This window comes from Neolamprologus multifasciatus, chromosome 16, assembly GCF_963576455.1.
Source record: "Neolamprologus multifasciatus chromosome 16, fNeoMul1.2, whole genome shotgun sequence".
In the NCBI taxonomy this organism is placed as follows: domain Eukaryota; kingdom Metazoa; phylum Chordata; class Actinopteri; order Cichliformes; family Cichlidae; genus Neolamprologus; species Neolamprologus multifasciatus.
In genome coordinates, this window is record NC_140454.1 from 24,891,479 (window position 1) to 24,962,216 (window position 70,738).

General features: G+C 40.9%; 7 protein-coding genes and 1 pseudogene across 7 annotated transcripts; 1 reads left to right on the forward strand and 7 right to left on the reverse strand.

The window, feature by feature from the left end:
- Positions 1-1,022: 1,022 nt before the first annotated feature.
- Positions 1,023-3,688, reverse strand: LOC146500894 (olfactory receptor 10A6-like). The gene has a single exon (XM_085135653.1). The coding sequence runs from the start codon at positions 2,665-2,667 to the stop codon at positions 1,744-1,746; it is 924 nt and encodes a 307-aa protein (XP_084991779.1). The 5' UTR covers positions 2,668-3,688; the 3' UTR covers positions 1,023-1,743.
- Positions 3,689-6,737: 3,049 nt separating this feature from the next.
- Positions 6,738-10,511, reverse strand: LOC146500895 (olfactory receptor 2K2-like). The gene is made up of 2 exons (XM_085136559.1): positions 10,456-10,511; positions 6,738-8,627 (listed from the first exon to the last, which is right to left on the reverse strand). The coding sequence occupies exons 1-2, from the start codon at positions 10,509-10,511 to the stop codon at positions 8,045-8,047; spliced, it is 639 nt and encodes a 212-aa protein (XP_084992685.1). The 3' UTR covers positions 6,738-8,044.
- Positions 10,512-16,174: 5,663 nt separating this feature from the next.
- LOC146500896 (olfactory receptor 10A6-like) lies at positions 16,175-17,235 on the reverse strand. Its single transcript, XM_085136396.1, is given in 2 exon segments — positions 16,175-16,637; positions 16,640-17,235. Coding segments are annotated over 2 exon segments (924 nt in total). The 5' UTR covers positions 17,184-17,235; the 3' UTR covers positions 16,175-16,257.
- Positions 17,236-18,517: 1,282 nt separating this feature from the next.
- Positions 18,518-21,140, reverse strand: LOC146500897 (olfactory receptor 13H1-like). The gene has a single exon (XM_085136395.1). The coding sequence runs from the start codon at positions 19,973-19,975 to the stop codon at positions 19,040-19,042; it is 936 nt and encodes a 311-aa protein (XP_084992521.1). The 5' UTR covers positions 19,976-21,140; the 3' UTR covers positions 18,518-19,039.
- A 2,488-nt stretch (positions 21,141-23,628) lies between these two features.
- LOC146500898 (olfactory receptor 11A1-like) lies at positions 23,629-25,970 on the reverse strand. Its single transcript, XM_085134619.1, has 2 exons — positions 25,947-25,970; positions 23,629-25,340 (listed from the first exon to the last, which is right to left on the reverse strand). The coding sequence occupies exons 1-2, from the start codon at positions 25,968-25,970 to the stop codon at positions 24,459-24,461; spliced, it is 906 nt and encodes a 301-aa protein (XP_084990745.1). The 3' UTR covers positions 23,629-24,458.
- Positions 25,971-32,730: 6,760 nt separating this feature from the next.
- Positions 32,731-42,156, forward strand: LOC146500899 (uncharacterized; annotated as a pseudogene).
- A 1,033-nt stretch (positions 42,157-43,189) lies between these two features.
- Positions 43,190-45,166, reverse strand: LOC146500900 (olfactory receptor 10A3-like). The gene is given in 2 exon segments (XM_085134992.1): positions 43,190-43,807; positions 43,809-45,166. Coding segments are annotated over 2 exon segments (936 nt in total). The 5' UTR covers positions 44,430-45,166; the 3' UTR covers positions 43,190-43,492.
- A 19,378-nt stretch (positions 45,167-64,544) lies between these two features.
- On the reverse strand, positions 64,545-68,735 carry LOC146500901 (olfactory receptor 6N1-like). Its single transcript, XM_085134447.1, has one exon. It carries the CDS (start codon positions 67,448-67,450, stop codon positions 66,509-66,511), a length of 942 nt encoding a protein of 313 aa, XP_084990573.1. The 5' UTR covers positions 67,451-68,735; the 3' UTR covers positions 64,545-66,508.
- Between the last annotated feature and the right edge of the window lie 2,003 nt (positions 68,736-70,738).

Below are 70,738 nucleotides of genomic sequence, written 5' to 3' on the forward strand. Positions count from 1 at the left end.
CACCCACATTTGTATATAACTCACTTGGTGTTTGTAAATAAACCTTCAATGCATTTTCTCCCTTAGTCCACACCTGAGTCCGTTCAGTCTGCCTTAACAGGTATAAACAGGAAAGAATAATTCGGGAGTCTCATAAGTTATATAATAATGACTCGTGTTTTACAGATAACTTTACTTTAGACCCTAGTTTTAGCCTCAGACCTTTTTGACTGATGCCAACAAATACTAATGCTAGCCTTTAATTTAGTTTTCAGTTTTCAGTTTTATTTGTCATATGCAAGTTAGCACAGGGTCAACATTGCAATGAAATGTGTTTGATGAGCAGCAGTCACTCAGCAGCATGATACAGTAGGAGAAAATATAATAAAAAATAATAAAATTAAATAAAATTAAATAAAAAATAGAAAAATAGTAAGGAGCAAAATATTAGAGAGACATGGTAAAAGAGAAAAGATGACTAAATATATATGTATCTATAAATATAAATATATGTACACTAGCGATTAAATAAGAAAATCTTGAAAAGAAATATGACGGGAGGGCAGATGGGATATTGCACAGGAATGAGCAGCAGAAAATTACAGTATTGCACTTTTAAATATAAATATCAATAACAATAAAGTGAAGTGACCAGTGCAGATTAAACAGAGTACTTGTGAAGCTGCAGGGTAGCTTCTGAGTGCTGTGTTGTGTGTGTTTAAGTGTTGTGGTTGAGGTGTCGTACGGCTTGGTGGTAAAAACTGTTTTTAAGTCTTGTAGTCCGAGCAGACAGACTCCTGTAACGTCTGCCAGATGGTAACAAGGAGAACAGCTGATGTGCTGGGTGGCTGTGGTCCTTGATGATGCTGTGTGCTTTACGGAGCCATCGCTGGAGATAAATGTCCTGAATGGCAGGAAGCCTTTAGGTTGATAAAGGGAAAACTGCTAGTTACCAGCATAGACTAGTTTGCTGGTTAACAGACTACAGTGATAAGGTTATTGAAAGGTCAATTTCACCTAAGCACATTTACTATTATGTCCACGTAGCACACATAAATATTTAGTTAATACCTGCAGACATACATCTTATGCCTTTGTGTAACTGTGGCTTCACTATAACCTTTGTTGCTGACCTGGTCATTTAAAGGATGCAACATATTTTTGTGTTGAGCTGATGTGATTAAATCCCAAGTATATCACGATTCAAGTCTAATAAAGTGCAGTGTTGGTGTTTAGAGCTGTTATTACAATATATAAGCTGTATCCCCATAAGACATATGTCTATATCAAGCTTACAATAAGCAGAAATATTTTTATGTAGTTATTCAACATTCATAACCTTAGAGATTATTTGTAAAGAGGATCAAAAGCTATTCCCAAATATAAAAACCCTGCAAAAGAAAAATGTACCTTATCTTAATTGTCAAGGGGAACAGTATACAGTGGGTTAAGCTGTGAAATTAGTCTGATGGTTTATTCTAAATAAATTCTTCTTAAGAAAAAAATCACTGTATTCTTACGCATGTGTTTAATACATTGTTTTGTTTGTGAGCATCACACACATCCCAGGAGCAAAGTGGAAAGTGTCCCCCCTCCCCAAAAAAGAAACAAAAACCCATCACATGTACTAAATGACACCGGCCTATTGTAAATAAATATAATCAAGATGTTCTTTTCTTTATGTTTACAGACTATAACATGATTGTAGATAGTTACTCTCCCAAAGAGCAGAGATTCCCTAGAAAAGTCTCCTGGTGAACAAAGCTATTGACTTTTCTTAAACAAAAGCTTTTTACATGATTGCCTTATCTTGGGCAAATTAAATCCATAGAGAAATGGAGTCAGCATTGGTTGACAGATGAAAAGATATATAGATAAAATTACACGGACTGGTAGATGAGCAACTATAACACTGGAATCGATACACTGAAAAATTGAGCCAACAAACAGGTTTGACACAGAGACGATCTGAGGGACGCAAGTAGTCACAGCTTTCTGCCTGTTTTCTGTGGATGTTTTTCGACAAACTGCCAAGATTTTCACATAAGACACTGAAATGAGAGTGAATGGTATGAAAAAGCTCACAAAGAGAAAGAATATATCAGATAAAAAGCTATAGACTGAAACCAAACATGAAAGTCTAAGTATTAATCTGTGGTTACAATACACATTTTCAATAATAGTTCCACAAAACTTCAAACTGAAGATAAATGAGAATGATAGTATTACACTAAGGAATGAATATATCCACACAAACAGAATCATAAAACACACTCTCTCTGTGTTCATAATGACATTATAGCGTAATGGATGACAGACTGAGATATATCTGTCATAGGCCATGGCTGCTAAACTGCAAAACTCAGCAGGCCCACTTATGTACAAACAAGACATGTGCAGAAAACACCACGGCAGGGTCACTTCATGGCTGTCTGAAAACATCTGTGAGAGCAAAAGTGGATACAGTGATGCGCTGACATTTATCTGGTTCACACATAAGTTACAAAGCAGTATATACATTGGCTCATGCAGCTGTATGTCCACACGTATGACCACAATAAGGACTGTGTTGGCCACACATATAGAGAGGTACCAGAACAATATTATTACAAAATACAGGTATTTTAACTCCCCAACATTTCCATAAGCAGCCAGCACAAATGACACTATCTCACTGGAGTTTTCCATTTTCTACACAATATCCCACAGTAAAACAGACAATTCAATAATAATGTTATGGATGATCCTTTTTGATATGAAAAAGAGTATTTGACCAGATTAAAGAAATTTCAGTTCTTTAAATACTGTTTTACAAATACATGTTACCTCATTGTGACATATTCTTTCTCAGCCACCTGTTAAGCCTTCAGTTAATCCAAAATGCTGCAGCAAGAGTACTGACAGGGACTAGAAAGAGAGAGCATATTTCTCCTGTTTTGGCTTCCCTTCATTGGCTTCCTGTTAAATCCAGAATTGAATTCAAAATCCTGCTCCTCACATACAAGGTCTTAAATAATCAGGCCCCATCTTATCTTAATGACCTTGTAGTACCATATCACCCTATTAGAGCACTTCGCTCTCGCTCTGCAGGCCTACTTGTTGTTCCTAGAGTATTTAAAAGTAGAATGGGAGGGAGAGCCTTTAGTTTTCAGGCCCCTCTTCTGTGGAACCAGCTTCCAGTTTGGATTCGGGAGACAGACACTGTCTCTACTTTTAAGATTAGGCTTAAAACTTTCCTTTTTGCTAAAGCATATAGTTAGGGCTGGACCAGGTGACCCTGAATCCTCCCTTAGTTATGCTGCAATAGATGTAGGCTGCCGGGGGATTCCCATGATGCATTGAGTTTTTCCTTTCCAGTCACCTTTCTCACTCACTATGTATTAACAGACCTCTCTGTATTGAATCGTATCTGTTATTAATCTCTGTCTCTCTTCCACAGCATGTCTTTATCCTGTCTTCCTTCTCTCACCCCAACCGGTCGCAGCAGATGGCCGCCCCTCCCTGAGCCTGGTTCTGCCGGAGGTTTCTTCCTGTTAAAAGGGAGTTTTTCCTTCCCACTGTCGCCAAAGTGCTTGCTCATAGGGGGTCATATGATTGTTGGGCTTTTCTCTGTATCTATGAAGCGCCTTGAGGCGACATTTGTTGTGATTTGGCGCTATATAAATAAAATTGAATTGAATTGAATTGAATTGAATTAATAAATGAGCAGATTAATCAAAGATCAAACAGCAAGCACTTATATACAATATAAAAACTTTCATTAGATGTTAATAAATTACACATAACTTTTTACTCAGCTGCTTTCCCCTCAGCTGAACGAGACAATCTGTAAATATTTATAGCTGCAGCATAAAGGAGGAGACATGAAGTGGAGTGGGGCTGAACTTGAGCTTTAGGTTAGGGCAGACCTTCACAAAGTGTGGGGCCCGCCGGGGGGGGGGGGGGGGGGGGGGCGCAGAGCCATTGCAGGGGGGCGGGGCATGAAAAGAGAAAAAAACAACAACAAAAAAACAATGCTTGGACACTGCTAGCATGGGGCGGCCACACAAACGCAAAGCAGGAGATGAAGCATAGCTGAATATGTTGCAAAACCAACTTCATTGTAAGCCAAAGACTAGAAAATATGGTGAAGCATATCTTCCCTTTGGTTTCACCTGCACAAGTGCCAAGGTAGGTCTCCTGTTAGCTCTTTATACAGTAAAGTTACAGTGGGATACAAATAATATCAGGCTGATCCTGCCACAGTTTGTTCCCCCTGTCTAAATCACGGACAAACAGTATCCCACAGCTGTTTATGTTTTTGAATCCATTTTGCACAGAGAGGCATTTTTTGAAAAATGTATTCATAGCAATGTTGATTATTACACATGAAAAAAACAACTACATGTAAAATAATTACACCGTGACGCCTCTGCCTCTGTAAATAGAGGGACAGTAACTGCGTGTGTAAATGTAAGCGTGTAAAACCTGAAGATAGAGACAAAATACTGTTAATCTGACTATCTGCCATTCTGCAATTTATCTCATGTAAACAATAACATGGCGCACAGCGTGACGTGAAAAAAGGCCCATACCTTTGACGTTGTGTGATGAACTCTGCATTCCTTGTCCACACATAAATGCAAAAAAGGAGTTTTAAAAAATCTCAGTTTTCTGTGATTTGAAACGCAGTTTACGTGTGGACGAAACAGCTGCGTTTTCAAAAATACACGTGTAGGTTCGAACATAGCGTAAAAGAGTTACAATAGTTAAAATAGTAATTTATTTTCTTACTACCTGCAGATTAATTGTATTTGCTTAATTGTTTACTAAATGTTTGAGGTGTGAAATAAACCGCAATTGAGCAAAATATGGGTGTGTGTGGTTGGAATGTGTTAGTGCGGAAAAAAAAGAATTGGTCTTAACACAGAACCATGTGGAACTTCATAATTAATCTAAGTGTGTGAAGAGGAATCTCCACTTAGATGAACAAATTGGAGTCTATTAGATAGATAAGGTTCAAACCACTGCAGCGTAGTACCTTTTATCACTGCAATAAAATTTTATGGTCAATAGTACTGAACATTGCAAGTTTACTGGCTGGTTTGACTACAAGAAAGCCTATGACTTACTGCCCCACACATGGACCCTGCAATACCTAGAACCTGCCTATGATCAATGCCTAGATCACGGGATCCTATCAGCCATCATCAGGATTGGGGATTCAGTAGGGATGTGGCATGCAACACTAGAGGCCAACTTGAAGCCAATAGCACAAGTCACCATCAAGTCCAAGATTGTCCAAGGAGATGCCGTGTCCCCACTGCTGTTCTGCATAGGCCTGAACCCGCTTCAGTGAGCTCCTTGATAAGACTGCCTATGGGTCTTTGAGAGGAATATGGTCAGCCACCTCCTCTACATGGATGACGTCTAGCTGTATGCCAAAAGTGAACAAAACATCGATTCACTGATCCGCACCACCAGGATATACAGCAACGACATTGGAATGTTGTTCAGATTGGAGAAGTGTAGTCTGGATAACGAAGAGACGGAAGGTAGTCAGAACTGAGGGGATCAAACTACAGAATGTAACATTGCAGACATCGAGGACAGCTATAAGAACCTGGGGAATCCCAGAGGCAAATGGAAACCATGAATACGCCGCTAGGAAAGCTGCAGCCACCAAGTACCTGCAGAGGATCAGGCAAGTCCTAAATTGGGATGGGTACTGGTAATGGCACCGGTTCTGAACCCGGTAGTAATGGTAGTAACCAGACCGAAAAGCAGCGCACATTTCAGTGCTTTATTTTGGTGCTTTTTTTACCCTGAGATGTCGTACACTTTGGATTCTAGCCAATCATTTTTCCTTTGCAAGCGTAGTAGGCGGGCCCAGGTATGTACGTTCTCTTAGAGCAAAGCTACAGATTAAAAATGCCCAAGGTGAAGTGGTCAGAAGTCTGGCTGTACTTCACAGCAAAAGATGCAACTCAGCAGCCTGCAACAAGTGCTTCAAGCTGATACTGTGATACTGTGCAAAGGAGGTAACACCTCAAATCTGATGAAACACCTAGCGACGTATAGCATTTTGTTAAAAGCTGAGAAATGCACCGTATTTGATAGCTTGCTGCGAGACCTCACACCAAGCAGCACATCTACTGCGGTGTGGTGCCTGTTATCGGACCCGGAGTCAGCAACATCCCCCAAGAACCCGAAGAGGAGAGTCCTGGCCCCTAGCCCTGCCAGTGTAGCAGAAATGATGACCGATGATGATGGCAGCAGCAGCCGTTCTTCTCTGCGTCAGTAGCTTAATGTTGTTCGTGTGTAATTTACGTTGAGTAGGCTAACCACGTTATTACATTAATGCATGTAAGGTGAACTAGCAAACACCGTCGTAGTTACATGCAGCTGTCTTCTTGTTTGATGGCAGATACTCTCTTCACCCTGGCCAAAAAGGCTAAAATGACCAAAGAAAAAGTGGAAAACAGCTAAACATTTTTGTTTGTTTGTTTTTGGACAAAGTTTATGTTTTTTTTCCATTGTTTAAGCACTGCTTCCAGCCAAGAGTGATACCATATATGCCCTATAGCTGCAGAAAAGGCTAACATTGTTATCTTTTTACAAAAAACTGCTAAACATGAGAGATTTTTGGACCAATTTTGTGTTCTCCATTCTTTAAGCACCGGTTCGAGCACCATTTAAGCACCGGCACCGTTTCAAAAGTACCGGTTTGGTACTGGTATCGGATAAAACCTAAACGATACCCATCCCTAGTCCTAAGTAGTCAGCTGAGTGGTAAGAACAAGATCCGGGCTATCAACACCTATTCCCTGCCGGTAATCAGGTACCCTACTGGGATAAAAAGATGACCAAAAGCGGAGATAGAAGCCACTGACATCAAGACGAAGAAGCTCCTGACCATGCATGGAGGGTTTCACCCCAAGTCCAGCACCCTGAGGCTGTATGCTAAGTGGAAGGAATGAGGCCGAGGACTAGTGAGTATCACAATCACACACAAGTACCACAATCCAGATTGAGACAGCAAACATCCATGAGTACATCAGGAAGATGGCCACAACAGACTGAATGCTCAGTGAATACCTCATGTAGCAGAATCCCAAGAAAGAGGAGCAAGAGCAGTAACCATCATGGAATGACAAGTCCCCGCACAGTATGTACCACCAGCAGATAGAGGAAGTAGCTGACATCCAGAAATCTTACCAGTGGCTGGGAAAAGCTGTACTGAAAAACAGCACCATATTTCCAAAAAACCCGCAAACCTCCCCAAAACAGAAATCAGAAATCAGAGCTCCAAACATAAACTCAGTAATAAGTAGCTCCACCGTAATTGTTGATCACGTCAAAAATTTGTTGCAGCATGCTTGATACAAGCATTTCCATGAGGTGAGTGGGAACATTTCTCCAAGTGGTAAAACCAGAGGCACAAAAGGGCATCTACTGTCTGGAACTGTTGTCCATTTTTGTAAACTACCCTTGCCATCCATCCCCAAGGGTTCTCAACTGGATTTAGATCAGGGGACACGCAAGATGGTCCAAAAGAGTGATGTTATTCTCCTGGAAGAAGTCCCTTGTGCCGCTCGCATGTGTACTGTAGCGTTGTCCTGTTGGAAAAACTTTCATTCACCTTTCAATGTCCCATGTTTGGTGCTCTCTTGCAAAATCCTTTGAGGCCTTTGAAGATGTTTTTTGTTTTGGAAGCCCTTCAGACTCAGATGCCATCTGCGCAAAAAAATGTTTTTTGTCTCAATTCCATTTCTTAATGTTGAATGTTGAAGCTCTACTTGGAACCTTGTTAAGATCCAACCATGCAAACTATGATTTTTTTGCCATTTTTCAAGTGGTCTTAAACTTTTGATCGGGACTGTATGTATAAAATTTATGTATATGTCTCTGTGTGTATATCTATGTGTGTTTTTAGACAGACACTTCAATGGCTATTTTTCTAAGTAAATAAATTGCACAACAAAACACAATTCTTGCATATTCTCATATTTATTTTTAATATCTTTGTTTCGTATTATCTATAAGATGACTGATGAATGTTACTCTCCCAAAGAGCAGAGATGCTCTAAAACAAAGCTATTGATTTTCTCTTAAAAAGAAGCCTTTTGCATGAGTGCCTTATCTTTGGCAACTTGAATCCATAGAGAAACGGGGTGAGCATTGGTTGAAAAATGAGCATATACATAGGTAAAATTATGCGGACTTCATTTGGTACCTGAGTGATTATAAAGTTGGAATCAATAGAGTGAAAAATTGAGCCAACAAACAGGTTTGACACAGAGACAATCTGAGGGGCACAAGTAGTCGCAGCTTTCTGCTTGTTTTCTGTGGATGTTTTTCGACAAACTGCCAAGATTTTCACATAAGAGACTGAAATGAGAGTGCATGGTATGAAAAAGCTCACAATGAGAAAGAATATATCAGATAAAAAGCTATAGACTGAAAGTGAACATGTAAGTCTAAGTATTAATCTGTGGTTACAATACACATTTTCAATAATAGTTCCACAAAACTTCAAACTGAAGATAAATGAGAATGATAGTATTACACTAAGGAATGAATATATCCACACAAGCAGAATCATGAAAAACACTCTCTCTGTGTTCATAATGACATTATAGCGTAATGGATGACAGATTGAGATATATCTGTCATAGGCAGTGTTGGGTAAGTTACTTTAAAATAGTAACTTAGTTACATTACTAGTTACTTCTATCAAAAGTAACTCAGTTACTTCAAGTTACTCTTTACTTTCAAAGTAACTAGTTACTAGGGAAAGTAACTTTGGTTTTACTCAGAATTCTCTTGTTAATGTGTTGCTTCCATAACTTTGCCAGTCTTCTAGCTTGCTTACTTGCCACAAGTGCACTGTGCCACCTACCAATAGAAAGGAAAAGATAATGTGCATATTTCCACGAGAGAAATCCCACGCCTGGACCATCATTGACTGCTGCCATGATTCTAGCCTACGTCACAGCGTCATGTGCGCCTTTTAGATCCAACACAAAAACTGCAGTCGTGGTGCTTTGATTGTACTCAGAACTCAGAAATTCTGCCTTCTGAATAGGAAGATGTAGGCAACACCAGACTGCAGATGAGCTGCATACAGAGCTGGACTGGGACAGAAAATTGGCCCGGGCATTTTGACTTGAGACTGGCCCGCCATTATAGGAAAAAATCTTAAAGCCTTTGAATGAAAACAAACGCTGTTGTGACAGTGATGTTCACTGTTTTGATGGTATATATGCACCAATCTATCAATCGTTTGTTGTAAGATTCAGATAATTATTTTTTAAAAGCCAGACATTTTAAATGAGAATAAGAAAGAAAAGTATTTCCTTGTGCCCCCCTCTCCCTGTTAATGCCCTACCTGGCCCCCCTGGCAAACCTTTGCTAGACCCGCCCCTGCACAGTTACCAGCTGTCAGCTACTTAGAAAAGGATCCTGGGGTTATTTGTCTCTCAGAAACAGTTCAGAACTTCCCTTCAACTCATTCATGTCACCTAAAAGGTAAACCTGTTTCTCCATCACCTGCTTCAGCTCTGATGATTCAGTAAGGACATCTCCTGGTTTCATCTTCATGTTTCCCTCTCACCAGATAACCAAACCGATATTATGACCAGCAGCTTTTTTGCAGCTGTGGCTCCAGCAAACATCAGCTGATACTAGAAATTAATATTAAATTACTAACAACGGCTGATCAAGCTTAAACGTGCTGCTGTTGTTTAGCGCGACATCGGCTGGTTTCCTCTTTCTGGCGAAAGAAGTGGGCGATAAACAAACAAGAGAGCCGATCAGCTGATCATTGATCAGTTTTCATGATTGAAGTAGAAACAGGAGAGGGAGGGGAATGAAAGAAGAAGAGGCAGCTGTGCAGCAAAGACACAGAATAACTCCAGCTTTGTGCCTTTTTCATTGTAGCTGAATTACGGGACAAACTGTTCCTTTTCGCCTCAATAAGAAACACGTAATATTTTCTCTGAATACCAGACGGGACGGTTGGCAACTCTAATAACTTATGAACAAAATAAAGTTCAACATCATTAACTTCATAGCACCCACCCAGCTGTATAGAAACTCCGTCATGCTAGCTAGTACGCAGTACGGAAAAAGTCAGAATAACGAAAATAAACTCCACCTAAACTTGGTTTATATCTGACCCAGATAGACTGCAGGTCATAACTTCTTACCTGAAGTTCAGTTCACACTTGGACCGGCGGCCGCCTCGGGTCTCTTTTCCTCCTGCCTCCCCTTTCTCTCATCCACCTGCTGGCCTCCACCACTTGCTAATGTTACAGAATCTGTGGAAGCTCTGCGATAGCCACCACACGAAGTAACGAGTAACGACCATATCTAAATCCCAGTAACGACTAACGCGTTCCTGATTTTGGCATAATAACTAGTTACCGTGCTCGTTACCACAATAATAACGTAGTTACTGTAACGCGTTACTTAATAACGCGTTAGTCCCAACACTGGTCATAGGCCATGGCTGCTAAACCGCAAAACTCAGCAGGCCCACTTATGTACATGCATGACATGTGCAGAAAACACCACGGCAGGGTCACTTCATGGCTGGTTGAAAACGTCTGTGAGAGCAAAAGAGGATACAGTGATGTGCTGACGTTTATCTCGTTCACACATAAGTTACAAAGCAGTATATACATTGGCTCATGGAGCCTTTTGTCTACACGTATGACCACAATAAGGACTGTGTTGGCCACACATATAGAGAGGTACCAGAACAATATTATTACAAAATACAGGTACTTTAACTCCCCAACATTTCCATAAGCAGCCAGCACAAATGATACTATCTTACTTGAGTTTCCCATTTTCTACACAATATCCTCACAGTGAACAAGACAATTTAATAATAATGTTATGGATTATCCTTTACTGATAATATTTTTATCAATAGTCTTTTAATATATAAGAACGAAAACCAGCTGAGCAAATTCTCTGTTATACTGTTTAAATAGTGTATTACAAATAATTGTTACATCATTATGCCATATTTCTTCTTAGAAGGTGTGACACTTGTAATAGCATGTGCACATCAGCAATCAACAAACAATTTTACAATATCCGGTAAAAATTATAGTTCAGTAATAATGTTAAGAATGATCCTTGTAGAGTATTTCAGCAGTTTCCTTTAATTCTATTCTTTAAAAACTGTTTTACAAATGGATGTTACCTCATTATCACATATTTTTCTCAGCCACCTGTTAATAAATGAGCACATTAGTGATCAAAGAACAAACAGCAAACATTTTTATACAACTTTAAAACCTAATTTTTCATCAGATGTAAACACATAACATTATACTCAACTGCATCCCTCCAAGCTAAATGATACAAAAGCATGTGTTAATATTTATAGCTGCTGCAAAAAGGAGGAGAAATGAAGTGGGGTGGGGATGAACTTGAGGATTAGGTTAGAGTTAATGAAATTCTTTTCTTTGACAAACATTTCTGACAGTTTTTGTTTAAGTATTCTGCATTGAAAAATAATAAAAATCAAGATACACATTTCATCAGGTACCACAGCTTTTCAGAACTGTAGAGTAAGATAACCTTTTTAAAGTGAAATTCAAATTTCCCCACAAAACATCTCTTAAAGGTTTCAGAACTGAATTTAAATTTATTTGGGTAAAACATCAAACATAGTAATAAAATATCAAACGTAGTAATTTGAATTTCAGATTGATTTTATGAAGATTTCATTTTTGGCAGGATCAATTTCAACAGTTTTGTCATGGTCCGTGGGAGCAGCTGAGGGGTATTGTATTTGTCATTAGGATGGCTCCTTGCAAAAAAATAAAAAATAAAAAAAATTGAGTTTTACTTACTCCCCTGTAAATGGGTTGATTGTTTTCACCTGTGTCTCATTCCTCTGGCTGTCTTCACTTTCTTGAACCCTATGTGTATAAATAGTCAATATAATGGACTATTTATACACATAGTCCATTTAATGGATTAGTTATACACTTCCAATTAGATTATGTCACACTGTCTGTCGATCTTCTCAATGTAGTCCTAGTTTTGCCTGGATTCCTGTAAAGGATTTGTTTGTTTTTACTTTGGAATTTATATTTGATCTAATTCGTGATTTATTTCTGGGGGCATTCTGCTTTTGGGTTCTCATGGCTACACATGACCGTTGCAGTCATGTGTAAACTACTGAGAAAAGAATCAGTAAAATTAATAGTGATATTGAAAATGTTTGATTAAAAGCAAAAAACCCCCCAAACTCTTAATGGCCTTAAAAAAAAAAAAAGGATGGTTCCCTGGCTATTCTCCTGGGTGGAGCTGCCTGCGCGGCACCTGAGCCCCATCTGCTGTCAATTACAGGAGTAGTATATAAGCCAGTGCTGCCTGCTACTCATTGCCAGTTCATTCTTCCACCTACTGTGGTAACTAGGCCTCATCTACGCTCCACTTTTCCCTCGCCCTTTATTCGTGTTTAACTGTACAGGTCTCCACCAGTGTCGGTCAAGTTACTTGAAAAAAGTAATCAGTAACTAATTACTGATTACTTCCCCAAAAAAGTAATCCTGTTACTTTACTGATTACTTATTTTCAAAAGTAATTACTTAGTTACTTAGTTACTTTTTAAAAACACAATTTACAACCTGAATAGGTGATAAAGCGATAGATCTTTCAGCCCAATTCGACTTTTTCTGCATAATCCATCATACAAAATGTAATCAAATGGAAAACACCCTTTTTAAAACTTGTTTTATTAGTTTTAATCTTTTAACTTTATGCATCCAGCAAAAATGTAATTATATGTAACATTCTTTGACTGGAAGAAATTAGTTTAACATTTAAACCTATTTTCTGCACATTCCAGCACATAAAATAAAATATCTTTTTTTGTGTTTACACTCAGTCTTTCAAATAAATGCAAGTAAAACACAGCAGAAAACAAATAAAATCAAAGACTAGCGGTCCTGTTGCTCTATTTTCACCTGTAAAGCAGGAGTAGGATAGGCGGAGGTTTACCCTGGTGCAGGTGTGCCACAGCGGTCAGTTGAAGAATCCACGAATTTCTCTGTGAATTTCCCATTACGTTGTAGCGCACTCGGTGCTTGCATGGAAGTTCAGGGGTTTTTTTCCGCTGTAAAAAGAACTTTTCTTCCCACGCACAACGGACGCTAATGTTTTTGTCACTTTTTATGGAATCAAACTCAAAGTAAGGTCAGTACTTCCACGCTTTAAACGCTGCACGCTCATACTCTCTCCCCTACTCGATATATTATCCATTGTTGATCTGCACACAGCTGTTGTCACAAATGTTACACTCGCTTGCGTCACTGTCATGAGACATTCTCGCAAAAAAATCACGGTTTTAGTAACGCAGAAATGCAGCGTTCCTACGGGAAAGTAACGGTAATCTAATTATCGTTTTTGCAATAGTAATCCCTTACTTTACTTGGACTCACCACCTGTTGTATGCTCTCGAGCGCTGGCTTCCTTGTTCCACCTCGGTAATCTGCTTACTAGGGAAATCATCAACCTGTCGCTTTGCCTGCCTCTTGGCAACTCAGAGAACCGTTTCTCCTCTCACACTTTCTCTCTGGATTCTCCCACAGAAACCCTCCCTGAAGCTTCCCAGTCTGTCCTGCATGTAAGCCAACAGCACCTACTCACCTGCTCCTTTACCTGTCAGTAATCGCTTCTCCTTTTGTTGCAAAGCTCCCATGGTTCCGATCGCGACCTCTATGGAAAGCTGTCTCTGTTTCCACAGGCTCCTGCCAGACACCCCCTCTTCTTTTATGATTAGGCTTAAATCTGTCCTTCTTGATAAGGCTTAAATAAAGGGCTGAATCAGTTTACCTTGAAACCTCTCACTGCAATAGAGCTAGGCTCCTGGGGGCTTCCCATGACACACTGGGCTTTTTGTTTTAAACTCTGTTTATACACCACTTTGCATTTTATCATTAATTATTATTCATCTTTGGTGCTCTTCCATTGTGTGTCTTTTGTTCTGTCTCCCTTTACTCACTTCCAACTGGTCATGGCAGATGGCTACCCTTTCTCGAGCCTGGTTCTGCCAGAGGTTTCTTTCTGTTAAAAGAGTTTTTCCACCCTTATCACCATTCTTGCTAATTGTTGTCATCTGATTTTTGGGTTTTCTTTGTATTATTGTAGGGTCTTTGTCTTACAATATAGTGCCCCTTTGAGGTGGCTGTTGTGGTGATTTTGTGCTATATAAATAAAGATCTGTAGCAACTGACTCATGATGATTCAATGAGCCAATTGTGTGGTTTTACATGGTCTATCACATTGTGAGTTCCTTTTATTTCCAAGTGTTTCTGCTTTGTTATATCATTAACAGCTAATTTAGAATATTTAGTAGCGACAACATGTCACAACTGGACCTTTTGCACATCCTATCAAGGTACTATGCTGGAATTCAGCTCCCAAGAATGACCCATTCTTTCACAAATGTTTCTAGAAGCAGTCTGCATGCCTATGTGCTTGATTTTATACACCTGCAGCCATGGAAATGATTGGACCACATGAATCCAAAGATTTGGAATAACATATACATATATGTGTGTGTGTGTGTGTAGAAAGACAGGTAGGTAGATACATAGCTGTTTTCAAAAATACATATACATCTTCATAAATTCATTTATGTATCCTCATATTTAAATTATTTCTAATTATTTCCATATAAACATGTATTAAAATCTCTTAAAAAATATATAACTTTAAGGACAGTATGATAACCAGAAATATGGTGTACTGCCTGTTGGTAATGGGATAGAAGGTTAAGCTGTGAAATGAGCTCACTGGTTTGATTTATACAATCCATTAATCGATCAATACCTTTAGTGTCATGCATTGTTTTGTCAGTGCAGAATAATACTCTTAGCATTCCGCTGAAAGCTGATCATCCTACACCCTAAAAACTAAAACTGACATTTACTTAAAATTTTTGAGGCAACACTTTTACACTTAAAAATCTGTTCAATATACTTGACCAATTGAATAACTAAAGCTTAAACATATTAAGTTGAAATGAATAATTGTAGTTGTTACACAAACATGAAAAAATTGAGTAAAGAACACTGACATGCTTGGTCAATGTAACTGAAATATAGATGGTCAGTTAATTCAAAATTTTGTTCCATTTACTTAATATTGTAAACTGAACATAATCAAAATTGTACTTAATATTAAATATGGTAAATGGCCTGTATTTTTATAGCCCTTTACTTAGTTCCTATGGACCCCAAAGCGCTTTACACTACATTCAGTCATCCTGAATGTGTGTGTGAATCTACATTGCAGCCACAGCCACCCTGGGGCGCACTGACAGAGGCTGCCGGACACTGGCGCCACCAGGCCCTCTGACCACCACCAGTAGGCAGTAGGCGACCAAGACTGTTTTGAGCCACTGGTAGTCTAAGTCTAAAAACCAAACAAACTAATATGTAGTTGTGTGTTTCATAATACATGTATGAAAAATGACCACATGTTAAACATTTTTCCAAATGAAAGTTTAATTTTCATAAACATGGCAATAACTCGAAATAAACAAGCACTAAAAAGACAAGAGCCTTTCCCCTTTTAGCTCAAAGCCTTACATACTTGAAGGATAAATGGCAAACCAGGACAGCAAACACAATAGCTCAGAGCATTTAAAAAAAAACAAAATGAACAGAATAATGTAAAAGGCTCATGGTACTCAATTACTCTATGTTATTGTGTTTTACTTAAACTTTTCAGTTGTAGTTGCTGACAATAAATAATATTGATTTGAATAATTAATGGTTTTAGTACAAGATACTGATGAGTATAGATACCTATTTGTCAAATATTTTGATTCAATTTTAAACAAAAATATTAAGTTCATGCAAAGAAGGTATTCTGTGAACCGCATACTGATTTTTTTGTCTGAGATAAATGTAAATGAATACCTTAATTTAACACAAACACATACGTTAACATTTTAGACATTTATTTCAACTTATCAAACTATTAGTAAAAGGATATTCATAGATTTTATCAGGCTCAACTTATATTTATAGTGATATTTACTAAGTCTCTGAATTACTTTTTAGAGTGTAGGAGTAACAAAGAAAATAGATGTTGAAATGCTGCTATTGCAAAACAAATTTTAAAAATGCAATAATTACAATATAAACTGCATAAATGACATGATATGATGTGAGCAGATTTTATTTTCTTTACATTTGAAATCTATCAGATGATTGGTGAATATTACTTTCCCACAGAGCAGAGATGCTCTAAAAGAGCCTTTCATTTCTTTTTAAAAACAAACCTTTTACATGATTGCCTTATCTTTGGCAAATTAAATCCATACAAAAACGGGGTCAGCATCGGCTGACAAATGAAAAGATATATAGATAAAATGATATTGATTTCATGTGGTAACTGAGCAACAATAACGCTGGAATCAATTGACTGAAAGATGCATCCGACAAACAGGTTTGACACAGAGACGAGCTGAGGGGTGCAAGTAGTCACGGCTTTCTGCTTGTTTTCTGTGGATGTTTTTTGACAAACTGCCAAAATCTTCACATAAGAGACTGAAATGAGATTGAATGGTATGAAAATAGTCACAAAGACAAATAATATGTCAGATATAAAGCTGTGGACTGAAAGTGAACATGAAAGTCTTGGTGGTCACAATACACATTTTCAATATTATTTCCACAAAACTTCAAACTGAAGATGAATGAAAATGATAGTATTACACTTAGGAATGAATATATCCACACGAAGAGAATCATGAAAAACACTCTCTCTGTGTTCATAATGACATTATAGCGTAATGGATGACAGACTGATATATATCGGTCATAGGCCATGGCTGCTAAACTACAAAACTCAGCAGGTGCACTTGTGTACATAAAACACATCTGCAGAAAACACCACGGCAGGGTCACTTCATGGCTGTCTGAAAACATCTGTGAGAGCAAAAGAGGATACAGTGATGTACTGACGTTTATCTCATTCACACATAAATTACAAAGCAGTATATACATTGGCTCATGTAGCTGTCTGTCCACACGTATGACCAAAATAAGGACTGTGTTGGCCACACATATAGACAGATACCAGAACAATATTATTACAAAATACAGGTATTTTAACTCCCCAACATTTCCATAAGCAGACAACACAAATGACACAATCTCACTGGAGTTTTCCATTTTCTGCATATCATATATTAAGCAAGATAGATCTGTATTAATCTTATGTATGATCCTTTTAGATATGAAAAAAGAGTACCTGAGCAAATTTATGATCTTTGCTTTAAGGTTTGTTTTACAAATACATGTTACCACATCATGACATATTCCTTTTCAGCAGCTGTTCCACCTGTGTAGAAATGTGCACATTAAAAATCAAAAACACCAAACAGTTTAAAACTTAAATGTATAGATTCATCAGCTTTCAATAACAATAATATTATACTCAGCTGCTTCCCTCCCAGCTAAAAGCCTCTGTTAACATTTACATCTGCGGCACACAGGAGAAGAAATGAAGTAGGTGGGGCTGAATTTGATAGTCATGGTTAGAGAGAATGTCATTATTTCCTTTGAAAACATCAAGGGCTGCTGCTCTTCTGATGTCACTTTGCTCTGTGCATGATGCAACCTTTGGGCGAACCTTGGACTTTTGGGTGGTGTTGTCAATTTTGTTGGCTCTCTGTCATAGAGTATCACTTCCTGTTCCTGTTACAATACACAGTGGTGTTTTTTGTGTAGCCAATTTAATTAAAAACTAATAGATAGCCTGTAATTTCATGGTGTATTATTACGTGCTTCATCGAAAGCACATGCTCTGTTATTTTCACAGTATTCATTTACTGTGTCTTTAGGGATTTGCTAGCTTAGCATAGTTTGTAGCCAACTTGCTAGCAGTATGGCCTCCTCACCTGTCCCTCCTGCACCTTTCTGCTCATTTGTCTCAGATGTTTTGTTACTCCTCAGCCTCCTTTAGTATTAACAATATTTGTAATAAACATAGCTTGTTTGGCTCTGCAGGCCAGGATCACAGGCTTCACACTCTCGAAAAACCCATAACTAGCCAGACAGTGCAGATGAAGGTAGTGTAGCCAACGTAAAATTATAATTCACTACAGTAGTAATGACACCCGGTTACAGCAGCTGGATATCACCTAAATCAATATTGAATCGATGTGTAACTTTGCAAAACAATGTTGGATTCCAGCATTTTCTGCCCCTCCAATCGGAGCAGGAGCGACATGTTTAGTTGTATGTTCTCCTTAAATTGCTGGCTACCTGAGTGATGTCCAAAAAACGACTTTTAGCAGCTAACCAGAGTTGGGACAAGGAAGCAGAGTTGACATCAAGTGGATGACATCAAGCTGTATGCCAAAAGTGAACCAGACATCAATTCACTGATCCACACCACCATGATATATAGCAATGACACTGGAATTCCATAGAGGACAAAATTTTAAAACATCTATTTATACTTATATGTGTTTAATATAATATTTTGTTTGCAAGAATAATAACATTTGCTTTCACTGAAAAAATAAATAATCTCACTAGAAAAGAGGATATTACATGTTAAAAGTTGATTTAAAAAAAAAATTCAAAATGAAACAATAGATCATGTTAATGCAAATATATGAAGTCAGCAGGCTTTATTTTCTTCATACCATGTCCACAAACTATAAGATAATTGCTGAATGCTATTCTACCACGCAGGAAAGATATTGAACAAGGAGATGTATTTTCTGGTAAACAGAAGTCCTTTACACGATTACCTTTCCTTTTGCAAATTAAATCCATACATCAGTGGAGTTTTCTAAATAAATTCTTATTTTAACAAACCCATTGCATGCATACCCATAAATGTTTTGTTTGCAAGAATAGTACCATTAACATTTCATTAAAGGAGCTAAGAGGAAATTTGAGTCTGTAAAGAGCTTTTGCTGTATATATCAAGAAATGAATAAAATATGTCTATGAGATGATTGCTAAATATCACTCTCCCACAGAGTAGAGGTGCTCTAAAACAGTCTCTTGCTAAACAAAGTGATTTATTTTCTTTTAAAAAGTAGCCTTTTAAATGAGTGCCTTATCTTTGGCAAATTAAATCCATACATAAATGGGGTGAGCATTGGTTGACAAATGAGGAGATACATTGGTAAAATTATACGGACCTCGTCCGGTACCCGAGCTATTAAAAACCTAAAGTCAATAGATTGAAAAATGCAGCCAACAAACAGGTTGGACACAGAGACAATCTGAGGAGTGCAAGTAGTCACAGCTTTCTGCTTGTTTTCTATTGATGTTTTTCGACAAACTGCCAAAATCTTAAAGTAAGAGACTGAAATGAGAGTGAATGGGATGAAAATACTCACAATGGCAAAGAATATCTCAGATATATAGCTCTGGGTTGTAACTGAACATGAAAGTCTTATCATTAATTGGTGGTCACAATAAACACTGTCAACAATATTTCTGCAAAACTTCAAACTAAAGATGAAAGAGAATGAGAATATTAAACTAAGCGAAAAAATCCACACAAACAGAATCAACAAAAACACTGTCTTTGTGTTCATAAGGACATTATAGCGTAATGGGTGACAGATTGAGATATATCTGTCATATGCCATGGCTGCTAAACTCCAAAACTCAGCAGGTGCACTTGTGTATATACAACACATCTGCAGAAAACACCACGGCAGGGTCACTTCATGGCTGTCTGAAAACATCTGTGAGAGCAAAAGAGGATACAGTGATGTGCTGGCATTTATTTCATTCACACATAAATTGCTGAGCAGTATATACATTGGCTCATGTAGCTGTCTGTCCATATGTATGACCACAATAAGAACTGTGTTGGCCACACATATAGAGACATACCAAAACAATATTATGATAAAATACAGGTATTTTAAATCCCCAACATTTCCATAAGCAGACAGCACAAATGACACAATCTCACTGGAGTTTTCCATTTTCTGCTTCATATGAGACAGAGAACAAAATCAATAGTGTTATCAGTGGTTCTTTAAGATATAGATATGGGTATCAGATGCCCAAGAGAAGTCTCTATTATATTGTTTAAATGCTATTTTACAAATAATTGTTATGCCATTAAGACATCTTCATTCTCAGCAGGTGTTGCACCTGTGACAAAATGTTTACATAATCAGTGAAATAATAAACAATAAACTGTTCTATATAAGGTTCAAGATTTGAGCTGAGAAATTAATTTGAACGGAAGAACAAATGACATTATAACATAACATTATAGTCATTACCCTCCCCCCCAGCTCAAAGAGACAAAAGCCTAACATTTATAGCAACAGCAAAGAGGAGAAGAAATGAAGTGGGTGGGTCAAGGTTGGAGGCCATGGCAGACGTTCCTTTATTTTTTTTTTCTTTGTCTGTTTCTGACTTTTGTTTTAAGTATGATATTATATTTTTTATAAATCAGCAAAGCTGTTCAGAACTGTAGGGAAAGTCTAATGTCCCTACATGTTTCTCTAAATGTTTGTTATGTGTTTCAAATTGGAATTTGAATCTACAGACATTTAGTTCTGGAGTGGTAAAAATTAAACATAAATGAATTTCATGTTCATAGATAAAATTAAAAGAAACATTTCTGAATTTCGAACACACTGCAAAATGTAAATAAAAAGAGAATACAATCATTTGCAAATCTCATAAACCCATATTTTACTCACAACATTGCCTTTTAGGAAATAAAGTCATTTTTAATGTGATGGGCGCAATAAGTTGAGATTCGGGGGAGGGAAGGTTATAGTCAGAGCTGGACTGGGACAAAAAATCGGCCCGGGCATTTTGACTAGAGACCGGCCCACCAGGTATTATAGGAAAAACCATAAAGCCTTTGAATGAAAACAAAAACTGTTGTTACAGTGATGTACACTGTCTTGTTGGTATATATGTATCAATCTAATAAACTTAAACTACACCATCCTCCCTATTCTGGTATTCTAAACAGTACTTAGCCAAAACCCAAAGACTGCTTGGTCGAGTTAACCTCCTGAACTATCTACAACACATGGTGGAAACCTGAAATTAAGACAGAGAAGCCTATTCTCTGCACAGGACCAGATATAGATATATTTTCATAAACTATTCATTTACCACATCAATAAACAGCATGGCTGGGCAAAATATTATTTCTAACATTGCAACCTTTGAGAAAGAATAAAACTTAATTGACTTTTTGATGGCATTTTACACACAGTACTGGTACAGAATCTAGAAAATGTGGGGAAATACTGGCATCATATACATTACTTACTTCTGAAGAAATTATGATGGGAACCTGAAAAAAATTACTATGTACAATAATGGATTTCTATATTTTACATCAGATGAAAACGTTTGTTGTAAGATTCAGATAATTATTTGTTAAAAGCAAGACATTTTAAATGAGAATAAGAAAGAAAAGTATTTCTTTGCACCTCCCCCGGCACAAACACATCCTCCAACCACACACAACCATATTTTGTTTTCAAACTCCACTGCAGTTTATTTTACACCTCAATCATTTAGTAAACAATTAAACAAATAAAAGTAAACTTCCTCGTCAAGTTGTCTTTCGGTTCAGGGCATGTTCATGTTTCTGGTTCATGTTTATACTTCATAGCTTCACTCGTGTTCCTGCTCCACACCATCTTCATAGTTGTCATAGTCAATTGTAGTTTTCTCCAGTTTAGGTCTTAGTTTAGTTTTGCCCTTGTTACTTCTCGTCTTTATTTTGTTTCGTGTGTAACAAAAGGCCGAGCACCCCGACACCTGTAAGATAGAGGGGCTAAGCTAAGACAGTTTTAACCGAGAAAATGCTTGTTTTACTCCCTTCATGCAGCTCAAAGTTACTTGCTGTTCTGTACTCTAGGATGAAGAGAGGAGCTGAACTGTCAGCTGATCACCACCTGGTAGTGATTAGGATAAAGTGACAGAGGATGCTGGAAAGACCTGGTGGACCTAAACATAGTGAGGTTGTGCTGGGAACACCTGGCAGAAGCACCAGCCTGTGACATCTTTGACTCCCACCTGCAGCAGAACCTCAACAGTTTTCCAAGGAAAGCTGAGGACATTGACTCAGAGTGGACCATATTCTACACCTGCAATGTTCAGGTAGCTGCACAAAATTGTGGCTGCAAGGTAGTTTCTGCCTGTAGTGGTGGTAATCTCCAGACCAGATAGTGTATACTGAATTGAGTCTGTTAGACTTCTGAGGCAGCAGAATGCTCTGGCAAGCCAAGCAGTGTCCAGTTCTAACAAAAGTTCTAAATCAAAAATGAAGGAGTGGAAGGAGTTTTTTGAGACCATGGAAGAAGACTTTTGGTCCAACTGAGCTCAATGTAAAATTCCACACCTCCATTGTTGAGGCTGCAGCTTCCATCTGTGGCTGTAAGGTGGTTGCTGGTTGGTGTCTGTCGTGCTATAAACAGCTCATGCTATTGTGTCAGCTCGACACAATCTCACATTTCCTAATAAAAATGGCAAATGAAGGAATTACCTTCATTATCCCCTACCAGTATAAATTCACAGAACAGGTAACACCATGAATGAAGCATATACGACAAGACATTTTTTGACATATTTTTGTTTTGGGGAAAATGCTATTGTCCACTTCAGTACTTTCTGTGTAAGAGCGATTTGCCCTCACTGAGTGTGTTGCTATCTTAGTATTGTGGCAGCACGAGGTGAGAATAAAGTAAATACTCTTCACAGTTAAAAGACAACGCCACTCTGGGAATTTCACCCAGAGAATACTGGAAGTAACACTAATCACCAAGAAGGCAGTTAGGTTGTTATACTCAGTACAGAGACGAGGTTCAATGATAAAACAAGTTGACAATTTATTAATAATTATTTAAAACACCGTATAAAAGCACAATCATAAATATCCATGTACAAATATGCTTAAAAGGGTATTCAGAGCTGAGGCTTACCAGTGGAGGGGCAGGGATGCCACGCACAAACTCAAAAAAAGAAAACACACCAAGACACAAGTGCAACACAAGATCACACACTCACACTAATAAACTAAACAAGGCAGGTGTGTACACTCAAAGGATCCCACCACCAAGGCACCCTAGTCTCGGCACTCCGCATCTGAATAAAAGAAACAAAGAAAATTTTAATATATTACAACAAAACTAATATATAGCGCTGGGGGATAACCCAACTGCAGGACCACACTGGTGATCTGCAGCTATAAAAAGGGCCTCCCTCCAGTGGCGTAACAAAAATCCAAACTACAAATCAAAACAACAGAAAAATAACATACAATTTGGATAAAACTTTAAAATCGGGAGCAAACGGAATCGCCGTATTGCTCCAACTTGCCGTCTGCCCGACTATAAGTTAATCATCCGGTCAGTCAATATGTACGCCAGCTGACTCCCATAACCGGCATGCATATGGCCGCTGTCCACGCCGACGTCCACTTTAAAAAGCTGGCAGCAGCAGGAAAAGAAATCCCGCAACAGGAGCAGACAGTAAAAGCAAAGCAAAGCAGCAGCACTTCAGTTAGCGTTGCATAAGGCCCACACTTCCGAGTAAACCGCGCCAGGCTGAAAGTGGGTTGAACCAAGGAATAACATTCATCCTGCCACAGTATCTTAAATTAAAGTAAGTGGCACCTGACCAGCGCTATTCTCTGTCTGAGTAGAGGACTGTTTTCTTCTCCTGATTGAACTTAAATTTTGCAAACATTGCACCCAGTAGGCCCTACGTCTTGTTCCATGATCTCCCACACCTGAGTTTTTGCTTTAGCTGATATTATAACTGCACTATGCTTGTCCTACCTGAACTAATCTAAACATATACTGAAATTTAGTGCCAACTATCTCATTCAGGGATTACCATTATTACGGGCAGCAAGCACTTTGGAACTACAGTCACGTGTAGCTGCCACATTATTGCAGGTGTGGAACTGGCACTAGGCAAAGAAAACCAATTCTTTGATTTTCTTGTTACAATAATAATAATACTAATAATAATAACTAGGGTTCTGTTTGTTTGTGTGTTTATGAATGAGTTAGTCTGTATTTGTGATTGTAGGCCTATGTGTTCCTGTGTTCTATGTGGAACTTCATGAAAAGGGGTTGGATATTCCATCTCTGTTGTTTGGCCTTTGGAGTAACATTGCATCCAGTGAAAAGATCTTGTGTGCATTTGCTGTACGTTGGTATAAGTTCATGAGCATGATTTTTCTGCATATATATGTACTTTATTTTAAATAAATTCATAAAAACGCACAATTTTAGAGTATTTAATAAATTGCTTTGTTTAGTATCCAGGGAATATTACATGTCGCAAAGTAGCTTTTGCAAAATTATTTTAAAATAAAGAATTGCATTGGTGTGAATTCAAATATGTCTCTGACCCATAATATGAATGCTGAATGTTATTCTCCTACAGAGCAAAGATGCTCTAAAAGAGCCTCATTTTGAACAAAGACATTTATTTTCTCTCAAACAGAAACCGTTGATATGATTGCCTTATCTTTGGCAACTTAAATCCATACATAAATGGGGTGAGCATAGGTTGAAAAATGAGGAGGTACATAGGCAAAATTATACGAACTTCATCTGGTACCTCAGAAACTAAAATCTTGAAGTCAATAAAGTAAAAAATACACCCGACAAACAGATTTGACACAGAGACGATCTGAGGGGTGCAAGTAGTCACAGCTTTCTGTTTGTTTTCTTTTGATGTTTTTCGACAAACTGTCAAAATCTTCATGTAAGAGACTAAAATGAGACTGAAGGGTATGAAAACACTCAATAAGAGAAAGGATATGTTAGAAATAAAGCTTTGGATTGGAACAGAACATGAAAGTCTAATTATTAATTGGTGGTCACAATACGTGTTGTGAATAATACTTCCACAAAACTTCAAACTGAAGATAAATGAAAATGAGAAAATAAAACTAAGAAATGAATACATCCACACCAGCAGAATCAACAAAAACACTCTCTCTGTCTTCATAATAATATTATAGCGTAATGGATGACAGATTGAGATATATCTGTCATAGGCCATGGCTGCTAAACTGCAAAATTCAGCAGGTGCACTTGTGTACATACAACACATCTGCAGAAAACACCACGGCACAGTCACCTCGTGGCTGTCTGAAAACATCTGTGAGAGCAAAGGAGGATACGACGATGTGCTGGCATTTATTTCATTCACGCATAAATTGCTGAGCAGTATATACATTGGCTCATGCAGTCTTCTGTCCACACGTATGAACACAATAAGAACTGTGTTGGCCACACATATAGAGAGGTACCAGAACAATATTATTACAAAATACATGTATTTTAAAGCTCCAACATTTTCCTAGTTTTATACTTTACAAGATTCAAGATTCAATTACTGTCATGGTCCTGAGTCTGACAACTCAGCGTTTTGTATTTCTTTATATTATTCTATGTTCTTGTTTATTCTGTTATGTCTTTTGTTTAGGTTTGCTATGTGTTAGAGTTTTGTTTTATGCCTGCCTATGTTCCCTCTGTCTGTCCATGGTGTCACTGTGTCTGCTCCTGTGTCTTGTCTGGTCCTGGTCTTTTAGTTTCCTGTTTTATTCTGAAGGTCCTGGTCTTATGTGAGTTTGTTCAGTTTAGGTTTCCCCCGTCTCGTCAGCTGTGATTTCTTCAGCAACCAATCCTCCCAGTGTTCCCCTCTTGTCTCCCATCCCTTGATTACTGCTGTGTGTATTTAATCCCTGTGAGTTCTCCTGCCTGTTGCTGGTTCGTCTGTGTTATATGGTGTTTTGTTCTCTGGTCTGCGGGTTTTCCCTGTGTCATCCTATGTTGGTTCCCAGAGTCTCCCAGCGTCTCCATTTCAGGTCTGCTTGTGTTAGTTTTTTCCAGTCTAGTTTATCTCAGGTTCAGCACTTGCCACCTCCTTTGTAGTTTGTTCTATCACCATCTCAATAAAGCTCACTCTCATCAAAGTCAGCGCTTCCATCTTGGGTCCTACTTCCAACCTCCACTCGTCTGCCACTGCGGACGTGACAGTATGAACCAGCCACAATGGACCCAGCAGCATTCGACCCGCCCGAGGATCTCTGGGAGGATATCATTTACTCTGCGGACAGATTAATCAACTTATGGCTGGAGCACGAGGGGGAAGCCATAGCTAATTGGCTACAGCGCTTCGTATCGGGTCTCCCCTGGTTATTCAGCTCACTTCTATTATTCTATTTAAAAAAACAGAATCTTGATCCTAGCTCCACTAGTAATTATCAACATGTTTCAAATTTGCCATTTTTTAAGTATATTACTAGAAAAAATTGTTGAAAATCAGTTCAGGTCCCTATTATGTAAATTACACATTCTTGACCCTTGTCAGTCTGGCTTTCAAAAGCAGCACTCTACAGAGACCGCTCTCTTAAAAGTCTATAATGATCTATTAATGGCATCTGATGCAGGGAATTGTTCTGGGATCATTTTGCTTGATCTTAGCGCAGCCTTTGATGCCATCGACCACAAAATCCTACTTAACAGGCTTAAGGTTTTGGCTCGTATATCTGGCTCTGCCCTAGACTGGTTTTCTTCCTATTTGTGGGGTTCCACAGGATTCAGTTTTAGGTCCATTATTATTTTCTTTTTATATGCGACCTATCATTTTTATGCTGATGACATTCAGCTGCATATGTCCTTTAAGCCTCATCAGCTGGATATGCTGTCAACCTTAGTCCAGTGCTTAACTCGGGTTTCTGATTGGCTTTCAAGCAACTACCTTTTTCTAAATACTAACAAGACCGAGACCATGATCATAGCTCCTCCTGAGCTACATTCTAAAATTAGTCAGGTTCTTGCCACTTTCTGTCCTTCTGTCAAGTCAAATAATCAAAATCTTGGAGTAATATTTGACTCTTCTCTGGGTGTTGACTCTCATGTAAAATCTTTGTCTCATTCCCGTTTCTTTCACTCAAGAAACATCTCTAAACTGCGACATATGGTGTCTTCAGCTGAACTGGTAAAACTCATTCATGCATTTGTATCATCATGCTTAGATTAGGGGTGGCTAATCTAAGCAGGGGTGGCTGTAGCTCAGGTGGTAGAGCAGGTCATCTGCTGATCGGAAGGTTGGTGGTTCGATTCCTGGCTTCCCCTAGTCTGCATACCAAATATCCTTGGGCAAGATACTAACCCCAAATTGCTCTCCGATGCATCCATCGGAGTATGAATGTGTGTGAATGTCAGTTAGAAAGCACCTAGGAAAAATGTGCTTGTGCGAATGGGTCTGAATGGGTGAATGCACAAGTTGTATAAAGCGCTTTGAGTGCTCAGAAGAGTAGAAAAGCGCTATATAAGAACCAGTTCATTTACCATTTACCATTTAGATTACTGTAATTCCCTGTTCACTAGCTTGTGTGGCAGGATGAATGTTATGTCTTGGTTCAACCCACTTTCGGCCTGGCACATTAGGGGGGGCGCTAGTATAAATGGTGGCCATTTGAGCATTCCTGAATCGCTTACCTGTGATCTCCTTTTTGGTCACCTGACTTCCCTTGGTGTTGCAGAGATCACTTGCGGATTACCCTTCTGAAGCCTTCATCATGGCTGGTCGTAGCTGTAGAAGCCTCCTATGAGCCACCCCGTTCATGATTCGTGACGCTGTTTACTTGGAAGCGTGGGCCTTAGTGAGCGACCAGTAGCCTTACCGAAAGGTCGCTACAGCTTTTTTTTTTTATGCTAACTGAAGTGCTTTTACCGTCTGTTCCTGTGGCGAGGGTTCTTTTCGCTGCTGCTGCCAGCCTTTTAAAGTGGACGTCGGCGTGGACAGCGGCCATATGCATGCCGGCTATGGGAGTCGGCTGGCGTGCACATTGATTTACTGGATGATTAACTTATAGTCAGGCAGATGGCAAGTTGGAGCAATATGGCGATTCCGTCCTAAAGTTTTATTTAGGTTGTATGTTTGTTTTTCAGTTGTTTTGATTTGTAGTTTGGGTTTTTGTTAGGCCACTGGAGGGAGGCCCTTTTTCTAGCTGCGGATCACCAGTGTGGTCCTGCCGTTGGGTTATCCCCAAGCGCTGCATATTAGTTTTGTTGTAATATATTATAAATTTTCTTTTATTCAGATGCAGAGGGCCTGACGTGTAGGAGACTGGGGGTGCCTTGGTGGCGGGATCTTTTGAGTGTTACACACCTGTCTTTTTTTTTAGTTTATTAGTGTGTGTGGGTGATAGTCTGTTGCACCGGTGTATGGGTGGGTTTTCTTTTCTTTTTTTGAGTTGGTGCATGGTATCCCGGCCCCTCTACTGGTAAGCCTCGGCTCTGAATGTTCTTTTTGTAGAATGTTTGTATATTGATATTTATGATTGTGCTTTTATATGCTTTTTAAAATAATTATTAATAAATTGTTATACTGTTTTATCATTGAACCTCGTCTCTGTACTGAGAACCTAAGCGCCTTTCTGGTGATTAGTGTTACTTCTAGTATTTTCTGGGTGAAATTCCCAGGGTGGTGTTGTCTTTTAAACTGTGAAGAGTATTTATTTTATTCCCACCTCGTGCTACCACACTTGGATAAATCTCTCTCTCGCCTCCAGGCAATACAAAATGCAGCAGCCAGACTACTAACTCGTTCTACCAAACGTGCTCACATTACTCCCATCTTATAGTCTTTACATTGGCTCCCAATACAGTTTAGAATTCGCTTTAAAATTCTTGTTTTAACATACAGAACACTAAATGGCCAGGCCCCAGATTATTTATCCAAGCTTCTTATAAAATACACTAATGCTTGTCGTCTCCGCTCACAGACTCAGAGTCTTGAGTCAGGTTGTTCCCCGTACACGATTGAAGACAAAAGGGGACAGAGCCTTTCTGTCACGGTTAATGAAGGGCCCAAGATGCAGGCACTTGCTGGTGGGAGCTAGGTTTATTTATGGAGAGTAATGTACAAACAAAGGTGAGGGTGGCGAAAAACAGAACTGAGTAAAACCTAAACTGGGATAAACTAAGCATAGAAAACAAACCTGAAACTTGGAGATGCAGGGAGACATAGAAAGACAACCAGAGATGACGGAGGAAGATACACAGACGAACCAGCAACGCACACGAGAAAACACAGGGCTTAAATACACACAGGGCAATCAGGGAATGGGAAACAGGAGGGAGGCACGGCTGGGAGTAATTGGACATAACGAGACAAGGGGAGTGAAACTAGAAACACTGACGAGGGACACAGACCTACAAAATAAAACAGAAACTCACACTTGCAAAAACACAGACTAAGTCTCAGTCTGTTGCACCAAGGCTGTGGAACAGTTTACTACTACAATTAAGTTTGCTTGACTCTGTGGATTCTTTTAAAAAGCAGTTAAAAACTTTTCTGTTCAAACAAGCCTTTTGTTGTTTGACGTAGTTTATATTTTTTGCATTATTTACATTTAACCTTTTACATTGTGTATAATGTCTATTGATTGTATTGTTTATTTTAATATTTGTGTACAGTGGTTTGTGACTGCCTGTCTGTGAAAAGCGCTTAATAAATAAACTTTACTTACTTACTTCTCCCGCTCGCACAGGGTTTATTTCTGGACAAGCTTCACCTTGTTTCCCCGCCCCCCACTTCTCGTCTAGCAACTAATGTTTTGCTACTTGGCCCGATGGAGGCTATTCTGCCCGGCCCGTCGGCCCAGCCTTCGAACAGGAAGCAGCGCTCACGCCGTCGACGCCCCTTGCCACAGGGGATTTCAGAGCGGCCGGCTGTGGTGAGTAGGACGGACAATATTTCTGGTTGAACTGTAGGACTGATTACTTATTGGGGTTGTGTTTTGTACAGCAAAAGACAATAAGAACTATTTATCACCTAATCAATCCCCAGCTCAGCTACCCTCAGCTCAGTCTCCCAAACCTCCTGTTCAGCTGCCACTAGCTCAGTCTGCAGTGTCACCTGCTCAGCTACCACCAGTTCAGCCTCCAGTGTTGTCACCCATCCAGTCAGCCACTAGAGGTTAAGACGCCAGTGCCAGCAGCTTCACCTGGGAACTCAACTGAGCAGTCTCAGCCGTCAGCACTCGCTGAGAGTTCTAGTGAGTTCACCCATCCACCTTCGTCCTCTGTTGGGTGTGTTGGAGAACTCTTTTGGCCTGCAGAGGACTGCACCCTGCGGTCGCTGCCTGAGCCAAACCAATGTGCTACCATGCTCCAGTCAGCGTCAAACCTGCCAGAGGTCCCAGCGCACCTGCTGGTTCTGTTTTGTCCCCGCCAGAGACCCGCGCACCTGCTGGTTCTATTTTGTCCCCGCCAGAGGCCCGCGCACCTGCTGGTTCTGTTCTGTCCCTGCCAGAGACCCGCGCACCTGTTGGTACTGTTCTGTCCCTGCCAGAGGCCCGCGCACCTGCTGGTTCTGTTTTGTCCCCGCCAGAGACCCGCGCACCTGCTGGTTCTATTTTGTCCCCGCCAGAGGCCCGCGCACCAGCTGGTTCTGTTCTGTCCCCGCCAGAGGCCCGCGCACCTGCTGGTTCTGTTTTGTCCCCGCCAGAGACCCGCGCACCTGCTGGTTCTATTTTGTCCCCGCCAGAGGCCCGCGCACCAGCTGGTTCTGTTCTGTCCCCGCCAGAGGCCCGCGCACCTGCTGGTTCTGTTTTGTCCCCGCCAGAGACCCGCGCACCTGTTGGTTCTGTTTTGTCCCCGCCAGAGACCCGCGCACCTGCTGGTTCTGTTCTGTCCCTGCGAGAGGCCCGCGCACCTGTTGGTACTGTTCTGTCTCCGCCAGAGGCCCGCGCACCTGTTGGTACTGTTCTGTGTCTGCCAGAGCCCTCATGGCTGCTGGCCCTGTGTCTGCCTACGCTGGAGGGTCCGAGAGGCTCGTTCAGCAGCCTGCTTCCGCTGGAGGGTCCGAGGAGCCCGTCCAGCCATCACCCTTGCCTTCAGTGCCAACACCTGCTCCATCGCCTGCAGTTTTCACACCGTCACCTGCAGCGTCACCATCCGCAGCTGCCAAGCCGCCGTCTGGTTCCGCAGCTGCCACACCGCTGTCTGGTCCAGCACCATCCTCGCCTGGTCCAGCCTCCGCCTCGCCTGGTCCAGCCTCTGCCACCTCTACACCGCTATCCGATCCAGCTCGGCCTGAACCACCAATGACTACTTTTGATTTTCCCTCTACATTTCACCTTTAAAAACTATTTACTTTGCCTAGTTTGGTATCATTCTTTTCAGCACAACCTCAAGTGTCTGAATTTACATTTATGTTTTCAGTTTGACATACTGTATTAGCACAACTGATCTAAAATCAGAAAAAAACATAAACTCAGAATAGAAAAAGTTATACTTTTTACTCTGACAACTACAAACATGTTTAATGAATCATATTTCATAACTTTAAATTTAAATATAAACTGTAAATTTTAAAATCCTATGCACAATTTTTGCAAACAAAGTTATTTGCAGCCATTTACCTATCTACCTTTTCTTAAATAATCATTTCAAACTATTTACATAACAATCAGGTGTTCTTCATTAAATAAGATGCCACACAAATTATTTGTGCCACTCCAAAAAATAATTTCTGTCCACTATAAAGGAGAACACCCCAAGCCTAATACTTGTTAGTAAAGGTAACAGCGTTGTAACGATAGAAATAGTAATTAGTTAGATTACTCATTACTGAAATAACGAGTAATAATAATAATAATGGATTGCATTTATATAGCGGTTTTCTAGGCACCCAAAGCGCTTTACAATTCCACTATTCATTCACTCTCACATTCACACACTGGTGCAGGCAAACCACAGTTGTAGCCACAGCTGCCCTGGGGCAGACTGACAGAAGCGAGGCTGCCATTTTGCGCCATCAGCCCCTCTGGCCAACACCAGTAGGCGGTAGGGTAAAGTGTCTTGCCCAAGGGCACAACGACCAGGACAGAGAGAGCTGGGGATCAAACCGGCAACCTTCCGGTTGCAGATGAGCTTCCCAACCCCCTGAACCACAGTCAGAGGAAATTAGAGATTGCATGTCCAATCTGAAATGTTGCATGTTTAATCCCCTGAGTATTAATAACAATGATAATATCAAGAATAAATGACCACATTTATGTATTATGACCACACATTTATGACCACATTTTGTCTGTCAGAGCCCTGACTTCAGTTAAAGATGTAAACTAAAGTATCATCACTAAAACATCATGCATGACTGATTTGTGTGTATATGTTCAAATAAAACAAACAACTTTTCTGGAGACCTTTCTTTCACAACAACTCCATGCACATGTGATTAGCATGTTATTTCTAACAGAAGATAAAAATATACTAAAAGATTATCAAGTAAACATGATGATTAAGCCTCAGGGTCATTCGTCCAGGGCACTCCTTTATCCCCAGGACATTAATTGTGTGTGTGATGCTCAGGGAGCAGCAGTCTCTAGGCTGATGTAACTGTGGGCTAAGCTCTCTGCTCGAAGTCCACTAACATCAGGCACTAAGGAACAAAGAAAAATATTTTCTGTGGGCATTTGTTATTTTTTAAAAATATTTGTATTCAAATAAACCTCAGGTCAATGTGTACAACACTCATCTTTACTGAAAATAACAGTCAAAACTAATGTATACTAGAGCTTATTTCATAAATGAAATTATTCCCCCCTTGTAAACAGCCAGTAACATTGAAATAGACAAATATTTGTCACTGACTAATTAGAAAACCCAAGTGAGAGATAATAGTCTATAATGGAGAAATATCTCCTTACCAGAGATATTGTCATGGTCCTGGGTCAGTGACCCAGCGCTTTAAGTTGATTATTATCATTTTTCTAGTTTGTTCTGATTTTGTATTTGTTCTTAGGGGTTGAGTTGTGTGTTCTATCATCCCTACCTGTGTCTCTCCTCTGCGTTCTGATCGTGTCCCCAGTTGGTTGTGTAAAACAGTCTGTGTGTTTCCTGTTTTACTTTGTAGGTTTGTGTCTCGTTATGTCCATTAGTTCCAGCTGTGTCCCCGCCTGTCTGCCATTTCCTAGTTACCTGGTGTGTGTATTTATAGTGCGTGTCTGCCTGTGCTCCTCGTCGGCTCGTCTGTGTTTCATGGTGTCCTGTTCCTCGTCTGCGTCTCTCTGCCACTCACCCCGTTCGTATGATCTCCGGTTTGTTATTCAGCTCACCCAGTTTAGGTTTATGTTCTGTCCTGCCCTCAGTTCTGTTATTCGTGCACTGTAAATAAAACCCTCACTCATCTCATCACATCGTCTGTCTGCATTTTGGGTCCTCCTTTTCCTCCACACCACACGGCTCACCCCGCCAGCCGTGACAGTACGAGCCGACCAAACATGGACCCAGCAGCATCCACACCCTCCCAGGAGTTTCGGGAGGGGGTGATTGACTCCGTTTCGAGGTTAGTTAACCTATGGCTTGAGCATGAGGGGGAGGAATTTCACCGCGCTGTAGAAGCCAGGCTACAGCAGCTTATTTCTGCTCACCCCTGGCTACTGGACTCTCTTCACCCGCTCGCACAGAACTTCATTCTGAACGAGCTCCGTCTTCACCCCCCGGCTGCTACCACCCACCCTGCAACTCATGCTTCACTTCCGACAGAGGATGTTCTGCCCGGCCCGTCAACCCAGCCTTCAAGGGGGAAACGGCGCTCACGCTGCCGACGCTCCTCGCCACAGTCGGACCTGGGGATTTCTGAGCGACCGGCTGTGGTGAGTGGACAAGACACTCTTTCTGTTTCACCAAAACTTGTGACGGTTTATACCGGGGCTGTGTTTTTTGAGCCTGCTGCACAGCCGCAAGCTCGTTTAGCTGCACAGCCGCAAGCTCGTTTAGCTGCACAGCCGCAAGCTCGTTTAGCTGCACAGCCGCAAGCTCGTTTAGCTGCACAGCAGCATTCAGCTCGGCCCCCGGTATCCCCACTAGCCCAGTCATCTATGACATCTTCACCGACTCCCTCTGTACGGGAAGCTGCGTCTGTGCCCCCCGTTTTGGACTCTTTTTCTAGTACGTATTTTTTGCAGAGAGACAAACATGTTAAAAAGGCAATTGTTCCTCAACAGCTGGCTAGTTTAGAGACTGTTACTTGCTCCAGGGCCTCACCAGAGGTTAAATTACAGCCCTCAGCTGACTCTGGACCCCTGGAGGCTAAGAACCCAGCTGAGGACTGCACCCGGCTGTCGCTACCTGAGCTGAGTCAATGCTCGGTGCAGCTGCAGTCAGCTTTGTGTTTGCCAGAGGCCCGTGCGCCTGCTGGTTCTGATTTGTTCCTGCCAGAGGCCCGTGCGCCTGCTGGTTCTGATCCGTTCCTGCCAGAGGCCCGTGTGCCTGCTGGTTCTGATTTGTTCCTGCCAGAGGCCCGTGCGCCTGCTGGTTCTGATCCGTTCCTGCCAGAGGCCCGTGCGCCTGCTGGTTCTGATCCGTTCCTGCCAGAGGCCCGTGCGCCTGCTGGTTCTGTTTTGCGCCCGCCAGAGGTCTCCGCGCCTGCTGGTTCTGTTCTGCGCCTGCCAGAGGTCTCCGCGCCTGCTGGTTCTGTTCTGCGCCCGCCAGGGGCCCCTGTGCCCGCTGGTCCTGTGACTATTCTCGCTGGAGGGCCCGAGGAGCCCGTCCAGCCCCCTGTCCCGTCAGCTGGAGGGCCCGAGGAGCCCGTCCAGCCTCCTGTCCCGTCAGCTGGAGGGCCCGAGGAGCCCGTCCAGCCTCCTGTCTCGTCCGCTGGAGGGCCCAAGGAGCCCGTCCAGCCGCCTGACCCGTCCGCTGGAGGGCCCGAGGAGCCCGTCCAGCCGCCTGTTCTGTCCGCTGGAGGGCCCGAGGAGCCCGTCCAGCCTCCTGTCTCGTCCGCTGGAGGGCCCGGGGAGCCCGTCCAGCCGCCTGTCTCGTCCGCTGGAGGGCCCGAGGAGCCTGTCCAGCTGCCTGCCTCGTCCGCTGGAGGGCCCGAGGAGCCCGTCCAGCCTCAAGACTCGTCCGCTGGAGGGCCCGAGGAGCCCGTCCAGCCTCAAGACTCGTCCGCTGGAGGGCCCGAGGAGCCCGTCCAGCCTCAAGACTCGTCCGCTGGAGGGCCCGAGGAGCCCGTCCAGCCTCAAGACTCGTCCGCTGGAGGGCCCGAGGAGCCCGTCCAGCCTCAAGACTCGTCCGCTGGAAGGCCCGAGGAGCCCGTCCAGCCTCAAGTCTCGTCCGCTGGAGGGCCCGAGGAGCCCGTTCAGCCCCAAGACTCGTCCGCTGGAGGGCCCGAGGAGCCCGTCCAGCCCCAAGACTCGTCAGCTGGAGGTTCAGGAGAACCCAGCCAGCTTCCTGCCTCGTCAGCTGGAGGGCCCGAGGAGCCCGTCCAGTCTTCTGCCTCGTCAGCTGGAGGGCCCGAGGAGCCCGTCCAGTCTTCTGCCTCGTCAGCTGGAGGGCCCGAGGAGCCCGTCCAGTCTTCTGCCTCGTCTGTTGGAGGGCCCGAGGAGACCGTCCAGCCGCCAGCTGCAGCCTCATCATCATCCTCGCCGGCTGCTGCTCCATCCACGCCGCCGGCAGCAACAGCGGCTTCATCTACACCGCCGGCAGCCTCCGTGTCTTCATCCTCGCCAGCTGCGGCCTCCGTGTCTTCATCCTCGCCAGCTGCGGCCTCCGTGTCTTCATCCTCGCCAGCTGCGGCCTCCGTGTCTTCATCCTCGCCAGCTGCGGCCTCCGTGTCTTCATCCTCGCCAGCTGCGGCCTCCGTGTCTTCATCCTCGCCAGCTGCGGCCTCCGTGTCTTCATCCTCGCCAGCTGCGGCCTCCGTGTCTTCATCCTCGCCAGCTGCGGCCTCCGTGTCTTCATCCTCGCCAGCTGCGGCCTCGGCTTCACCCACGCCGTCGCCTGGTCCAGCTCCGGCTTCACCCACGCCGTCGCCTGGTCCAGCTCCGGCTTCCGTTTCGCCTGGTCCAGCCTCTGCTTCCGTCTCGCCTGGTCCAGCCTCAGCATCCTCCTCGTCTGGTCCAGCCTCAGCATCCTCCTCGCCTGGTCCAGCCTCAGCATCCTCCTCGCCTGGTCCAGCCTCAGCATCCTCCTCGCCTGGTCCAGCCTCAGCATCCTCCTCGCCTGGTGCTGCGGGGGCCACGCCACCTTCAGGTCCCAGACTGCCGCCTCGACATCGGCGGTCATCTGCCAGGCCGCTTGTTGGGCGTCATCGTCGATATGGACGACCTCCCAAAGGCCGCCGCTACCTTCCGTGCGGCCGGCCTCCGGACTTGTGTCGCCGCCGCCGTTGCTGTCCGCACGGTCGGCCGCCTGACTTGTTTCCCCGTCGCCACCGTTGCTGTCCGCACGGTCGGCCTCCTGAACTGTTTCCCCGTCGCCGCCGCTGCCGCGTGCACGGTCGGCCTCCTGAACTGTTTCCACTTCGCCGCCGCTGCCGTGTGCACGGTCGGCCTCCTGAACTGTTTCCACTTCGACACCGCTGCCTTCCGCGCGGTCGGCTTTTGGACCTGAGTTGTCAGCCTCCGGGCCGGCCTCCTGAACCGTGTTTTGGAACCCTGTTCAGGAACTCCAGTCTGTGTTGTGTTTTGAACAATTCATTTGGCCCACTGGAGCTTGTTTTTTGTTCGGTTGTGGTCCCTCCGTCCTGGGCCCCCCGCCGCCCGCCCTGGGTTGGTCGTCTGTTTTTGTTTTGGGCTGTCTGGAGCCAGCCCTTGGAGGGGGGGGTACTGTCATGGTCCTGGGTCAGTGACCCAGCGCTTTAAGTTGATTATTATCATTTTTCTAGTTTGTTCTGATTTTGTATTTGTTCTTAGGGGTTGAGTTGTGTGTTCTATCATCCCTACCTGTGTCTCTCCTCTGCGTTCTGATCGTGTCCCCAGTTGGTTGTGTAAAACAGTCTGTGTGTTTCCTGTTTTACTTTGTAGGTTTGTGTCTCGTTATGTCCATTAGTTCCAGCTGTGTCCCCGCCTGTCTGCCATTTCCTAGTTACCTGGTGTGTGTATTTATAGTGCGTGTCTGCCTGTGCTCCTCGTCGGCTCGTCTGTGTTTCATGGTGTCCTGTTCTCTCTGCCACTCACCCCGTTCGTATGATCTCCGGTTTGTTATTCAGCTCACCCAGTTTAGGTTTATGTTCTGTCCTGCCCTCAGTTCTGTTATTCGTGCACTGTAAATAAAACCCTCACTCATCTCATCACATCGTCTGTCTGCATTTTGGGTCCTCCTTTTCCTCCACACCACACGGCTCACCCCGCCAGCCGTGACAGATATTTAATGAAAAAAGTTCCCCAATCTTATGTAACTTTTACAGAATAAAGTAGACCAAAAAGCAAAGAAAGGATTAATAATTCATTGATAAAAGAACTACAAAACTAAAGAGCATTATAAAATATAGTTATTATAAAAAGTTTTCTTGAGTTAATGCGAAATCAACACAAAAAAAGTTCTGACTAGGTGGGTAACCTCTAGTTGTCTACTTGCCACCATCCTAGTCACACAGAATGGACTCAGACTGCACACAAAGTCCCATTGTTAAAGAATCATGCACTCAAATGCATAACCTGCTCTTTAGCCCTGAATACAATAGAATAAATTAATCTTCTAAATATTAGTTTTAATTTTAAATGAGGTTTTGTGTTTTACTGTTATTAGGGTGACTGTGGTTCAGGGGGTTTGGGAAGCTCATCTTGTAACCGGAAGGTTGCCATTTTGATCCCCAGCTCTGTCTGTCCTGGTCGTTGTGTCCTTGGGCAGGACACTTCACCTACCGCCTACTGGTGATGGCTAGAGGGGCCAATGGCGCGATACGGCAGCCTCACTTCTGTCAGTTTGCCCCAGGGCAGCTGTGGCTACAACTGTAGCTTGCCTCCACCAGTGTGTGAATGTGAGCGTGAATGAATAGTGGAATTGTAAAGTGCTTTGAGGGTCTTGAAAAGCGCTATATAAATGCAATCCATTATTATTATTATTATTATTATTATTATTATCCATGAAGCTGGTTACAGAGATCATACAAATCCACTATTCTTAAAATCAAAAATTCTAAAATTCACAGATCTGGTTCATTTTCTCACTGCACAAATTATATATAAAGCAATAAATAACCTGCTTCCTGACAATATTCTAAAAATGTTTTCTAAAAGGGAACGGGGATACAATATGAGGGGGGAATTAAATTTAAAACATCCTCGTATCCGTACAACATTAAAACGTTTTTGCATCTCTGTGTGTGGAGTGAAGCTGTTGAACAGACTAAGTAAAGCTATAAAGCAATGTCCGAGCATGGCGCAGTTTAAAAAGGGGTTTAAGGAGATGATTTTTACAGGGTACAGGGAAGAGGTAGAGATTTGATAGGGTGTTCTTGTCTAATATTTTCATGTGTGTGCGGGACCACGGGTATGTTGGTATGGGTATATATATATTTGTAGGTTGTGTATCCTTTGAGGTGTTAATGGGGTTATTGAAAATGTGTATATGTGTATATACGTATGTATGGATAGATAGAAACATATATGTATATATATATAAAAAAAGAATAATAAAAAAAATACACATGACATATAATGTAATTGCAAGGAGGTATTTCTGTAGTCTATTGATTACTAGATAGTGGAAAAGGGGTGGGATTAAATAAGCTTATGCTTCTTCCTGCTCCTTTTTGAACATGAAAGTTATTTGTAGTTGTGGTTGCTCGTTTTCCTTTTGTCTTGCTTTGTTCATTTGTCTCTTTTAATTCTATGTTGTTGTACTTTTTCAACATGTTCAAAATAAAGATTCATTCAATCAATCAATCAATCAATTATTATTATTATTATTGTTGTTATATGAGAGAGAGGCCAGCATAGGGCAAAACATCAAATGGGCAACCTTAGCACTACACTTTAGTTTTACCAGCTTTCTTTTTGGAACCACAGACATGGAGAGAGGAGGAGAGGTGGAGAGAGTCAGCTGCTTTAGATTCCTAGGCATCAACATCAGCGAGGTGTTATCACAAAAGCAAGATGTTTTCTACGGCACCTGAGAAGACTCAGAATGAACTCCAGAATACTCGAACGTCTACTGTTGCACCATTGAAAGTATTCTGACTAGCTGCATCACCACCTGGTATGGCAGCTGTAACGCTCTGGACCGCAAAGCTCTGCAGAGGGTGGTGAGATCAGCTCATGGTGGTGAGATCAGCTCATGAGGAAGATGCAGCAGATTCTCTCTGATCCCAGCCACCCCAGCCCCAGACTTTTCACACTCCTGCCATCCGGCAGTCAGTTCAGGAGCATTCAGACACACACTAGCAGACATAGAAACAGTTTCTACACACAAGCCATCAGGCTTGCTGACATTCTGCACACACCATTACACACTCACTACAACTGCTGGACTCAACACACTGTCACTTCAAACCACTTAAATCCTCACTGCACAGTTTTACACAAACTGTAAATAATAAACTATTTGTTTTAAATTCTCTTAACATTTTAACACTTTTATTATTTTATTAAATTTTAATACGATTAGAAGTATTATTATTATTATTATTATTATTATTATTATTATTGTTATTATTATTAACATTATTGTTGTTGTTGCTGTTGTTGTTTTTTTTTTCAAATATATCTGTAACGGGTAAATGTTGCTACAATGTTTTCTGTATGTGATAATAAACTTGAACTTGACCTTGACATCACCTCCCAGGGGCCTTTTAAAATAATACAGGTTTAAGGCACTTCACTTTCAGACCCAGAAGCTGTCAAACTTTTACATGAAGTCTGTGGGGCAGCAGTGGGGAGGTTGCACAGGGAATGTTTGGCAACATCTTCATTTTTCAGCAAAACAAGGATCCCAAATACACTGCTAAAGTAGTAAAAGTATTTTATCATTTGAAATAATTTTTCAAAGGGACATTTTTTAAACAGAAATGCAACAAAATCTTGTTATAAAATTAATGTAACATATTTATCAAACTGTTGTCTGATTTCCTCATTTAAGAATCCATCCCTTAATGAACAATTATTAAAATGGCACACTTTTCCCATTTTATTAAAAAAAGAGGCTTTTTATTCTCGATAAATGTTGTTAATTTTCTTTCTTAGAGAGAAACATTAATTTGCTCCTTCAAAAGTATTGTAGGCTAAAGACAGGATAAGATTGCTTTCCTTTGACTGTGGTAGAAAATATAGAAATAGAAATATAGAATTCCTAAACTGTATGAATTTTAAAACCTTTGAACTGTCAGCTAGTGACACGGCAGCAATATACAGGGTGGGCCATTTATATGGATACACCGTAATAAAATGGGAATGGTTGGTAATATTAAAGTCCTGTTTGTGGCACATTAGTGTATGTGAGGGGGAAAACTCCTCAAGATGGGTGGTGACCATGGTGGCCATTTAAAAGTCGGCCATCTTGGATACAACTTTTGTTTTTTTCAATAGGAAGAGGGCCATGTGACACATCAAACTTATTGGTAATGTCACAAGAAAAACATTGGTGTGCTTGGTTTCAACGTAACTTTATTTTTTCATGAGTTATTTACAAGTTTCTCACCACTTATAAAATGTGTTCAATGTGCTGCCCATTGTGTTGGATTGTCAATGCAACCCTCTTCTCCCACTCTTCACACACTGATAGCAACACTGCAGGAGAAATGCCAGCACAGGCATCCAGTATCCATAGTTTCAGGTGCTGCACATCTCGTATCTTCACACCATAGAGAATTGCCTTCAAATGACCCCAAAGATAAAAGTCTAAGGGGGTCAGATCGGGAGACAGTGCATAAAGAGGGAAACACATCATCATGTAGCAATTTCAAATATCCAGTGGCCTTGAGGTTTCCATTGATGAAGAATGGACCCACTATCGTTGTATCCCATATACCACACCAAACCATCACTTTTGTTGTTCCAACAGTCTTTGAGGGATCCATCCAATGTGGGTTAGTGTCAGACCAATAGCGGTGGTTTTGTTTGTTAACTTCACCATTCACATAAAAGTTTGCCTCATCACTGAACAAAATCTTCTTCGTGAACTGAGGGTCCTGTTCCAATTTTTGTTTTGCCCATTCTGCAAATTCTGTGCGTCAACCTGGGTCATCCTCGTTGAGATGCTGCAGTAGCTGGAGTTTGTAAGGGTGCCATTTGTGAGTAGCTAATATCCGCCAAAGGGATGTTCGACTAATGCCACTCTCCAGTGACATGCTGCAAGTCCTAAGCTGTGGCCATCCAAGATGGCCGACTTCTAAATGGCCACCATGGTCACCACCCATCTTGAGAAGTTTGCCCCCTCACATATACTAATGTGCCACAAACAGGACTTTAATATCACCAACCATTCCCATGTTATTACGGTGTATCCATATAAATGGCCCACCCTGTAGAAGGAGGAGTCTTCTCCAACATCCTGCCTTAAATTTTGCATCTCTCTAAAACAAGTGAATTTACAGTAAAGGTGCCAATAAAATAGATAATGTTTTTACACATCTAGATAGAAGAAGGAATACTTCTAGTATAGTTTTCCTTTGTCTGACTGACTTCAGTACATCAGTGAACTACAGAATCAAACTTTTCTCTCACACATTGCTGTGTTATTATTTCATTTTGATTATTATTATTATTATTATTGTAACCATAAGGTCAAAACCTACATGAACCTATGTATATATTTTTGTGTTCTTGGTGTATTAACTCTATACGACTCCACCCCCCCCCCCCTCCCCCAGATTTGCCTTTGATCTGTTGTCTGACACTCATCTAATCTCATATGTTTGATGCCTTTTTCTACATTTTGTTTTATATTTAAACACAAAAGCAGACTATTTTACTCCTAATGTTTTATGAAAGATATGTGACCATATGTAGACCACTGGAGTATCACTCTCTAATCTCTGTACCAAGGACTGCTGTGTTAGTCACTCTGTCCTGTCCTTCCTCTCTGCTTTGAGACTCTCATTATAAGCTTAGCATCACTTAAATTATTTGGATCCATCATAAACAAGCTTTACTCTGTGAACTTGTCAATTGTCAAACTTGCTTGTGGTTCAACAAAAGTGAATGCATTGCATGTTCATAGCAAGCAGGAAAAAGTTCACACAGACTTTTGTGTCACATTTATTTTGTCTGCTTAATATCTCGACTGCTTTGCTTTTTGATCTCATGTACTCGAGGTTTGGATCAGCATCTCCGCCACAGCATTTAAAGAACTTCATGGCCATTAAATTCCTCATCATCCCTCCTATTTTGAATCCAGTTTGTTACGGTTTGATCCTGACTAAAATTCAAAGATGAATGCTTTTTAATATTGCATATGCCAGCCTACACAAAAATATCAAAGTCTAATATTTGTAATTTCATTTGACCAATTTTGATGTTTAGTGTTTTACTGTGGTTTCAGAATAAATCTAACAAGTTACTGTCAAAGAAAGAAAAATACTTTATAAATTTATTAAAAGAGCAATAGAAAAGGGGAACATGACAGAACACTCATTTATCAAGTGCAAATCAAGGGAATAAAAAAAAATTAACTAAATCATACAGCTTTCTCTTAAGAAAGTGCCCCAGTTTTAAAAAGAAGTAAAAGCAATTTTTGGATTAGTCATGAAGTTTATCTAACACTGAGGTAATATTGTTTAAATCAAATCACAAAAAAACAAAACAAAACAAAAAAAAAAAACTGAAGGAAACTCGGGGTTTAAGTGGACAAGTTTGCTACATCTGTGTTGACCTTATGACCACAGTCTGCAGAAAGTATGCCACATGCTAAAGGACCCACCTCACCTTGCCCATCAGCTGTATGAATGCCAACAAATGTTAAAGTTCCATTGAAGTAACCACTACATGATGAAGAAGAAAAGTGCTTTTATCCCAGATTCACACTGAACTCTCCTCTGAACTCAGACATTCTATACATTAGTAACAAATCTAGTGCAAGACAATTTAGTCTTTCTTTTTCTGCACAATTTTCTTTCTTTTAAAAGTCTTTTTTATTAGACAAAGGTTTCAGTGCAACATATATTACAAAGTACTTCTTACACAATTTTCTTATATAAGTGCTTTATTTTTGAAAGAACTAATTTGACCATTTTTACTATAGTAAATGTAGGCGAACTGTCTACGCAAGTGTATGTTTTGATGAATAAGTGTGGTAACTTCTTTGGTAGAGTTTTATTTCTAGGTAGTTTGTCGAATTTCAGTGTACATTTCTGAATTGTTCCGGTTCAGTTGTTAGTTCAGAATGGACAAATGAAATTTTAAACAACAGCAAAAAAAAAGAAAAAAAAAGAATAAAATTAAATAGAATAATTTCTTACAAAACCCTGAATCAGGTAAGAGGTGGTATGTGATGTAAATTGTAAATGTAGTTTCCTGGCCTCTCTCCTCCTCACCAGTGTAGTGATTAAATATGTATCAAAGAGCCTAACTGACATTTTTAGAGGAAATTAGATGTTGCAAAGTAGCTTTAGCAAAATAAAGAAAATAATTTGAATATCATAGGTCTGTAAATTCAAATACATTACTTATAAAGAAAATGAAATCTGCTTATCTCCAATTATGCTGAATGTTACTTTCCTACACGGCAGAGATGCTGTCGATAGAGAGATAGAGTCTCTTACTGAACAAAGATTTATTTTCTCTTAAACAGAAGCATTTTACATGATTGCCTTATCTTTGGCAAATTAAATCCATACATAAATGGGGTGAGCATTGGTTGACAAATGAGGAGATACATAGGCAAAATTATACGGACTTCATCTGGTATCTGAGCAGCTAGAAGGCTGAAATCAATAGAGTGAAAAATGCACCCGACAAATAGGTTTGGCACAGAGACAATCTGAGGGGTGCAAGTAGTCACGGCTTTCTGCCTGTTTTCTGTAGATGTTTTACGGCAAACTCGTAAAATCTTCAGGTAAGAAATTGAAATAAGATTGAATGGCATGAAAAATACTCAATAACGTGAAGAATATCATAGATATAGAGCTTTGGATTGGAACTGAACATGAAAGTCTAATTATTAATTGGTGGTCACAATATACATTATCAATAATATTTCCACAAAACCTTAAACCAAAGATGAATGAAAATGAGAGTAAAAAACTAACAAATGAAAAAATCCACACAAGCAGAATCAACATACCCACTTTCTCTGTGTTCATAATGACATTATAGCTAAATGGATGGCAGATTGCGATATATCTGTCATAGGCCATGGCTACTAAACTCCAAAACTCAGCAGGTCCACTTATGTACATACAACACATCTGCAGAAAACACCACGGCACAGTCACTTCATGGCTGTCTGAGAACATCTGTGAGAGCAAAAGAGGATACAGTGATGTGCTGCAGTTTATTTCATTCACACATAAGTTGCTGAGCAGAATATACATTGGCTCATGCAGTCTTCTGTCCACATGTATGACCACAATAAGAACTGTGTTGGCCACACATATAGAGACATACCAAAACAATATTATGATAAAATATGGGTATTTAAAAGCTCCAACATTTCCATAAGCAGCCAGCACAAATGATACACTCTCACTTGAGTTTCCTTTTTTCTGCATAATGTCACACAATGAAAAAGACAAACTAATAATAATCAAACATCAGGAATCACAAAACAAAAAGCAAGCAGATTTATACTTTACAAGATTCAATTCCAGAGATTCTTCACATGCTAAGAATACATAACAATAAGTTCAGCTTCTTCTCGCAACTAAACAAGACAAACTCTTTTGCTAGTATTTATGGCTGCAGCACGGAGGAGGAGAATGAGGTGGGCGTGGCTAAACTTGAGGTCCAGAGTTAGAGACAATGGCATTCTTCTCTTTGGAGTTTTTTGTTTGTTTTAACTACCATAAATTCCACAGGTTTTCAGAATTGTAGAGGATAATAACCTTTTTATTCTTCTCAAGGGAAATTCAAATGTTTCTTAAGTGGTCCAAAATTGGATTTGAATTTCCACATTCTCAACTTTTCATATAAAAAAAATCAACTACACTTTCCAAGTCGAAACATCATTCTGATATCGTTTATGTTGATCCTAGTGGTATGGATAATTCCTGCCATACAGCTTGATGTCATCCATGTAGAGGAGGTGGTTGACACTTGCTCCATTCCGTCGTCGGTCTTGTTAATTATCTTGTACCATGTTGTTCTCCAGAGTGTAGAACATCCAGCTGCAAATTTGGTGAAACTATTACAAAATCGATCATCAACCTATGGCCTAATGTGTCCTGGTGCCATGCTCATCTATGAATACCCTTATTTTTAAGCATTGTGTTTGTTATAGACAAGCTGTAGTTTGCAAAGGAGTCCAAGAACAGAAGACGTGCTGGCCCAGTCAAAGCACATATACACACTACGATAGTCGCACACCCTTAATATCACATCCTTTACAGAGAAAATTGCAAAGTCAATATAGTAAGAGTGTCATGGTCCGCGGACTGGTGCCTGAGGAGCAGATGGGATGCCCACGCCTACAGGTGTGGCTGTTGTCTCCACACTTGCATCCCATTCCAGGCAATCATCAGGAGGCCTATTTAACCCCGTACGGCCGGCTGCTCCACGCCAGTCCGTTAGTCACCATTCAGCGGTAACTTGGCTCTCACATGAAGGTGGATGTGGAATCTCAGGTTTCTTTTGAACTATGTTAATCCTTCTACTGTGTGCCCAGGTTATTGTTCGGTGTGTTTGAGCCTACACCTGCCCGTCCTCCTGCCCGCCTGGAGTTCAGATTAGCCACCGGTCATCATCTCCTCCGCCTTCCTGGGGCCCTCTCCCGCTGACCCTCACCCCTCCGGTTCCCACGGCCCAAGATAAATAAATTGTAAGATAAATAGCTCTACCCCATTGTATGCTGTTATCTCCCTGCTCCCCAGTAACTCTCTTCCCTTCTCTTTTGCATCCTCCCACGGTCCCGATCACAGCGTTCCCGAGTTGTTATCTCTTGGTCCCTTGGTTCTAATATTAACACTGCGTGTTTTCCTTTGATCATTCCGGGACACCCTTAGTTTGAGAAATAAAGTTATTCTGCGTGCATCCCGGCATATTGTGTTTGCTTCTGGGTCCAGCTTGCGTGCTAGAACTATGGTTCTTGACAGTACGGACTGGCCAGGATGGACCCAGCAGATCCAATACGCTCCACTATTAACAAGCAGGGCGCTATACTTGGTCAGCACGATCAGCTGCTCCAGTCACTCCAGGACCAATACACACTCAGGAAGAACTGCGTGCCAAACAACCCAATCCTACGTACCGCGGCATATCTTCTCCGCTGCTGGAACCCTTCCATGGGGAGCTGGACCTGTGTGGGGGGTTCTTTTTCAATGCTCCCTATTTTTTTAGCTGTGCGGCGCATGCCTTCCCCACGGATGCTGCTAAGATTTCCCATTTTGTTGGGCTGCTGCGGGACAGGCGTTACCATGGGCTGAGGCTTATTTAACTTCTCATCCAATTCATCTTTGCCATTACAATGACTTTCTGGAGGAGTTCAAGGCGACCTTCTCTCCTCCGATCTCTGAGGATGATGCGGCACAGAAATTATTGGCGCTCCGTCAGGGGCGGGGCAGTGTAGCTGAGTATATAATAGAGGTTCGGACCATGGCGGTTGCCGTGGGTTGGTTCAATTCGGCCCTCCGCGGGATTTTTTTACGCTTGCTGAACGATCAGCTGAGAGACCACCTTGCATTCCACGAGGAAACAAAAACCTTTGAGGAGCTGGTGTAACGGGTGTATTAAAAAATAATTTATATTTCACCAAAGATCCATCCTGCAGTGTTATCTTGCTTTGTCAGTATTGGTTATGTATATGTGTTTGTTTATAAATGTTTATTTTCTGTATTTATATTTTGGGAGCTTTTATTTTGTTTGTGTGACCTTTGACTTCCCACGAAGTCACTTCCTGTAGCTGCGTGCTATTTTCCCCAGTCGCTTAGAGGCCCTGCTGAGGAGAGGTGAGCATAAACACAGTTAAAGTAACTAAAAGTAATTCAAACACTGCTCGTTCCCTTTGTGCATTTTGTCTCACAGTTCTGTTTGATATTTTAGTGTGAATTATTGTTTCTCTGCCAAGTACAGCACTTTATTGTAACATGCTAGTTAGCCAATCTCAGATGAGAGCATAAGAGCATGCACGTGGCTTCTCATGTGGGTTGCTATCCTTCTCTCTCCCTTGAAGGTGTTCATGCAGATGTCCAGTAAAGTGAAGTCGCTGTACTGTTTTGTTTTTATTTTAAACAGTTCTGGGAGAATAAATCCATCCAGCTGGTAAAGTGAGAGCTGACTCCTCTGGTCATTCGCACAACACAACGCAGAGAACTAACGGCAATCAGAGTTTAAGGCCAGACCGGCTACACTGGCATCCCTCGCCCGCAGGATTGATAGACGCCTGCGGGACAGGAATGCCAAGCGGCGGCTCAAGCCATCGAGGCCCGTATTGCGGCCGGAGTTTCGCATTTCGTCGGCTCAACCCGCGGCTGCAAGCACTAGTTCCCCATCGCCTCCCCTGCCAGAACCTATGCAAATCGGTCACTCTCGACTCTCACCGGAAGAAAGGGAATGCCGTTTTCGGGCTGGGGACTGCTTGTACTGTGAGAAGCCTGGTCACTGCATTGCTGCTTGCCCGGCCCACCCGTGCTGCCCACCCGTATCCCCGGTGAGTCAGGGGATACGGGTGGGCAGCACATTGAACACAACTAGACCCCGATTGTTACTGTCTGTTACCATAGTAACCAACAACAAGACTTTTACATGCTGCGTGCTGGTGGACTCCGTAGCTGAACAGAATCTAATGGATGAGAAACTGTCAGGAGAGTTAGAGTTATTGCTTACACCGCTTGAACCACCCATCACCGCATCTACTTTGAATAATCAAGTGCTTGCTTTCATTACTCATCAAACCGCGCCAGTAACGTGTCATGGTCCCCATGTCTACCCGGCCAGCTCCACAAGGCCACATGTGTTTTTGTGTACATTCTCCTCTCTCCTCCCCGCCAGGGCGGAGCTCACTGCAGGCTCCCGCCCTTGGCACACACACCTGCATCTCGTCAGGCTCTAATTATGGGTTGGACTCTTAAGACCGGGACGCAGACAGCCTCATCGCTGGATGATTGTGCTAGACACATCAGTGAACCTCAACCTTGTATCTTTAAGCTCTGTGAACTAGCTGTGATCTCTGCGTAACCCCACTTTCCCCTGTGCACAGTTTCCACGGACCCGTGATTTGAACATCCCAGTGCGTGCTCCCGACGCAGGGAAATCCAATTCTGCAGGGGAGACCTACCTTGGCACTTGTGCAGGTGAAGCCAAACGGAAGATATGCTTCACCATATTTTCTAGTCTTTGGCTTAGAATAAAGTTGGTTTGGAAACATATTCAGCGATGCTTCATCTCCTGCTTTGCGTTTCTGTGGCCGCCCCGTGCTAGCAATGTCCAAGCGTTTTGTGCCCCCCCCCCTTCATATCGCGCCCCCCCTCCCCCAGAAATGGCTCTGCGCCCCCCCTAGAAGGCGGGCCCCACACTTTGGGAGGGTCTGCTCTAGAGTATCATGATTTACAGCAAGTGTTCAATAAAGATAAGGCTCGCTCACTGACCATACGATTGCGCCATTGACTTACTTCCGGGAGCCCCACTGCCCTCTAGTGGACTGTATAACCTGTCCCATCCCGAGAGAATCCATGGAGAACTACATCCAGGAATGGCTGGCAGCAGGAATAATCAGACCGTCTTCCTCCCCTGTTGCTGCGGGCTTCTTCTGTGTGGGAAAAAAGGACGGGTTGCTGCGGCCGTGTATCGATTATCGATATTTTATTTTAGTGTATTGTTTCTATTGTTCCTTAACATTGCTTTATTGCTGGCTGAATGTGTAAAGCACTTTGGTCAACTATATTTATTTTAAATATACAATATACATTAAGTTGAAGAAGACACACCAATCAAATCGTTCACTCCACTAAGTGAACCAAGCAAGACGGTCGCTCACAGCTCGGAGCCGTTCAGCCGGTAATATTCAAACTTTTCAAACTTTCTCTCCGAGAAACAGACCTTGCCCAGCAGGGCTGAGTTTGCTGCTTTCTGGAAGCTCTTTTGAGTAAACCCACAGACTATTATACTCTGGCTTTACAGCTTTAAGAAACAACAGACAGTTAATCTTCATATTCAAGAAATTAGCTTTAGCAAAAATTAGCATTAGCTACCAGCAGCTGCTAGCTCGCCAGTTAAAATAAAAGAAGAAAGGACTCCTGGACTGGAATGGCTGGTTAAGATAAATATTTATTGGAGTCTCACGAGCAGTGTTGGTCAAGTTACTTGAAAAAAGTAATCAGTAATTAATTAAAGGCAACTGAAGAAGAACGGTAAAATACAACATACATGGGTAACAAATTGCAAGATTTTCATTAAGCTAAACGGGACACCAGAAGAGGCAAAAGTACTGATAGTGAGGAACATGGAGGATCTGGACAAGTACAACTGACAGAGTATGAGCGTGCAGCGTTTAAAGCGTGGAAGTACTGACCTTACTTTGAGTTTGATTCCGTAAAAAGTGACAAAAACATTAGCGTCCGTTGTGCATGGGAAGAAAACTTCTTTTTACAGTGAAAAAAACCCCTAAACCTCCAAGCAAGCACCAAGTGCGCTATGACATAATGGGAAACTCACAGAGAAACTCGAGGATTCTTCCACCGACTGTTGCGGCACACCTGCACCAGGATAAACCTCCGCCTACTCTACTCCTGCTTTACAGGTGAAAATAGAGCAAAAGGACCGCTAGTCTTTGACTTTATTTATTTTCTGCTGTGTTTTACTTGCATCTGAAAGAGTGAGTGTAAACACAAAAAATAAATAAATAAATAAATTATATATATATATATATATATATATATATATATTTATTTATTATGTGCTGGAATGTGCAGAAAATAGGTTTAAATATTAAACTAATTTCTTCCAGTCAGAGAATGGTGCATATAATTAAAATTTTGCTTCATGCATAAAGTTAAAAGATTAAAACTAACAAAACAAGTTTTAAAAAGAGACTTTTCCATTTGATTACATTTTGTATGATGGATTATGTAGAAAAAGTAGAATTGGGCTGAAAGATCTATCGCTTTATCACCTATTCATGTTGTAAATCATGTTTTTAAAAAGTAACTAAGTAATTAATTACTTTTGAAAATAAGTAATCAGTAAAGTAACGGGATTACTTTTTTCCCGTTACTTTACTTTTTTTTTTTTTTTTTTTTTGCCTGTCCCGTTTGGTTCTTTTGCCATCAGAATTATTGTCTAAAGGCGAAGAAAGATGCCCAACGGATTTTCTTTACCAAATTGACCATCCCAGCTTTGCCGTAATGGTCCATTTGATTCACCTTTTATTCTTTATTTTATTTTCACTTGCTGAATACGGGACAGACTTGACTGGGGGAAAGAAAAGGGAGAAAGAAAGAGGGGAAGAAAAACAGTTGAGAAGAGGGACGGGGGAGAAGGGCAAAAAACAAAAACCAACAGAATAAGCAGAAGAAAAAAAAAAAAAAAAAAAATACATATATCGATCACCTGGATCACCTGTTGAGAAAGAAAAAAGAAAACAAGCAGAAGAAAACGAGAGTAATACAATAAACCACATCACAATGATATATGGGAATATGACAGTAAATACTAAATATTAAACATTATTGTGCAGCACGTAAGATCGACAGCACAGTGTGCATTGAGGTAGGAGCCAAAAAGGGTGTAGTTTGTGTGTGTGATCACCCGTGTGTACACCTGTGAGCATGGACGCGCTTGTTTTCTTAAAAGGTTCCCTCATGTAATGATCTGCTAGAGGGTGTGGGGGGCCACTGCCCCGTCCTCCAGGGCATGAAGCAGGTATGGAGGAGATCAAAACCCCAGACATCCAGAGGCCCCCAGAACACAAGAGACCAAGGAAGACCAACAGAGGGGCAGCCGCGCCACTGTCCCAGAAAGAGCTGAGGAGAGTCCCAGATGAGGGGTCACCCAGCAGCCACGGAGCAGAAGCCAGGGGGGGCTGCAGTGACGTGCCCGTGAGCTCCGCCGGCAGCCAGCTGTGCCTGAGTGACCGAGCCCCAGGCCGAGAGGCCGGGGGCACCCCACCTCCGAAGTGGCCCAAGCGAGCCCCAGGCTCCAGGCCCCGATAAGCAGCCGCCAAGGAGTGAGCCGGTGTGTACCCGGACGCCCACCCCCGGACACAAAGAACCACCAACGCACCGACGTCTGAGGGAGTCCGCCCCCGGCAGGGGAAGTGGTGGGGGGAGATAGGCCTCCAAACCTTGGAGGGCCTGAGCTGTCCTCAGAGAGGTGGCATCTGATACCCAACCTGACATACAGACACAGACATACAGGCACACACAGATACAAACATCCATTCCCACCCTCATGCTCTCATATGCACTTACTCCACACTCAACCAACGTGGAGACAGACATAAAGAGACGCTGTACACACAATCACACTCCCCAAGCGTACTCTACGAACCGGGTCTAGGTACCCTTGCCCCTGGAGGGGGGAACTGCACCCAGACCCAGGTTGTGTTACCCTTTTCCCTGCAGTGGGGAGAAGCAGACCGCCCCGACTCCGCAGCAGCAGGGAGGCCCCACACTCCGGACCCCAGTCGGACGGCCAACTCCTCCTCCTAGCCCCCCTGCTCCAGCAGAAAGCAGAGAACGAGGGTGAGAGAAGACTCCTAACCTCCCTCCACCCGCTCATTGTAGTGTTGATGTATGTGTGTTCTAAGGTGCGTTTAAAACCCAGGAGGGCATGGAGCTACCTGCCAGAGAGCAGCAGGTAAGCGCATAGTCCCTCCTGCTAGCCCTCAATGTCTACGTGTATTTAAAATTGAGAGGTGGGCAACGACGCCGGGGGTGAGGTGTACACCCTGATGGTAATTGGGATTCCGTGTAGCGTGCCCACCCCCAAGATCCTATATTTATGTGTAATGAGAATGTGAGTAATGTGAATGTCTAAGTTGCGGGATAAAATTGAGGCAGAGGCAGCCAGAAGGGGACAGAGGGGGGGGGGGTTACCTCCTCTGCACCCTGGTGACACACCCCTACTCCAAGGCCCTGCATGTGTGGGTGGTTGTGGTGGAGCGGGAAGAGGGAGGCAGCTGGAGATGGGGAGGGAAGGAAGGGAGGAGCAAGTGACCCCTCCCTGGGGCCAGCTCCCCCGCTGACCCCAGTAGGCACCCCCATACTCCGCGACCCACCAGGGAAGGGGGGCCCAGGCCCATCCGAACCGGGGCCCAGCGCAGCGGCGCCGCCCGGCCCCACAGAGCCCGGGGCAGTCCACTCAACCCCACAACAGAGAAAACTGCACCCACCCCATCATCCACTCATCTTCCAGACTACATAAGACAATAGACGCCCAGGCTGAGATCTTCCTCCACCTCTCCTGTATCTCCCCCTCTTGCAGAGAGAGTTCCTGAGAGAGGAAAGCCCCTGCAAGATGTGACAACCCCCCCCCCCACCAGTTGAAGAGCCCCCCAGCTGGCTCGGCGCACCGGCGGCACCCTGCGCCAGTGGCGGGCCCCCATATACCCACCGGCCCACAACCCCGGCAACACACCAACCAGGACCCAGGCCTGGCCTTGAGTAAACCCACAGACTATTATACTCTGGCTTTACAGCTTTAAGAAACAACAGACAGTTAATCTTCATATTCAAGAAATTAGCTTTAGCAAAAATTAGCATTAGCTACCAGCAGCTGCTAGCTCGCCAGTTAAAATAAAAGAAGAAAGGACTCCTGGACTGGAATGGCTGGTTAAGATAAATATTTATTGGAGTCTCACGAGCAGTGTTGGTCAAGTTACTTGAAAAAAGTAATCAGTAATTAATTAAAGGCAACTGAAGAAGAACGGTAAAATACAACATACATGGGTAACAAATTGCAAGATTTTCATTAAGCTAAACGGGACACCAGAAGAGGCAAAAGTACTGATAGTGAGGAACATGGAGGATCTGGACAAGTACAACTGACAGAGTATGAGCGTGCAGCGTTTAAAGCGTGGAAGTACTGACCTTACTTTGAGTTTGATTCCGTAAAAAGTGACAAAAACATTAGCGTCCGTTGTGCATGGGAAGAAAACTTCTTTTTACAGTGAAAAAAAACCCCTAAACCTCCAAGCAAGCACCAAGTGCGCTATGACATAATGGGAAACTCACAGAGAAACTCGAGGATTCTTCCACCGACTGTTGCGGCACACCTGCACCAGGATAAACCTCCGCCTACTCTACTCCTGCTTTACAGGTGAAAATAGAGCAAAAGGACCGCTAGTCTTTGACTTTATTTATTTTCTGCTGTGTTTTACTTGCATCTGAAAGAGTGAGTGTAAACACAAAAAATAAATAAATAAATAAATTATATATATATATATATATATATATATATATATATATATATATTTATTTATTATGTGCTGGAATGTGCAGAAAATAGGTTTAAATATTAAACTAATTTCTTCCAGTCAGAGAATGGTGCATATAATTAAAATTTTGCTTCATGCATAAAGTTAAAAGATTAAAACTAACAAAACAAGTTTTAAAAAGAGACTTTTCCATTTGATTACATTTTGTATGATGGATTATGTAGAAAAAGTAGAATTGGGCTGAAAGATCTATCGCTTTATCACCTATTCATGTTGTAAATCATGTTTTTAAAAAGTAACTAAGTAATTAATTACTTTTGAAAATAAGTAATCAGTAAAGTAACGGGATTACTTTTTTCCCGTTACTTTACAAGTAACACGTTACTGCCCATCTCTGCTCACGAGTAACACAAACTAAAGACAGTATGCCACCCAAGAAAGACATCGCGAGGAAGGCAAGGCAACTGAAGAAGAACGGTAAAATACAACATACATGGGTAACAAATTGCAAGATTTTCATTAAGCTAAACGGGACACCAGAAGAGGCAAAAGTACTGATAGTGAGGAACATGGAGGATCTGGACAAGTACAACTGACACTAATGTATCGAGGTAATATATAACTCTAATGAGAATCAAATGATAAATACACCAACATCTCTAATTACACCAGGAAATGACATGGACACGTTGAAATCAATTCTCCAACAGAAAGTAATTGACCTAGATTGTGAATATAAGGAGCATAATATAATAGACCCAGAAATAGATTCTGAAAATAATTTTCTTTCTTCTTTTGTTAAAAATTGTAATTATTTCACACAGGAACAATATGAAAAAAAAAATCAACCTAGACGGGAAGCTCTCATTAATTCACTTTAACAGCAGAAGTATGTACTCTAATTTTGATTTCATTAAGGACTACTTGCAACAATTTTCTCGCCCCTTCAGTGTTATAGCCATCACTGAAACTTGGTTCAATGTCGATAAAGGAATAGATTTCTGTTTGAATGGATATGATTTAAAATACATGAATAGATTAAATAAGGCGGGCGGCGGGGTTGCTATATATGTTCATAACTCTATAAAATATAATGTTGTAACAACTATGTCTATGGCTATTGATGGAATTTTGGAATGTTTGACTATTAAGATCATGAATGAAAAAAAGAGAAATGTTATAATAAGTTGCATATATCGGACACCCAGTTCAAGTATTGACACTTTTTATGAATGGATAGAAAAAATGTTTGCTTCGGTGAACCAAAAATTACTATTCATCTGTGGTGATTTCAATATTGACTTGCTAAACCCAACAAGGTTAAAAGCCATTGATGACTTTACTGACACGATGTACAGCTTATCACTATATCCAACAATAACAAAGCCAAGCAGAATAACATCACATAGCGCCACTATTATTGATAACATTTTTACTAATGTCATGGATTTCCAAATTAATAGTGGCCTGCTTGTCTGTGACATAACTGACCACTTACCAGTTTTTACTTTGTGTGACTGTGATTTAAAAAAAATAGATACCAAGATTACGATAGCAAAGCGAACAATAAATGAAGAAGCAATTCATGCCTTCAATTTCGATTTAGCACAACAAGATTGGAGTTCGGTGTATGAAGAGTCAGATGTGGACAAGGCTTATGATAATTTCCTAGATATATTCACTATGTTGTACAATAAACATCGTCCTGTAAATGAACACAAGACAAAGAAAAAAAAGATAATAAGTCCTTGGTTCACAAAAGGAATTATCAATGCTTGCAAAAAGAAAAACAATCTGTATAAACAGTTCATCAAAGTAAAAACAAAAGAAGTGGAACAAAGATATAAAGCATATAGAAATAAATTGACTGATATTATAAGAACAAGTAAACAACTTTATTATAGAAGAAGATTATATGAAAATAAAAACAATATAAAAGGAACTTGGGATGTGTTAAATAACTTAATCAAACAAGGATCTTCTGGAACATCATATCCTGAATGTTTCATTGATGCAAATGGTAAAAATCATAATATGAGTAACATTGTAGATGGGTTCAATAAATTTTTTATAAATGTTGGCCCTGAACTAGCAGCGGACATCCCGTGTAAAAAAAATGAAAATATCAGTAATATAAAATCAAATCCCTTTTCACTGTTCCTCTCAGCTACAAATGAGCAAGAAGTAATAAATATCACATTAAAATGTAAAAGTAAGTCTTCAATGGATTATCATGACATAAATATGTCTGTAGTTAAACAGGTTATTCTGAATATTGCTAGTCCCTTAACATATGTCTGTAATTTATCATTTCAGTCCGGTTGTTTTCCAAAAAAAATGAAAATTGCGAAGGTAATACCACTATACAAAAGTAATGATAAACACAGTTTTACCAATTATAGGCCTATTTCTCTACTGCCTCAATTCTCAAAAATTTTAGAAAAACTTTTTAATTCAAGATTAGAAAAATTCCTTGAAAAACATCAAATAATAAATGTTGGTCAGTATGGTTTCAGAACGCAAAGAACCACTTCAATGGTGATAATTGAGGCAGTAGAAGAAATTACCAATGCACTGGATAATAATAAATATGTAGTTGGTATTTTTGTTGATCTCAAAAAGGCCTTCGACACAATCAATCACTCAATTTTATTGGATAAATTGGAAAGATATGGTATTCGAGGGAAAGCTGGTAACTGGTTAAAAAGTTACCTAACGGGTCGGGAACAATATGTTAGCATAGGGCATTACCATTCAGAGAAACTTGGTATTACATGTGGTGTTCCCCAAGGGTCAGTGTTGGGACCAAAACCTTTCAATATATACATAAATGATATTTTTGATGTTTCTCAAGTACTTAAACTCATACTGTTTGCAGATGACACCAACATATTTTTCAGTAGCAATGATTATACTGATCTTGTAATGACCGTAAACAGGGAGCTAAAATTAATTTAAAAATGGATGGATATAAATAAATTATCATTAAATATAAATAAAACTAAAGCAATGTTTTTTGGTAATTTAAAATATAATATAGAATTACCAATTATCATTGAAGGTGTACCAATTGATAATGTGAGTGAACACAAATTTTTGGGAGTCGTAATTGATAACAAAATTTCATGGAAACCACACGTCAGACACATAAAAACCAAAATTTCCAGAAGCCTCGCAGTTTTGAACAAAGTGAAACCATACCTTGATAAAGATGCACTTCGTACTCTGTACTGTACCCTGGTTCTTCCATATCTTACATATTGTGTGGAAGTGTGGGGAAACACATATAAAAATACAACTAATCCATTAGTCACAGTACAGAAACGAGCACTGCGTATTATTCACAAGGCTGGTTATCTAGATCATACTCACAAACTCTTTCGTCAGGCAAAGTTACTTAAATTCCAGGATCTGGTTAATTACAATACATCTATAATCTTATACAAAGCCTTTAATAAACTTCTACCTACAAATTTACAAATTATATTTGAAATTCGAGAAAGGGTTTATAATGTGAGAGGCTTCGGGGAATTCAAATTACCCAGAACTCGAACAACCTGTAAAGGTTTTTGTGTGTCTGTATGTGGTGTGAAAATCTGGAACAGTCTGAGTTTACAACTGAAACAATGCAAAAATATTCATAGATTTAAATTCCTCTACAAACAGTTGGTCTGGTCACAGTATACTCAATGATGGTTTTAGTGTGCTCTGTAATGTCTGCTCTCTTACCATTGCTGGTATGGATTCCAAAAAAAAAAAAAAAAAAAAAAGTGTGTGCGTATGTATGTATATGTGTGTGTAGATATATATGTATGTATGTGTGTTTGTCACTATGTAATTATTATTGCCTGTTACCTGTGGTAACGCAATTTATAATTATTATATATTCTGTATTTAGTTATGATGGTTCTAATTGTTGTTGCGAGCTGCCATTGAGATGCTTGCTTGCTTTTTTGTTGATGAGTGAGTATAGGGGTGGGATTTAATAAGTTTTCTTCGTCCCACTCCTTTTCAGGTAATTTTTGTTTTTTGTTTTGTGCACTTTATGTTCAATATATGTATTTTGTTGTGCCTGAAATGAAAAAATGAAATTAAGAAGTTGGAGGGCAAAACAGTACAGGGTCCCTCTGCCCTCCGGCCATCCTTGGAAATTTTTTTTAGTTTAGTTTAGCCAAATTACCAGACAATTCCTGTGCTTTCAGATGCACTAACTGTTGTTTAATTTGGTGTGAAATTTTATAGGATTTCATCAGAAAAAGAAAATCCAGAGAGCAGGAGATTGTCATGTTTGTGCCAATTGCCCTCCGCAGGTAGGTCCAGTCAGAGCAGGTCAACCTGCTCTGCGAAAATGCTGTGTAGCTATGTTTAATTGACCCAGTGTAATGATTAAGAGGTGGTTGACACTTGCTCCATTCCGTCGTCGGTCTTGTTAATTATCTTGTATCATATTGTTCTCCAGAGTGTAGAACATCCAGCTGCAAATTTGGTGAAACTATTACAAAATCGATCATCAACCTATGGCCTAATGTGTCCTGGTGCCATGCTCATCTATGAATACCCTTATTTTTAAGCATTGTGTGTGTTATAGACAAGCTGTAGTTTGCAAAGGAGTCCAAGAACAGAATACCCCTCAGGTTCAGATCAGCTAGACCTTTCTTCATAATAATTCTTCAAGAAGCTGTCACTGATTGTGCCCATTTCAGCAATGAACTCTCCCAGTAGGACAATTCATAGTTTTAATATGACACCAGAGCTTCAGGGTAACATTCACCAAGTGGCCAAAACAGTTTCCCTCTGCCCTCCGGTCATCCTTTGAACATCTTTGAGTTTAGTTTAGCCAAAATGCTGGACAATTCATGTCCTATCGGAGACACTAATTGGTATTTGTAAATGACCATGGCAGACCTGACGACATTTTTCTGCTTTTCAGCATCTTTTATTTATACTCAGGGTTGCTGTTCATCCACACACAGCAGCAGCTTTCCCGCTTTCATTTCGTTTTTACTCATTTCATTATAAAAAGAATATCCAGAGAGAAGAAGACTATGGATTTGTGCCAATTGCTCTCCCCAGGTGGAGCCACTGTTTGCCCTAGTTAGGGAGGGCACAGAAGCACAGAAATGGAAGTACACTTATTATTACACTGAACATTTCAGAACAATTCTCTATGCTGTTGCATGATGGGGCAGAAGGTTGAGGGTTGCAGATATAACAGACTCAATAAACTGATCTGCAACACACTACACACTACGATAGTCGCACACACTTAATATCACATCCTTTACAGAGAAAATTGCAAAGTCAATTTAGTACGAGGGGCAACTCAGTGTCCACCACATTTTGTCTACTATACGAGGGTACTTATAATCAGAGCTATTTGTATTTATTGAGCTATTTTGTGACTTTGTTATTTTGTAACTTGTATTATTTCGTATCATTTCATTTAGTTTAGTTAGTTACTGTTCGTATTGTCTTGGAGGAACTGTGACCGCATAAATTCTCCTGGGATTAAGAATTCACTGATTCAAATGAGCAACTCAGCATTTACTGCTGCAACTTCCTGATAACTATATGATTGCTTGAATCATTTTTGTTGTAGCAGAGAAGCACCTAAAACTATTCTAAGGACAATGTAATAAACAAAATTTTGGTTTTCTGTCTGAGGGTAACATCATGCATTGCAGATTATGTCGGGAATTCAGTGGAAATTAGAGGTTGCACAGTAGCTTTTACAAAACAATTTAGAAAAATGAACTGAATTAATGAAATGGGCCTTTTATAAAGGTATATACATGACATAATCAGATTTTATTTTCTTCATGTGTACAAACAATAATATGTTTGATGAATGCTATTCCATCACAGATGCTCTAAAACAGTCTCTTGCTGAACAAAGATATTGATTTTCTCTTAAACAGAAGCATTGTACATGATTGCCTTATCTTTGGCAAATTAAATCCATACATAAATGGGGTGAGCATTGGCTGGCAAATGAGGAGATATATAGATAAAATTATACGGATTTCACCTGGCACCTGAGCAAATTGGTGCTAGCAAATTTTGTTATCTAAAACCTGCACTAAGCTCACCCCAGTTCCACTTCAAATACTTGGATTTCTTGGAATAATACTGATCATGAGAAAGACTTTATTGCCCAACTTCTCTTTTATAAGCCAGATGTGGTCAAGTTAGCAGCCATACAAAACATCTAAAAAATACTACAAGTATAAGTATAAAACCACAACAAACACAGTTTTAAAAAACAAAACAAAAAACAATAATAAAAAAACAGCGGTCCCCAACTTTTTTTTATTCCCAACAGACATGTTTATCCACAACAGTATTTTCACGGACCGGCCTTTCAGGTGTCACGGATAAATACAACAAAATAAAACCAGTACAGGTACCAAAACGAGAAGATTTATTCATAACACATGGGAAAAGACCCAGGGACACCGAGTTAATGATAAAAACAATAACAAAAATAACACTAAAAACAGATTTAAAAACCCTGAAAACTATAAAATTCACACTCGAGCCTGAACTCTCGCGGCACGCTACCAAACTCATGGACCGGTACCGGTCCGTGGCACGGGGGCTGGGCCCGCTGATGTAAAACATTAGAACACAGAGTGGCTTCTCAAAGGAAACATCAATAAGTCTCCTTCACTTTATTCCTTATTATGCTTTTACATGTTTTTAAAGCATAATAAATAAATTTAGATTTTTTCCTCTATATTCCTTGTCTAAGGTGCATAGAATGTTTGACATATCTGTCAGAACTCTAGGTACATCAAGAAGCAACCCTTTCGAAGAGTATAGCTGGTAACTTTTGGTACTGGGACAGGGAAACTGTAAGATTACCTAAAACAGTTTTATGAAGAAAAATACCAGTGCTGTTTTTGAATGGTCAGTGATGGCTAACCCACCAAATTATAAAAAACACAGTGGTAAGTCAGAGACTTTATGATAAAACATAGTGATGCATTGTAGACTACATGAAGACTCCTGAGAACTGAAGAGAAAACATACAGTGTGTCACCATAATCAATTACAGGCAAAAGGGTAAAAAGATTTATTTCTAAAGTAAAAAACAATTTTCCCTTTAATTTTCATAATAAGACTAGCAATGTGTACATTAGAGAGAAACTTGTCATTGAATTTTATACCCAAATATTTGTAGGCATGTACCATTTCAATGGTTTGCCAACATCTGTACCAACGCTAAGATCATCAAACATCCGTGGGTGAGCTTTTGAGAACACGATAAATTCTGTTTTATAAACATTTAAAACCAATTTTTAATGCAGAAAAATGGATTGCAATAAGTGAAATGCATTCACTGCCTGCTCTACAGAGGGTGCAAATGTTTATATGACAGTGTCATCATTTATTTTTTCTAGAAAGCTTTTACCCAAATCATGTATAAAACAGAAAATAAAGCAGATCCCAAAATAGAACCCTGTGGGACACCTTTTGCTCACTCAAGAAAAGCCCAGTTATTGTTGTTTATCTGGCTTGTTGCCAGAATTCTGAAGAGTCGCATGTTTAATTGGCTAAGAATCAATAATAATGACAATATCAGAAATAAAGTAGCACATTTATTCACATTTTTGTGTGTCAGAGCCCTGATTCCATTCATGAGATGACGAATGAGGTGAAGAAGACGAAGATGAGATTTTTTTAAGATGACTGTAGTGTGGCATGTTTCCTGCATGCTTTTGCTTCATTGGTGAAAGGGAACCCTCCTCAAACATAGGTATGATCCTCCACATCTTAAGTCTGAAGATGCAAGCATGAAATAAAATCACACCTCAGGCACCTATGACATCTGCTCCATCTTTAGTCTACTACATATGTGGCCAGTTTTTAGCCACATACATAAAACGTTATTTTGCAAAATGGCGAACTCCATCTGGTCGATTTGTGGCTTCCACAAAACAGTGCTCACTCCTATATATTTTTAATGTATCAATTCAGCGCTTATAAGCGTCTATGAATATGTTGAAAGAGGCATTTTCACACTAATTAATGTATATTTATGGTTACAATATTCTTTGTTTTGGTGAATTATTTTAAATGATTGTACTATTAAAATGGAGATAATAGCAAGTATATAATAAAAGTAAAGCAAACATCATGCATGACTGAGTTGTGTGTTTTTGTTGAAAGAAAAAAAACTTCTCTGGAGACCTTTCTTTTGAGACAACTCCCTGCCAACGTGATTAGCATGCTATTACTATCAGAAGATAATGATATAATAAAAGATTATCAAGTAAACATGATGATGACTAATGGCCATTAGTCCAGGGCACTCTTTTATCCCCAGGACATTAAGTGTGTGTGATGCTCAGGGAGCAGCAGTCTCCAGGCTGATGTAGCTGTGGGCCAAACTCTCTGCTACAAGTCCAGTAATATTTACCACCAAGGAACAAATAAAAATATTTTCTTATTTGTAAAATTACTTTTATTGAAATAAACCTCAGGACAGTTTGTACAAGAATCATCTATACTGAAAATAACAGTCAAAAATAATGTTTACTAGAGTTTGTTTCATAAATGAAAATATTCTCAGCTTGTAAACAGCCAGTAACACTGAAATAGACAAATGTTTGTCACTGACTAATTACAAGACCTTACAGTGTTTTCCTTTGAGGAAGCAAGAGAGAGGTAATAGTATTTAATGGAGAAATATCTCCTTAATGGAGGAATGAAAAAAATGCTTCCCAGTCTCATGTAACCTTTCTCTAGTACAGAATAAATTGGGCCAAAAATCAAAAAAGGACAGGGGAGCTTTCCCTGATAAAGAAACTAAAGAGCAACAAAAATGTAGATATTTAGGATTTTATTGAGTTATTGCAAAATCAACACAAAAAACAACTTTTGACTAGGTGGGCAGCCTCTACTTGTCTACTTACCACCATGTTAGTTGCAATGGACTTAGACTGCACACACAGTCCCATTGTTAAAGAATAATGGGCTCAAATACATAACCTGGTCGTTACCACTGAATACAATATAACAAATTAATCTTCTAAATAGGTTTTGTGTATTATATGAGAGAAACGCTGAGACCAGCATAGAGAAAAAACATTAAATAGACAACCTTAGGAGTACAGTTTCATTTCACCAGCGTTCACTCCCACTGTACTAAAACTGGCTGCAATTTACTTAGAAAGCACTAATGAGATGTGACAAAATGGCTACACGAAAACATTTTTTAGTTATGAAGGAAATTACTGATAATGACCAAATTAAAATTTAAAAATACCAGTGTCAACAAGCAGAATAAAAGATGGATACAGCTACCATTTATACTAGTGATGGCCCGCTTGAAGCTGACGCTTTGGTGCGTGTGTCAAAAAAATCAACACACTGCTTCAGAAGCACTGTGTCGAAGCTTGATTCGTTTGGCCAGAGTCACGTGATCAGTGACGTCCGAAGCTTCATTTAGAGTCTAACTGCTTCGGTGTCTGATTCAATGGTTTATAAGTAAGTGAATCATTCGCGGGATTTGTGGTGTTTTGATGGTGACAGATATATATTTATATATAAATATATATATAAATATATTCTATTGTTTAATTAATCTGAAAATGTTAGTCTGCCAAATGTGCAGGAATTTAATCTATTTATTCTCTTTAGCTGATAGTTTGTGGGGCCCAGATAGACTGTATAACTGCATCTCTACCAGTTTCTCTGCACTCCAGCCTCTTCTGTGCCATGTGAAGGGATTTTCCTTAAGGCAGGAGAAATGATCTCCACGAAAAGGAACAGGTTCGGCCATCGCACACTAGAACAAATTCTCTTCTTAAATAAAAATGAAAAAGGGTTACTTTAAATGCATCATGTTTTTAATTTGCAAGTTCATAAGCATTTCCCCTTTCCAGTTCACAATCAATTCTACGCCCATGTCAAAAATATGTCTGGGAAAATTTCCCTAATATAATATTATTTATAAATATACCCGTCTAGCACTTGCACAAGTGCATGGAGGCAGGACCTCACAGCAGAAGCATACTCCATAATGTGTTGTACATTATTATATGTATATTATATGTAATGTGGTATTTTTCAATTATTGTATTTACCAACATCAAGAAGTCACAAGCAAAGAAAGACCACACCATGGTGCATGTTTGAACAAGGAGAGTTTACTGGTCAAGATTATTTATTAAACAACTAAACCACATTTTTTAACACCCCAAAAATACAAGTTCAAAGCAACACAAACGGAGGCCCAATATCAGACAGAATTCCACTCTGGAGAGTGAGCAGTCATAATCAGAGATGGGCAGTAACGCGTTAATCTGATTACTTTTTTCAAGTAACGAGTAAAGTAAGGGATTACTATTGCAAAAACGGTAATTAGATTACCGTTACTTTCCCGTAGGAGCGCTGCATTACTGCGTTACTAAAACCGTGATTTTTTGCGAGAATGTCTCATGACAGTGACGTAAGCGAGTGCGACATTCGTGACAACAGCTGTGTGCAGATCAACAATGGATAATACATCGAGTACGGGAGAGAGTATGAGCGTGCAGCGTTTAAAGCGTGGAAGTACTGACCTTACTTTGAGACATTAGCGTCCGCTGATCGCTGCGTGGGAAGAAAACTTCTTTTTACAGTGAAAAAAAACCCTAAACCTCCAAGCAAGCACCGAGTGCGCTATGACATAATGGGAAACTCACAGAGAAACTCGAGGATTCTTCCACTGACTGCTGCGGCACACCTGCACCAGGGTAAACCTCCGCCTATCCTACTCCTGCTTTACAGGTGAAAATAGAGCAACAGGACCGCTAGTCTTTGATTTTATTTGTTTTCTGCTGTGTTTTACTTGCATTTATTTGAAAGACTGAGTGTAAACACAAAAACTATTTTATTTTATGTGCTGGAATGTGCAGAAAATAGGTTTAAATGTTAAACAAATTTCTTCCAGTCAGAGAATGTTGCATATAATTAAATTTTTGCTTGATGCATAAAGTTAAAAGATTAAAACTGATAAAACAAGTTTTAAAAAGAGACTTTTCCATTTGATTACATTTTGTATGATGGATTAAGAAAAAGTAGAATTGCGCTTTATCACCTATTCAGGTTGTAAATCGTGTTTTTAAAAAGTAACTAAGTAACTAAGTAATTAATTACTTTTGAAAATAAGTAATCAGTAAAGTAACTGGATTACTGTTTGGGGGAAGTAATCAGTATGTCTGTGAAGGTTCACAGACAAAAAGTAATCAGTAATTAGTTACTGATTACTTTTTTCAAGTAACTTGACCAACACTGGTCATAATGAAGCGGTTGGTTTTATTTTGTGGATTGAAGCTGCTCTTCATATTTATGGCCACCAGATGTCACCTGTGTTTAAAAACTTCGAGTAATGAACCGTTTTTCAATACAAGCTTCAGTGCTTCAGAAAGCTTCATTTGGCTATCACTACCATTTACCATTCGTCAGTCCCATTTTAAAGCCTTGGGATTTACATTTTCCCCGTCACCAGTCCAATCACTACCTTGGTTTTGAAACCAGATGTGATAAGATAGGAACAGGCCTGACTCTGACTGAGAATAGCCCAAATATCCCTTCTTTCTGAAACAGGGGATATACAAAGTTTATTTAATTTTTATTCAACATGACCCAAAAATCAATGACTAAGACCCTAAACTAAGCAGGGAAGTGTTTAGAGTCAAGTCTGAGGAGCTTTTTTCCCACATGCATGTAGATGTCTTTTTGCAACCACAGGTATCACCTCCTGGTGGCCATTATTAAAAATAATGCAGATTTAAAGCACTTAACTATTCAGACCCAGAAGCTGCATCTAACTTTTACATCAAGGCAGCAGTGGGGAGGTTGCAATGTTAGGAATGTTCCATGAATCCAGGAGATTCTTGAGGTACTGAACATGTAAGGAAGTCTTCAGATAACTACCAAGGTGACTTCAAGGCAGAGAGAAAAGCGACATTAGCAGATGAGCCGTTTTCAGGAGCACGAGGGAGCTTGATTGTTACTCAGCAATTTTTCTCCTGCAAACCTCCACCTGAGATTCAGAGAGACTGAGAAAAAGCAAAAGTACTGTAATCTGCATTTTTTGTGACTACATTACCCATGCCCTTTCAGTGACAGATTCATACTGTTGTCAGTAGAAAGCTAAAATAAACTATTTGCATCTGTTTGGTTATAAATCTACAAATTATAAATAGTCCTTGTTTAGATTTGACCCTGTTGTGTCCAAAAGAGTTGTGTGATGTGTGAATTCTGTGTTGTCCAACATTGTGAGTCCGGCCCTACAGTACTAAATATCTGATGCAGTTAGCAACAGATTTTCAAGAAAGGCAACATATTATATCTTTATCACAAATGCCATCTTGATATGTTAAATGTGAAACCGACAGCAGACTCTCTGTTTTTGCTGTTTAATCCTCATTTTATCACCGCCTTTGTTCATCAAAGTGCTTTAAAGACAGAAACTGACCGGTATTGGTTTCAGACCTGGTCCCTATTGTTACGACTGTTCAAGCCGACCACTTAAAAAGTGGAGACATTACAAACTATTTGTACATTGTTTCGGTTGTGTCACTGTCTCCAGCCACAGTTTGTAACAGTGTGACTGTAGCTGAGAAAGTACGGTAGCTGAGATGTGCTTGATTCTTTAAAGTCAGCCCAAAACACAGACCGATATCGTTTGAACAAATGTTGCTGATGCACATGCGAGCTAATGTCCAGCATTAAAAAAATTAATTCATGAATAGATGACACGTGCACATTTAGGCAGGTTATCCACCCCCCCCTCCCCCCCCACCCCCGATATCAAACGGAATCAACTTGTCACACCTTTCGTGTCTAAACAGAATGTGTGTATGTGTTCTGACTCTGCAGGAATTATATTAAATGAGAAAAGTTGAGAATAATTGCTTTACTTTTAGATAAAAATAAGAATAATTATGTGCATATTGTACTTTACATTGACACATAATAAAGTAGTGCTTAAGAATTCACCACCAAGAAATTAAGCATCTGTCTCTCATCACAATGCTCAAATCATAGCTAAAAATAAGACATGGCTTTACATAAATTTACATTTGATAATTTTACATCACATAACTCCATACTGAACTTTTAGAACTCAAATTATAATGAAATGGAAACATGAGACATTATGTGGCCATTAATCAAATCAATCATTCATCCATCGTTAAATGTTATCATACTAGTAACATGTATCATACTTTCCTTTTTTATCTGAATATCAGTGTCAATCTTTTAATGCTATTGGCTTTTTACACCGAATCTTTGATATGCTAGCCTACACAAAAATATCATTCGCCTTCGAATTTTAGTCAGGACCCAACCGTAACAAACTGGATTTAAAATAGGTGGGATGATGAGGAATTCAATGGCCATGAAGTTCTTTAAATGCTGTGGCAGAGATGCTGATCCAAACCTCGAGAACATGAGATCAAAAAGCAAAGCAGTCGTGACATTCAGCAGACAAAATAAATGTGGCACACAAGTCTGTGTGAACTTTTTCCTACCTGCTCTAGATTTTAAAGCTGCATTAACAAGCTGCACATATGAACATGCAATGCAGACAGCATGACAACAATAAAAGGTGATGACAATCAGCCCGACAATGTCATTCACTTTTGCTGAACCACAAGCAAGTTTGACAATTGACCAGTTCTCACAGTAAAGCTTGTTTATGTTGGAGCCACATAATTTAAGTGTTGACGTTAAGCTTATGATGAGAGTCTCAAAGCAGAGAGGAACAAGCCAGGACAGAGTGACTAACACCGCAGTCCTTCGTACAGACATTACAGAGTGATACTCCAGTGGTCTACATATGGCCAAATATCTGTCATAAGCCATTAGGACTAAAGTAGAGTAGTCAACCTTTGCATTTGAATATATAACAAACACTTGCAAAAGGCATCCGACATATGAGATTAGATGTGTGTCAGACAACAGATCTAAGGCAAATCTGGGAAAAAACCCAGCAGTCCCATAAAGTCCATTAATACACAAGGAACACAAAAATATATACATGGGTTCATGTAGGTTTTGATCTGATATTATAGTTAAAATAAGAGATATGTTTACCATCAAAATGAGAAAATAACACAGCAAAGTGAGAGAGAAAAGTGTGACTCTGTAGTTCACAGTTGCATTGAAACCAGTCAGAGAAAACACAACTATACTAGACTTATTCATTTTGCTATCTTGATATGTAAAAACATCATTAACTATAATATTGGCACCTTTACTGTAAGTGCACTTGCTTTAGAAAGCTGCAAAATTTAAGGCAGAATGTTGGAGAAGACTCCTCCTTCTACATTGCTGCCGTGTTATTTGCTGACAGTTCAAATGTTTGAATTTAATATATTTTAGGAATTCTATATTTGTAAGGAGAAAAACCTCAGGAAAGCAAAGAATCACAGGCCCAGAGTTAATTCATGTACATGGGCGATTCCCGAGCACGGATCTGTCAACTACAGAGCCGTGAAGGAAAATGCGCGCCAGGCATCTGCTCAAACTTTATTATATACTGTCTTACTCACGTAACACTCATGGGTGGAGTACAAGTTAGGAAAAATCAACTTCTTATCTGGTGATTGCATACGAGGCTGCACAGGATGCAGCCTTGCAAGACAAGGAGGAACAAGTTGATTAACGATCTTGTAGTGGGTTAAAACAATACATGTGGGTGTTGTCTAAACTTGAGCAACTTCCTCATGTGGTCACTTTGTTCCAGTTAAAGAATTTGCTGACACGCTATGTACAAGCATTTCTGTGAAATTCAAATAAGCTAAACATAGGCGATTATCACAGTTGAATATTAATAAAATTCAAAATCTTTTAACATTCCCTCCTGTTTTTAGCAGATTTGAATTGTACAGCAAAACACATATCATTTATCAGAACATAACTTCTTACAACATGTATTTTCAGTTAGTTCGTCATAGAATGCATTTGCTGGTTTTTATAGGCAACTTAGACACTTGTATCAGAGTCTACATCATAGTCATCAGTAAGTAACTACTTGTCTTTCACATTTTCAGTTACTACATAATTAGTTGCACTTCATCTTCATTTAACAAATAGGAAAAGAAGTCTTCATGATCTTCATTGGTTTGTGGTACATCTGCGTATGTTGTGAGTGATAAACTTATCATCTGTGAAATTACAGCCTTTAAACAAGGTATAACACAAGTAAAGAAAAGCAAAATAAAATAAAATATAATAAAGTAAAATAAAACCAGGAAAACTCCAACGCCGATCAACAGTCTCTTTAGAATCTGAAGCCATGTTTAAAGAATGTACATTATCTGGTATGTAGGTGCAGCACATGGTGTTGAATAAGACACACAATCCTCCTTTCTCAGCCAGGATCATGTCCAGTGCTACACGATATTGCATTACAGCAATTCGGAGAGCGTCCATTTCTTGGTTATGTCCCTCGTTGACCTTGCAGGATGCATTGAGGAACAAGCCTGTAGCGTTTGACCCGATAAATACACGCTGGGCGATTATTTTGACAGCACAACGTTTTATTTAGAGACGTGGGTTTATTCGCAGCCACTCCCGCTCTCTGCAGCTGTCACGTCCGCTCCCCTCCGACTGTCACTGTCAACATAAGAAGACACACAATCAATGTCGGAACCCAGCACACCTGTCAACCCCGCCCCTGCGCTGCCCCGGGAGCTCACTGTGTCACCCCTCCTCTGCAGCTGGCCAGAGACCACACCCACGCCACACATCCCCACCGCCCGACTGAGGCCGGGGCCCATCCGGCCGAACCTACTCCCCCCCCCCCGCGAGCGGGAGAGGAAATCGGCCACGACCATCTGTGCACCCGGCCTATGGATCACCTTGAATTTAAAGGGCTGCAGAGCCAGATACCACCGAGTGATCCATAGGCCGGGTGCACAGATGGTCGTGGCCGATTTCCTCTCCCGCTCGCGGGGGGGAGTAGGTTCGGCCGGATGGGCCCCGGCCTCAGTCGGGCGGTGGGGATGTGTGGCGTGGGTGTGGTCTCTGGCCAGCTGCAGAGGAGGGGTGACACAGTGAGCTCCCGGGGCGGCGCAGGGGCGGAGCCACGCAAATTTACCACCTCAACCTCCTCAAAGCCTGGAGGGAGGCGGAGACCGCTTCTCTGGTGAGCCTGGTAAGAGAGAGGGATGAGTTGGGGCCGGAGGCGCCAAAATCTAACATCCCCGCCTCCCTCCGTTGTAGTGACCATCTCACACAGGCCCAGAGAGCGGATGTTGCCGCATTGCAACAGCGCTTTGCCGACGTGTTCTCCCCCTTGCCCGGCCGTACTTCTCTCATAGAGCACCATTTTGAGACGCAGCCTGGCGTGACGGTGCGTTCACGGCCCTACAGGCTGCCGGAACATAAGAAGACACACAATCAATGTCGGAACCCAGCACACCTGTCAACCCCGCCCCTGCGCCGCCCCGGGAGCTCACTGTGTCACCCCTCCTCTGCAGCTGGCCAGAGACCACACCCACGCCACAAAGCCGAATCTAAAGTCCAGTGTCTCACTTCCAAGAGCATGTTTTCCGACTCCTGTCCACGGGGAAGAATGAGTGGAGTACTTTTTGTCCAGTTGTCCAGAGTTGAATTCATCTGGAACGTTGCTTCCCCAGATTGGGTCGTGTGGTTTTATGTCATCAGTGTCTCTCTTTCGCCTTCTGCTGGACATGCTGCTGTCTACCACAGAGACCTTAAAGGTGTGAATTGTCATGTGACCATGCTCTCTTGTGCAGTGCGGTCGTGGGGTCCTCTGTTAGGTGCATCAGGGTCCATGCTGCGAGCAGCAGGGCCGGGATGATGATGAGAAAGTGCTTCATGATGACCTGGCACACCAAATCCCCTCTGGTGAGTAGACTATAGGCGAGAAGTAGAGGGCGGGATTTACCCGATCAGCCCTCCCTCCACCTATAGATCACCAGGAAGTCGGGGTGCTGGCGTCTTAGGTTAGATTGTCACTCACTTTCTTACAGTGGCTCTGGTGGATCCAAGAGGGTCTTTCTGCGATCTTACGAGCTGTGGGTGTTGTTAATAACACCCGGTAGGGGCTTCAACCTGCAAGAGACTGGAGAGGATTCATACGGCAGCTTACTGTTCAGAACAATGTCTTTATTTTCTAACAGTTTTGTCATCCACTCTGCCAGCGTGGTTTCTCTTCACTTAATTCAATAAAATCCATGTGGATTGTGTGAAATGGATGTGGAGGCTCTGGAAAGTGTCCTCTTTTTGGCCTTAAATTGCCTTGTGAGTTGTGTTTTTGGCAGATCATGCATTGTCTTACAAAAAGTTTTGCTAAAGCTTCGAAATTTAGAGTAAAGAAGTGTGTGTTAATTATCTGTATCATCCCTCCTGTTGACACATGGGTAACCCCATGGGTCACCAGTGCCGCTGTTTTGTGTAGGGATTTAGGTAGGATAATTGTCTAGCATGGGCCAGAAATGATAGATTGCCTTGCAACAGAATGGA

What these genes read in the sequence shown, in the direction of transcription:
- LOC146500894 (XM_085135653.1), bottom strand. Translation starts at nt 2,667, where the DNA reads ATGGAAAACTCCAGTGAGATAGTGTCATTTGTGCTGGCTGCTTATGGA.
- LOC146500895 (XM_085136559.1), bottom strand. Translation starts at nt 10,511, where the DNA reads ATGTACATAAGTGGGCCTGCTGAGTTTTGCGGTTTAGCAGCCATGGCC. An exon ending in GCAGCCATGGCCTATGACCA is followed by an intron (nt 8,628 to 10,455) that starts GTGTTGGGACTA and finishes TGCCTATGACAG; the next exon opens with ATATATCTCAATCTGTCATC.
- LOC146500897 (XM_085136395.1), bottom strand. Translation starts at nt 19,975, where the DNA reads ATGAAGCAGAAAATGGAAAACTCCAGTGAGATTGTGTCATTTGTGCTG.
- LOC146500898 (XM_085134619.1), bottom strand. Translation starts at nt 25,970, where the DNA reads ATGGAAGCGCTGACTTTGATGAGA. An exon ending in AAGCGCTGACTTTGATGAGA is followed by an intron (nt 25,341 to 25,946) that starts GTGAGCTTTATT and finishes GTATAAAACTAG; the next exon opens with GAAAATGTTGGAGCTTTAAA.
- LOC146500901 (XM_085134447.1), bottom strand. Translation starts at nt 67,450, where the DNA reads ATGAATAAGTCTAGTATAGTTGTGTTTTCTCTGACTGGTTTCAATGCA.